This window comes from Podarcis bocagei (assembly GCF_964188305.1).
Source record: "Podarcis bocagei genome assembly, chromosome: 6".
NCBI classification, from domain to species: domain Eukaryota; kingdom Metazoa; phylum Chordata; class Lepidosauria; order Squamata; family Lacertidae; genus Podarcis; species Podarcis bocagei.
The window spans coordinates 65,201,156-65,273,244 of record NC_138130.1 but is presented as its reverse complement, the minus strand read 5'-3'; the positions used below and the strand labels follow the sequence as shown (position 1 = coordinate 65,273,244).

The 72,089-nt window shown below is 41.7% G+C and overlaps 2 long non-coding RNA genes across 2 annotated transcripts; one reads left to right on the top strand and one right to left on the bottom strand.

Annotated features, from left to right (window-relative positions):
- The first annotated feature begins 14,290 nt into the window (after nt 1-14,290).
- On the top strand, nt 14,291-18,987 carry LOC308589219. Its single transcript, XR_014009163.1, has 3 exons — nt 14,291-14,679; nt 15,774-15,840; nt 18,765-18,987. It is a non-coding gene; the product is annotated as an uncharacterized lncRNA (long non-coding RNA).
- A 29,806-nt stretch (nt 18,988-48,793) lies between these two features.
- On the bottom strand, nt 48,794-68,345 carry LOC308590068. The gene is made up of 5 exons (XR_014009674.1): nt 68,220-68,345; nt 54,864-54,988; nt 51,812-51,888; nt 50,715-50,874; nt 48,794-49,102 (listed from the first exon to the last, which is right to left on the bottom strand). It is a non-coding gene; the product is annotated as an uncharacterized lncRNA (long non-coding RNA).
- Nucleotides 68,346-72,089: the final 3,744 nt, after the last annotated feature.

The window sequence follows — 72,089 nt, the reverse complement described above, 5'->3', positions numbered from 1 at the left end:
GTACCTGTCACCTGTGTGAACTGGAATGCAATTACCATGGCCTCAAGCACTTCATATATGAAGTGAGCCAGAAGTACCAAAACAACACAAGCAAGCCTTTGCTATATAATCCTTTGATAATCCTATATCACTTACATAGTAAGCAGCTATTTACTTGCTCCAGAACCCTAATAATACAAGTCCAACACCCTCAAAAAATGTTTGAAGTCTTCTGTTCATAATAGAATGAGGCCATATATTTTCCCTATGGTCCAGAAAAGGGAATTCTAAGACAGAGGGTTTGATTTTTAAATTAACTGAACCTTAGAACTCCTTCATTGCAGACTAAATGAACCAAAACACAGTTTTAAGCAGTGAGATCATGACAGTTATTTTGCATTGTTTGGTGCTGGCAACAAGCTGGTTTCATGATCTATTTAGGTTCCAAAGGATTAATATAATTTTCAGTGTTGGAAGCACTTAGTTGTAATTCGTATTTTAATAATGTTTATGATTCCTATTTTGTTGCATCTTTCGCAGTTATAGTATCATAAAACATTCATAGAACCATATTAATCAAGTCACATTCCCGCTTACAGACTCATGATTTATGAGTTTCATGGAGAGAGAAACGGTTTACTGATTGCTGTAAATTGCAATGCTCTTTAGTACAATATCTGTAGCATTCATCCAGAATTCTTACGATGAATTTGGGGGTCTGTACTTTCCTTTAGCATTCTGATAATCTGTGCAGCTATGCTGAACATGGAAACTGCGTCCCATACACCCATTAAGGAAACCCAAACATCTGCCATAGGTGGGAGAATTTCAGTGAGTACTTCCATCTTCAGGGATGTGCAAGAACAGCCTCCTCCTAAATTATTTCTTTGGCATAGTTATGGCGATGAGGTGCAATTCACCATAGAATACAGTCTTGTTTTGAACAGTGTTCTGGAAGAGAATGTTAGTTCGCCTCTACTACTGACTCTTTTATTGACAGTGAGAGTGGCCCCTAAATTTGTGGGGTCCTCAACGGCAGTTAATTTGTACCTACCTCAGAACAGCCTTATGGCCTTGTTCCATGCAATCAACCAGTTTCTCTACCCACCATTTATTTTCATTTTTGTGTGTGAACAAAAGATCGTCTTCTTGGCAGTAAACAATTTACAAACACTATGGGGGTTTCGTGAGGCAAAGAAAATACTGCACGGACAAAATGAGTTCAATACAAATATCCTTTTGAAGTTAAACAAGACAACTATTATATTTTATATCCAAGAGGAGCATGTGTTTATAACATACTTCGGCTTGGATCCTACAATTTGAAAGAGACCTGTTTAAAGGGTTGTAGGTAAGTGGTAACACATCAGCTTTGCAATAGGAGGTCGCAGGTTCAACCCCTGGCATCTCTGGGTATGACTGAGAAGGTCCGCTGTCTGGAGTGTCGCTGCCAGTTAGATGGACCAGCACTCCAACTCAGTATAAGGCAGCTTTGTGTGCTCCTATCCTGTTGCAATCTTAGCCCAATAGAGCCCTTTTTCCTGAATCTTGGAAAATCACAAGTTTTTGATCACTTTTATTCTATTCCAGAAAAAGGATAAATATGGATCAGAGGCTTGATGCCCACCTATCAGGGATGCTGTAGAACTGGGTTTCCTGTGTTGTTGGGTTGTTAGGCTAGATGTTAGGCTAGTTGGTGACCTCTGCATAATTGCCCCAAGGACTATGTGGAGTTGCCAGTAGCTTCACAACTCTCCTGGAACTGCAGAAGGCACCAGCTGTATGAACCAGTTATTACATGCATATGTATTTATTTAAAACATTCACATTTCTCCTTTCCAAAAAGTTTATGGCTGCTAGCAAATAAATGCAGTGTGTAAAAATACAATAAGACACACTAAATCACTAAGGCATTATTAGTTAAAAGAAGAAACAGGGCAGCCAATCCCAGAAAGATAAATCCATAAGAACAGCAATTAAAACCCATTAGTCAAAGTGCACTAAAATCACTAACAATCAAAGGCTTTCATTAAACAGGAAGGTCTTCCCAAATGAGTTTTATGGGCCCAATACACATACTTGCCATGATTTGTGCAGTTATGGTGGAACTTTTCCAAGTTGTTGCAGGTATTACTTGATCCTACTGTTACACACAACCCACTTTTGAGTGGTGGTGAGGCACTGGCAGAGCAGCACTACAAGGTTTGGTTTCCTTTAGATGGGAGTTAATTAGAGACGTATGGTGTCTTTGTAATACTTGCAAATGTACCAGTACAGCATCATGGAAGCAAGCAGGCACTCCTTCAGCAGGGAGCTAATATCATTTTTCACTTTCTCATGCTCTCTGTCCCCACCATCCACAGACTCCATCTCCTATAATCACCCATGTGGGATGGCATCTGCAAATGCATCAAAGGAATATTATGGTGCCCTATAATATTATGCAATATTATAGGGCACCTCTGTGATTTAGGAAACCACCCAGAACACTGTTTGTAGTACTAGATAATTAAATGCACTCTAACAGTTATTGTTGAATTAGAAATCAGATGCCATCGTAAATGACTTCTCTCTCTTTTTGAAAAACAAACAAACAAGTATTTATTGCCAAACTACACTTTTGACATGTATGGCCCCTCAAAACTCCTCTAAATGATGTTCTCTCTCCAAGACATTTGGAGAGAGAGATTTGGAGGTGTCCCTAGTATTTTGGGACATCCCAAGCAGTTCCCTCATTTAGGGTTGACTAGCTTTGAGTAATGTTCTCCCCCACCCACTCCAAATTTTAGCAGTTACAGTATAATAAAAAGCACAGTGATGATCAGCTACTATGTTCCTAACTAATTACTCAATCAATTTTAGCCTAGACCCTAGAGCTTGTATACTCAAATCAGTCCAACCACGCAAGTTGAATTAGTGTGGTGGTTTCAGTCTAACACCTACTTAGGTTTCCCTCACAGCCCCAGTATTCATTATACAATTTGGCTTCACTAGCATTTTCTCCTGAGAAGAGGCCCCACTAAGCAATAGATTGATTCATGCAAGCTATTATACTAAAAGGACCTACAGCTGAGTCCCAAAGAGGTGTTTAGCATCTGCTTGCTGCTAGTTATATTGTTCCCCGCTTTCACCAACTTTCCCTCTCAAATAGTATTTCATACTATTTGAATTAAATAGGCAAGCAGTCATTTCCCCCCTCTGAGTTATACCCATGTAACCTACATTGGGGTTGGAGGTTCAGGGAGTCATTTTGAACTCTTTTGTCTCCCTTTCCAGCTTTGTAACATAATTCATAGCTGGCAAATGGTAATGTGATGTAGAATAGACACAGTAGGAGGGGCTGTGCATTTTCAAAGTGAACACCCCCACACACTCACACCATGTTGTTGGAAAGCAAAAACAGATACAGACCGCTAAACTCATTTTACCTGGTTTGGGTGCAGAAAGGCGGAAGGCAGAGCTAACAAATGGTGCATGTTGAAACGAAAAATTGTCTGCCTATGGATGACAGTAGAGGGAGGGTTTCCAGAGAGAGAAAAAGTATGATACTTCCTTATGGAAATACACACTTTCCCCCATCTTGATATTACTTCTGTTCAAATAGCTCAGGCTTCCTCAACCTCGGCCCTCCAGATGTTTTGAGACTACAATTCCCATCATCCCTGACCACTGGTCCTGCTAGCTAGGGATCATGTGAGTTGTAAGCCAAAAAACATCTGGAGGGCCGAGGTTGAGGAAGCCTGAAATAGCTTTCTGCAGATTTTTGAAACATTATAACACACACACATTACCACCATAAATCTAAAATCAGAGATTTAAAATCCAAAAGTAATAAGTATAGGGCAGTATATAATTTGTTGGTTGTAAAGCATGGTGTGTGTGTGTGTTGCAGGTTAGGACATCTGTAATCCTACAAGTGATTTATGCAGACATGCTAGCTATCATGTTAAGGAAAGTAGGGATTCTTTAAACATAAAATATGGAATATTACAATGCCATCCAACTTATCACAAGTGAACATCAAATATAACATCTGTAATCTGATACCAAGGACCACTGCCCAAGCCCTCTCCATATTACTGATTTATTTATTTGCTTTCTTTTTAGACAGCCCTTCATCAACATCAAAATATTCCTAGGGCAGTTATGAGACATATAAAAATGCAACAGCAGATACATAAAATATATAATCATTAAAACTAGGCAGGGAGTACAACAGTGTGAAATTACTTAAAACCAATGTCTTACTCACTTACTCCAAATACCTAGGCAGGGACGGCCCTACCATTAGGCAGAATAAGGTGACTGCAAGTGGCATTCTGAATTACTTTCATGTGCGCGTAAGAAAACTTCATTTTGTTCAATCTGCACCTGAAGCAAAAATATATAGTGTACAAGTGTAATACACCTGCTAGTTCTGGTGTTTATGTGACCAATGGCTCATGAGCTTATAATACTTCCCAACAGATCTCTGCCAGTGGATATGTTATAAATCTCTCCAGAGCCAGACAAATTAGCCTTTATTTTTTCTCATATTGCTCTGAGCATCTCACATGACATTCCCAAATAAGGCATTGTGCTACAAGCCAACTCTGATTGCTAGTAATGACTTAACTGCAATGGAATTATAACAGTATGAATAACAGTGGTTTGTGCTGTGAATGCCTCAGCTACTCCAGGAATGCCTGAGCAACCCATACAAATCTGCTTCTCACTGACCGGACTGAAAGAACAAGGAAGCCCCAGCACTTTACAACTGCTGCCGATCTGTAAATACTGCTGGGTTCATTCAGCAGCACCAGGGGGAAACAAATGAAAAGAAGATAACTCCACTTCAGTACCATCAGCTCTAATGTTTGCAGATTAGAAAGGAGCTAAAGTTAAAGGATATATTGTGTTTCCATGTTCAACTAAAATGGCCAAATGCCGTGCTATATCTTACAATTGCTTCATGCGGATGGAGTACAATTTATTTAATTCCATTTTTTAAATATACACTACACTTTCATAAAAAATACAGCAAGGTGGCATACAACTTAAAGCAAAAACATTACAGTAAAAGCTTCGGTTAAAACTTCAATAATTACTGGTTGATAAAAAGAAATCCATGTTTCAAAGTCTAATGCAGTGTTCACAAGACTTCTAAAAGAAAGAAGGGTTAGGGTCATGTTTTTCCTGCTCTCTGTGTCCTGACAAAGCGTGTTCTGCTTCATGGAGAGCACGTGTTGCGGTGGGGGCTGCCAGGACACTCCAAAGTTGGGGGGCGGGCTAATTGATTGTTGGCCACTGATACGATTGGGGCTTCCCTTGTTGTTGGGAAGAAATTAATGTTGCCATTTATTGATTGACAGCCAGAAATGCTAAAACTCCTTGCACGAAGCTAGGGCTTCCTCTTTTCGCCCGTGCAGGGGATTGCCCGTCCCTCCCTCCCTAGAAAAGGGTTGTTCGCTTTGACCTTGCTATGCCTGTCATGGGGTCGTCTGCTTTGGAGCGGGGGCCTGGTAGGAATTTTGTCCATCTGGCTGATTGGCTGGGGCCATTTGGTTTTTGCCTACTGCGTAGCAAATCGTCACAACTTGTAAGGTTCGCGGTTAGGCATTGGTTTATGGTTTGGTTGGTTGAGGGGCATGGATTGGCTGTGCCTGCCCCTCTAATGCTGCTGCTGCAAGGGATTCCGTTAAAGGAATTGGGAGCTAACTATTGCTTGTCCACTCTGTCAAGGGGGCTCGGGCCATAGCAATGAGCTCCTGGTTGCATTTGGGGTGAGGGCAGGTTCCCTGCTCCGCGTAACCCCCAAGTGTATTCCCCCATTCTGACTTTCGCATCGTGCAGAATGTCAGTCTGTCCCCCATGGTGGGGGCAGATAGTCGCAACCAATGCCTACGCAACCACTCACAAATTTGTATTTTAATAAAGTTGTGGCCAAAATTATGCCAAAAAACTTAAACAAAAACTTCTGTGTGATCTGTGAGTTATTGGGGTGGACCTGGGGACCTCGACACGCAAATACATGGTAAGTAAAACTCAGCAGACACCATATTTACCATGACTGCAGGTCTACGCTGTAAAAAGTGGCACTTGCAGAATTTCTTCCTGCCTCTTAGAAGTGCAAAGGTTCTACAGTGGAATCATGGTTCTCAAACGCCTTGGTACTCAAACAACCTGGAACCCAAACACTGCAAACCTGGAAGTAAGTGTTCTGGTTTGCAAACTTTCTTCGGAAGCCGAACGTGCTCCATTTTGAGTGTTACTCTTCTGATTTGAGTGCCACGCTTCCATTTTGAGTACCACATATCCGTTTTGAATGTTACTCTGAGGTCTGTCTGTTTTTGCTATTTATTTTGCATTTTTGTTTTTGTTTTTGTGGCTGTGTGGAACCCAGTTCAGCTACTGATTGATTGATTGATTGTGTGCCTGCAGTACATTGCTTATTGCTTTCATTTTATGGATCAATGGTCTCGTTAAATAGTAAAATTCATGTTAAATTGCTGTTTTAGGGGTTGTTTTTAAAAGTCTGGAACGGATAAATCTATTTTGCATTACTTTCTATGAGAAAGCACGCCTTGGCTGAGATACCACTGTACTTGGTGAAAGAACCCTAAGCTAGGGGCACTAACTGAACATATTTCGTTAGATTAGATATGCAAACTGCCTCAATTTATGTGAACACAGCCACTGTAGATGCACTCTAAACACAGTGAACTCTAAACACAACATATTATACACTTTTGTAGAGGTCAGACTGTTTAATGTGCATTACCTTTGTACTAAATATTAACAATGAAGATGTCTCCAAGATAGATCTGGATATGGGATAACTAAATGTTTGGTAATTAATGATGAAGTCTCAGATTCATAAATGGCAACTCATCCATTAATGGTAACAGGCTGAATGTTGTAGCTCTGATTTTACAGTGAATTCCAGATAGGTTCTTAATGAGGCTGTGTAGTAATAGTAAAATAATAGCAAATGCCATGTAAATCATTTGTGGGAGAGCTGTATAATATTTGTAAAATAGTTTCTTTTACAATAGGGGTAAAGTCTGCATGTATCCCCCCCCCACTTGGCAACAAACTGGGCTTTTTGTGGGAAAGAGACCTTCAGTTAGCCCAACAAAATTGGAAGGGGCCTCAGGAAATATCCATGTCAGGGACACACTGCATGAAGGCTGACATACAACATCTTGTTTCCCATGGAAAAGCGACACTGTGCAACACTAGGTTGTGCAGGCTTTGGGGAATGCCTCAGTGGGTAGCTCTGTTGGGGACACATTCGTGTTTTGCATTCTCTTGAAAGCTATGATAAACCATTGGTGCACCTACTTCATGGGCACATTCCTTTTGTCCTACTGTCATTTTTAGTTCAGCAGGTTTTTCAAGTTCCTGTAAAAAAAATGCAGCTCTCATCCTTATGAAACCTTTGCGCAGTGCTTGTGGGGCGATTATACAAATCATAGGAAATTACGGTTCTTCTGGGCTGCTCTCAATACACTGATAAAAAAAATGTCTCCATGCTCTTGTTGCTTGCTTCTGCTACAGTCCCATCTACAACAAGATCTCACTGCTGATGATAGATGAGCCTACTGTTTCCCCTTGAAAAACTTCACCACCGTCCAAGAATATTTCTTAGCTTTCCTCATCATCTAGTTCCATTGCCCAACCTTTCTTTCTTTAGAAATTGCTTCCTGGTGTTCAAGTCAAATCTGCTTTTTTGCACCTTGAATTATTTTGTGCCCTTCCCTCCTAGGCTCTGATAAACAGTTGTCCTCCCTCATCTTTATGACACCCTTTCCCACATTTGAGAATTATCATCATGACTAATCTTCTTTTCTGTAAACTAAGCATGAACAGTTACATCATATGCAAAGTGTTCCAGTCCCTTTACAATCTCCATTGTGCTTCTCTCTCTCTCTCCCTCCCTCTCCCTCTCTCTCTCTCAAAATCCTCTTCCTAGGTACACTTTCTTGCTCTGGAATCTTGCTCTCCAGAGTCTTGCTCTGGCGTCTTCATGACAACCAACCTCCAGTGGCTTGCCAAAGTCCGGATAAAACAAGGGATGCTGCCAAATTCTAACAAAGCACAGAATTTGATGCCAAATTTACAGACCTGCTCATCATAGAATACCAATATAGGTAAAGGTAAAGGACCCCTGACCATTAGGTCCAGTCGTGACCGACTCTGGGGTTGCGGCGCTCATCTCACTTTATTGGCCGAGGGAGCCGGCGTACAGCTTCCGGGTCATGTGGCCAGCATGACTAAGCCGCTTCTGGCAAACCAGAGCAGCGCACGGAAACGCCGTTTACCTTCCCGCCGGAGCGGTACCTATTTATCTACTTGCACTTTGAGGTGCTTTCGAACTGCTAGGTTGGCAGGAGCAGGGACCGAGCAACGGGAGCTCACCCCATCGCGGGGATTCAAACCACCGACCTTCTGATCGGTAAGTCCTAGGCTCTGTGGTTTAACCCACAGCGCCACCCGTGTAGGCTAGTAACTCACCCAAGACCTGTTAAAGGCGGTAAAGGGATAATGTGACAAATGAAGAGGAGAGACACACTCAGTGACCCTGTTCCCTGTATCATGTCTCTGTTGTCTTCCGCACATTGGGAATACAGATCAGTAGCAAGGAACTTGTTGGACTCCTGTATGACCCTCATACGATTTCCAAGTTTTGTTGAGAGCCTTCCTCTCCAATGTGTTGAGGGCAGTAGGTCAAGGTACTGGGGATTCAACAGAGGGGACAGGCCGACAAGTGCATCCCCTACAGTTCTAATCATGTGAAGATTTTATTTTAGTTTGCCTTTTTTATTTTAAAAGATTTATGTGCAGCTTTCAGAAGTCTTCCCAAAGAAGCTCACAACCATAACTAATTTTGTGACAATAAATGTGTCAGCCTTTAAGGTGAGACAAGATTCTCTGTGGAGGTTTTTTTCTGTAATCCACTAACAATATTCCTATCCCAGAGGAATATTGTACTGTAATTTTTTACACTTTTATCAATAAGATAAAGCTCAGCAGTGCACTATGTGTCATGAGGAAAGTTCATATGGAGTCTACGACAGAAGAGAGCTGGAATATAAATGCAGTAAATAAACGTATATCCCGTCTTCCAACACCAGTTAATACTGCTATGCTTTTTCTTCTTTTTAAGCACCAATCTGGAAACCTTTAGTAGTCTCCGTCTGCCACCTGGTGGCTACAGCCATTAGTTACAGGGGAAGCAAATTATTGGTTTAGATTTGTTTTAGCACAGTTTGTTTAGCACAGGCGAGGGAAGCAACATTTTTTCCAACTGATACAGGACAGAATATAGCAGAGCACATTTAGATTTGCTAAGGCTTTCTTATTAAGAGTTTGGCTTATTGAAAGGCAGTACAGTGGTACCTCGGGTTAAGTACTTAATTCTTTCCGGAGGTCCATTCTTAACCTGAAACTGTTCTTAACCTGAAGCACCACTTTAGCTAACGGGGCCTCCTGCTGCTGCCTCGCTGCCGGAGCACGATTTCTGTTCTCATCCTGAAGCAAAGTTCTTAACCCAAGGTACTATTTCTGGGTTAGTGGAGTCTGTAACCTGAAGCGTCTGTATCCCGAGGTGCCACTGTATGTGCATTTGAGTGCAATCAGGATTTGGACAAAATAATCATCTTCACTTTCAGTGACCGACATCATGAATGAATGACAATCTTAGATATATTTTATAGAGATGTTTTTTGATCCCATCAACTCCGATCGCTTAGGATAAATTCACTACGGTGTCACACAGCACCCTTCTCTAAAAGTGTGTTAAAAATAAAAGAGCTCATAACTGATATACCCATCTCTGTCCACCTTAAGCCATAGTTGTCTGACCAGTCACAGAGACTCACAACACTTTTGTCTTGGCCTGGAGACATGCAAAGTTGACCAGACCCCTGTCACTCCTTGAATGAAAATACATAAAGTCTTTGTGCATCCTTTGCAATGACCAGAGCAGGAATGACCATTGGGAGGAGAACAGAGAGAAAAAATGCCATTGTGCATCTGCAGCAGCACAACCAGATGCCTTCATCTGCCCCAGCTACAACAAAACATGTCTCTCTCGTATTGATCTGTACATCCACAGGAGGCGCTGTAATCTTCCAACAGTTTGGAAGAAGCCAGAACTTATTAGGCTTTGATGCCGTAGGCCCCTCCAATGTAGATGCAAGTTGTATATAAGTGTAAATAAACCATATATAATAAAGACACCACAGCTTCCGCCATGCCTTATTGTCCCATAGGAAACACAAACTCAGCGTTAAAGCATGCCTGTAACCAGTGATATTTCGCACTACTCTGGGATAACAATATTTTGTAAATCTTTTATAGGTTTGCAATTCTTCTCATCTATAACCAGAACAAGTCCTGTTTGGTATAGTGAATTGTTTGCAATTATTTTATTTTACTTGTATGATTTTTGTTTGAGCTGGCTCTTTTAGAGGAAGAAAGTGTACTCTGGAGTTTTCCTTAACGATCTTGAAAGTTAAAACTCTACTTTGTAAGAAAGAGCAAAATTTTGTAATCTATGTGGCCGAAAGAAAGTCAGATTGACTACATTTTCACCCGGAAAGAAGATTGCAAAAATGTGACAGATTGTCAAGTGATAAGAGGAGGCAGGAACTACTCGGTATAGATTGCCAGTAATGAATTATATGTTGACAGGGAAAATGGGAGAAAACATAGTAATTGCTGAAAAGAGAATTAAGTGCTAGACGATGATAAATGGAGATGGAAAGGTAGCACAGCTTAAGAACACTAGAGAAAATTAAACTGGATTCTTTAGTTGAAAAAAAGCTGTGAATAGGAAGCAAATTTTATTTTCGGAAAGTTGCAGACTTGGAGCAGAAGGTAGGAAGCAAACGGCAAAGGGAAATTGAAAGCAGGGCCAAAGAGAGTTCACACATTATATCATGCACACAATGAATTTGGAGAAAGAAGATATCCATCCTGTCATCAAGGAGGAAAAAGAACAAGGGTTTCATTTATGAGAACCAAGTGATATTCCTTAAAGGTGATGAGACTGATGTATGGAAAATACATTTTTTATGGTTGCCTCAGTGGAGGAAAACAGAAGAGTTCTTATGGAAGAGCAAATACCACACTTGCCTGTATATTTTTAAACTGAGCCATATGTCAACTAAAGCCACTTACCAGCTTCCATCTCTCAAGCACACAGGGATTCAGGTGCAATTGGATTTCCTTTTCACAATAGAACAGAGAGTGGAGCCATCCTAGACAGCAGAGGAGTGTGCTGGAATGTGGAGTGGAGTCAGAATGAGCCTTGAGAACAGTAGGAGATGGTGGGGCAGAGAGGCGAGTTAGCGAGTGGCATCAGGCTGAAAGTATAAGGAATGGTTAAAGGTAAAGGTAAAGGGACCCCTGACCATTAGGTCCAGTTGTGGCCGACTCTGGGGTTGCGGTGCTCATCTCGCTTTATTGGCCGAGGGAGCAGGCGTATAGCTTCCGGGTCATGTGGCCAGCATGACTAAGCCGCATCTGGCGAACCAGAGCAGCGCACGGAGACGCCGTTTACCTTCCTGCTGGAGTGGTACCTATTAATCTACTTGCACTTTGATGTGCTTTTGAACTGCTAGGTTGGCAGGAGCTGGGACCCAACAATGGGAGCTGAGCCCGTCGCCGGGATTCGAACTGCCGACCTTCTGATTGGCAAGTCCTAGGCTCCGTGGTTTAACCCACAGCACCACCCGCATCCTTAAGGAATGGTTAAAAGGCTATAAATAAATACGTTTTTATGGTTTTATATTTTGCATGTATGTCTAGGAGATTCTAAGAGAGCATATTTCACTGCACAAGCTGACTACAAGGCAAAAAGAGAGAGTTGTGTCCTACTGCTCATTGTAACTCAGTAGGCAGTATTTGGGGAGAGGTTTAGGAAGGATCTGGCAATTCAGTTCTCTCAAGTATCTTATTTCTCATCTTAAATTCAGTTCGCCACATTTTGCTGCAACTTGTGATTTTTGTAAAAGAAACCAAAACAAAGAAATGCTCATGAAAATTTGCCAGCATTTTAGTACAATTTCCTCCCAATAAACACATTTTCTTATATGCATTTTTGACTCACGCAAACCAGTGGTGAGATGTTTTGTGGAACATAAGAAGGACTCTCACAAACCTGCCTCAGTTACCTCAAAAGTAAGGTGACAACCCTGCAAACCACTCACCAGAATTTCATCCAAATTTCTCTTCATTGATTTTAAAATGCATTTTCTTTTCTCATAGATGATGCAGAATGGTAAAAAAATAATTGCAGAAGTAGCTTTTGGCACAGCACTATTCAAAACTCAGGATAATAAATGAAATCCATGGCTAGATGTGAGTTTGAACTTTTCTTGCCGTGGACTGTTGTTAATTTGCTGGAAGTGGTGGTTAGGCAAGTGGTTTTGGTGTTGGTGTCTGACTGCTGATTACAGCTGTTGCATTTAAATCCTTTTGGGTGAGTGTTGAATGATAATCATTCCTATGAGGTCAATTAGCATATATTTGGTGTGGCAGGTATGTTGGCAAGTGTGTGTGTCTGTGAGAGATGGAGACAGACAGACACTGATAAGTTGAGGATTCCAGTTTAGATCTATGGATGACTAAATGTGTGTTTCATTTTCTTCTTGTCCTCGACACGGAACAAGCTATATAATGTTAGCCCATTCAGCCCAGTTAATGTCACAAACTGCAGTATATATTGGGGGACTGCATCAGTCTCAAATAGAAAAAATAACGTTGGAGATTGTAGAGGTTCAGAATAAGTAAGTTTTAAAATTGTATACCAAACATGGCAAATTTTTGGAATCTAGTTCATGCAGAAATGTTTTCTGAAAAAGACTGCTGAAAAGATAAAATCTTATTTTGGGTCAACTTACCTATGCGAGTCACTTCTTTCTTTATCAGTGAAGCTCATCAAGTAAAAAACCTGAAACAGAACATGGCAGAATAATAACCAGCTGGCTGACTGTGAGCCATGATCTCCCCATACACCCCAAATCATGGCAAGCTTGCAGATGACATTCGGTGTCAATCATCACTCTAATCTGGTGTGGTGTTCTCCAACCACTACTCCTATGAGTTGTGTTTTCTGTGCATTTGTTCTTCTTTTCTATCATTTTCCTTAAAAATTGCACAATTACTGGTGAGCCATCTTTTTCTTTGTGACCGTGCATGTATATTTATGTGAGAAATTTATGTTTTATTTTCTAACTCTAATCTACAGCACCTACTTGCCAGCAAGAGGAAGCCCATCGACCACAGCATCTGAATTTCATTTTCCTGCTCATCTTCCAGCAATCCCCAACGACATTCTCCAGAACACTCTCTATTATGCAAGTATAACAACAGAACTGGAAATGCCCAGAAGCCATTGACAGAACATTTCATTCTCCCTGGAGTCTGGATATTCAGCAACAGACTTATGTCATGATTTCTGTTTTCCCCTGGAAAAGGAAGTTTCTGGAACATTTTTGGCTGTTTCTATTCATGTTTCAAACCTGTAAAGACAAATCTTCCACATTTGTGCCATTTTATGGCCCCTTTTCTCATCTCTTCGATGTGGCAGCCATTTTGTGTCTGCCTGTTTGTTCCTCTGACACCCTTCCTCCCTTTACTGCTCTTAAGGACACTTTTGTGACCAGCTGGTCACAACAGGTGAAGGGATAATCAGCAACAAGGCTGTTATGTACTGAGTTGAATAGGATTCAGAATGCAGCAGTCTGATTGGTTCTAGAACAATGCAGCAGTATGATTGGTCCGCAGGAGCCACCCAATCCAGCTCCAGGTGGAATTGAATCCGCAACCTGATTGGCCTACAGGAGAATCCCGGAAATAGCCAATCACGTGCAACCCATTATGTAAATAATGCATATAAAGCAGATATTTGGGGGGAACTTTCATTCCTCGCTACTATGAGCTGAATAAAGAACATGAAATCCACACTCGACTGAGTATATTTCAAAGGCTAAGCAGCTGGAAGCAGCCATGTCTGCCTTTCTTCCCACTACATCAGGAGAGCTCAGTGCTTACGTCCAGGGTAGGAATTGGTACTGCCAACCCTATTCTGACTACCCATTTAATTAGTGGTAGACTGAAAGCAAAAATCAGGCTGTAAATAAGACAACAAGATTATGGTGAAAATGTGAATCTATATCATTATAGGTTTCATATCCATGAATCCCTTCTAGGTCTGTGATCCACTGAAGTTTAGAATCTAGCAGAAGCCACTGAACCAGTTCTACTAGCCTCTTTGTGAGGTAATGGCCTTTGCTGGCCACTTAAGTGCTCTCATCAGCATATCACAGAGCGAGCTCTGTTGCCATAGTGACAACTAAATGATGGTGCTCTCCAGGAAGTGGCTAGACATTTCTCCACCCCCTTCACCAGGCTAGCTGGTGTTATCCCAGGGTGGGGAACCATAGGCCAAAGTGGAGTGTATGTGCAGTGAGTTTTGGCTGATGCTGGAATCTGGAGACACAGAGGCTTGTCTCGGTCTGTGCTGGACCCAAAGCTGTGGCTTGGGGGATCTCCCTGGAAATCTAACTGGGAGGGCAAAATCTGCTGGAGTGTTGATGCTGTGAGCCCTCCCAGCCTATGCTCGGGTTGCATATATGTGTAAATAGAACTATGCATCCTGAAGACACCACAGCCTCCGCTGATCTTCATTCCAAGGAAACCAAACCCAAGGTAAGTGCTGGAACTCAGGGAGTCTCTCACCATTCAGAGATTGGGGCGCATGCAACTGTGTTGAATTGAAAATGGCTTCTTTCCCTCAAAGCTCAAGGAAGAACTTTTTAGTTTGGGTATGTTTCTCATATTGTGTCATGTTTTATAAGGTCTAGTGTGAGGAGATGTTGTCTGGACAGCTGGCATGGGAGGAGCAGCCCTGCCATTTATCTTGCCTCCCCACCTCCCCCTTTATCTGTGTGGAGGCTCTCCGAGGGCCAGATGTTAACAAATTACCTTAATTATTCCCACACCCCATTCCTTTGGTGTGGCTCTGTACCACACCATATGCACCTCTGTAGGAGTCAAGTTGTAAATGAAATTCCCAAAGTTCACAGCTCAGAAGGTGATGGAAAGTGCGTTTGAAAGCAATGCCCTTAGAGGCCATATATTCTGAGCTTTGTCAGGCATAAGTACCACAATCTGCACGGCTGCAACAGTGTAGGCAATGTCTTAATTACTATAATTAGCCCTGAATCAAAGCCTATCATTGGAAGCATAATAAGCCCTGAGCACAATAAGTTACATTCTAAAATAGCTGGCTGGGAAAAAAATAAAGACAATTTGGTATACACAAATGAGAAGCAAAGAGGTGCTAAGTACTTCATTTAATTTACACTTAAAATTAGTAGTAGCTGTGGCTTGATCTCTGTGCTTGATGCTCTATTCAATAGACTGAAGAAGGGATCTCCTGTTATCCCTTAAAATCACGCATTAAACTACTTACTGAATATACATTTCACTCTTCTGCGCATTTCTTGCATTCAGAATTCTTCTGGGTTTTTTTTCCTTGCTTCTTCCTGACCACTTTCCAGTTTTTTCTATTCCCCTTCTTCAATGTGAATAATGATTGCAATCCATAACTTCATTCCTATTTGTTCTACTTTGACCTAACTTTTTATATAATCTGGAAACACGTCCCATGCAACCTAAACCCTTTGTGGGACCTTAGGTAACCTTCTTGCTTTACATTATTCATGCTTTGTGGATTAACAAACATAGGCAGTTTGCACTGTGAGCAAATTGATTCTCCCATCTACCATTTTTTATTTCAGAAGAAGCGAGACAGAGAGGAGCTATGAATGCCTCAGAAGAAGAAGAGTCTGAATGGGAACATAAAAGGTTGTAGTTCTGTCATAAACTCAAAACCGTCTCCTATTATCAAAGGTCAAAAACATTATCCACATGTCAGCCAAATTTATAAATACACTCTCCATGGAGCTGAACCTAAAGTATGAAATAAATAGTACACTGGGAGCTATAAAGATGAATTAGGAGCATGGGAACCTGAAACTCTTAGTTTAATTGCTCCATTAGGCAAGAAAAGGGGTGATGTCTCCACATTTATGCACAGGAAATTTGGGGATTATTATTTTTTTAAAAAACCATGAAATTATTGTACAGCTTTTAAAGCAGAATGTCAACAGGCTACAACACAGATTGCCCAATGGGGAGTGCCAAAGTTTTAGAATTTACCACACAACAAGATAGTTGTATTGGTTGCTGGCTGGTGGCTGCTTAGCGATTGGAAATCACCTTAATTACCATCAGAAAATGCTATAATTCAGGTATACAAAACTGTATTCTTCTCCCACCAAATCATGGAATTCAGCATGAAATGGATGGAAAATGTTAAAAAAAGATGCAAGTGAAATTTTTGGACAGCACTAGGCAAAGTACCTAAAGTCAATTAGAAAAACAAAGCACGCACGTTTCTAAAACAGCAAAGCATCTTCAGAATATAGGTAATTTTGAACAGCAGTGGGCTTTATCCTTTCCCCACATTTATGGAATAACCACAAACATACCAACACATACCCTGGAAGTGGAGTCACCAAGCTTCTGAATTTTACTGCACAGAAATGAGCAGTCTGTTCTTTCTTGTTCCTGCTAAAGACCACAGGCCAGATTGCTCTCAGAATAAGTGGGTACTTTCTCCATGGAGCCCACAAGTGCAGGGTGACTCACACAATGTGGATATTTTCTCACTGAGAGACAATTACTGCCATCATAGCAGCACTTGGGCAGCACTAATTATATTAATTTCAGAGCAATATTACTAGTATGGCTTTCCTTCTGGCTGAGTGCGGATGCAATTTCCTTTTTCTGTCAAGAAATCCCTGAACACCACCACACACACTTTCACAAAACCACAATTCCCAGGAGTCCGTGTGCAGAGTCAAGGACCACTATCAACCCACAGTTTGAAGCTGTGATGTAGATATTACCAGGGTGAAAAATCACCTGTACATCAATGGATATAACACAGTAGCTTCTTGACCTAATTGTGTACATGGGGCAAGATCAGTGCAGAACAACAAGCCACTCTTTGACTGTGGGAATCAGACCCTTGGGAGCAAGCAAATATTTGAGTTTGCTTACATTAATTTGTGTGATGAGGTTAACATGAATTTCCCCAGGAGGCTTGCATGATGTGCTTCAAAACAAAACAAAACCCTAGAGACAGAAACCATTCAGGGCCAAAATAGATATGATGTGTGAATACAATTAACTTGTGCATTATTATTTTTTGTTATATATATAGCAGCCACAGCATGGTCTGAGTAGCCTCAGGACTACAAGGTTGGCAGGAGAGGAAGGTTAACTCTTTCCCTGCCAGGAAAAACTGTAATTCAAAGCAAACCTCCAAAGCCAACAGTAGATTCCTGTGGATTCAAGTAGCAGCTTCAAAGAGGCAAAGAGGTTAGGACCATAGCAAGGAGAGAAAAAAATAAGCTTCCCCCCACCATCTTCATAGTTCAGAGGGTATTTAAGTCTTCCCACAGTTGCTAGTCACATTTTTTAAAAAAACACTTTAATTGCACTTATGCACTTATGCAATTACAGTGGTATCTTGGTTCTCAAACACCTTGGTACTCAAACACCTTGGTACTCAAACAACTTGGAACCCAAACACTTCAAATCCAGAAGTAAGTGTTCCAGTTTGCAAACTTATTTAGAAGCCGAACATGCTCCGTTTTGAGTGTTACGCTTCCAAATTGAGTGCCACACTTCTGTTTTGAGTGTTTCTCTGAGGTCTGTCTGTTTTTGCTATTTATTTTGCGTTTTGTTTTTGCAGCTCTCTTTGTTTTTGTTTTTGTGACTGTGTGGAACCCAGTTCAGCTACTGATTGATTGGTTGTGTGACTGCAGTACATTGTTTACTGCTTTCATTCTATGGATCAATGGTCTTGTTAGACAGTAAAATTCATGTTATATTGTTATTTTAGAAGTTGTTTTTAAAAGTCTGGAACGGATTAATCCATTTTGCATTACTTCCTATGGGAAAGCACACCTTGGTTTTGGAACGCTTTGGTTTTGGAAGGGAATTCCAGAACGGATTAAGTTTGAGAACCAAGGTACCACTGTAACTTGTTTGGCCCTTAATCTCACATGATATCCCACATTACTCCCCCACATCAGATTATTCAGTTTCCAAAATGGCAGATAGTAGAGGGGATATTGTATGGATTGATGTTTAGTAAAATGTTCCTTCTTCATTTGTAACCTTTTCTTTACAATTTAGAACATAATACCAATAACAGTTGACTGTATCCATTATTAGGAAATCTACCTGTCACCGTGGTCCACGTTTAAGATATTCATTCATTCATTCATTCATTCATTCATGGAGCTGTATGACTGGTTCCTTCAAATCAATATGTGAAATTTCTCTTCTTAACCATTGCTTTCTCTTTATGGTCATTATACCAAAGTGGCAACATATTTTAGCCTTCCTGAAAACAGGAAGACTCCACATCTTGCTTCTCAACTACCATTTTCTGAGTTTGTTCATCTGAGCACTGGATAAAAGCAGGGCTGATTTTTTGGGGTAACACTTATTAAACAAAAGAATAAATGAAGAAACTTCCCCTTGGTTCACTGCAGCACATCAGGGATGAAAATGTTCACTAACCCTTACCCTTCTGCAAAGTATGTTGTGAAATATAATGGCAGGTATTATTAGCATAATTACAAAGACCCACTTTTAAATTGCTGCTATCAAGTAAAAGGATTACTCATGCATCTATAATATTTTCCTTAAAGCATCTTGGAAGAATGCACAACTCAGCACAATCTTAGCTGTCTCTTAATTACGTTCTACACATATCACTACAGAGAGAATTGGGAACGAATCGCAATTTCAACTGGTGCAAGATTTGAAGCATCATTAAACCAAAAGTCTTTAAAAAAGAACCATATTGTACACTGGCCAATGGACAAGTAATGGGTTTGCAAATAAATCTTCATTTTATAATTATTGCTCAAATGTCACAGTACTGCTGTGTGTGATCTTGTGTTAACAATGCTTTTTAAAACACACACACACATAATGTTTTTTTTAACACTAAGAAATTTAATCTGGAATTAATGCCAGTTTACAGCTCTGGGTCATCCTTCAAATTGTTCTATCTTCTATAACAGGATTTCTGGCCAGGAGTGCGCTAGCATCCCCTTTCTAGATGTTAACAACCATTATTCTATGCATGCACGTATGTATGTATGTACAGTGGTACCTCGGGTTAAGTACTTAATTCGTTCCGGAGGTCCGTTCTTAACCTGAAGCACCACTTTAGCTAATGGGGCCTCCTGCTGCCGCCGCGCCGCCGGAGCACGATTTCTGTTCTCATCCTGAAGCAAAGTTCTTAACCCGAGGTAATATTTCTGGGTTAGTGGAGTCTGTACCCTGAAGCGTATGTAACCTGAAGCATATGTAACCCGAGGTACCACTGTATGTATGTTTATTTTTAAAAAAGTCTTACTGTGTTAAGTATTGCAGCCTATGTAGCCTTCTAAATTGACTACATTCCTCTCATTTTCAGAGTACTTTGAGAATTAGTGTGCAGTTAGATTTTTCTAGCACTTTGCAGATTTCTGCAAAAAGGTTTCACTAGCCATGGAATTCTTACCAAGGTTTTCTTACACTCAAGTTTGCTTGCTTGAAAAAAAACAACACACACAGAATGTTAAAAGTGCAGCAAATTCAAGTAAAATTCTGGTGTTCTTTTTCTAACTAGATAATAAAATTGTAAGCATGTCATAATGCTGTAATTTATGTTGCTGCCCAACAAGTACTCATGTGAACTACAGCATAATAATAATAATAATAATGAGAGAACAGAGGTACTGCAGGGGGAGGAGGATGGAAATGTCAGCAGGGAGGCAGGCAGGTGGCTCATATGAGTGGGTGGTAGCCCAGAGAGGTAAGCAAGTGAGTGGGTGGGTGGCTCAGATGTACAGGTAAGCGAGTAGGTGGCCCAGGTGGGCTTGGCAAGGAAGCAACCAGGGGGTGGCAGACCCAATTGAATCTATTAAAACCTTGGTAAGAATTCCATGCCTAGGGAAATCTCTTTGCCTAGCCCTAATAAATACCAATGGTTGACTACATATTGATGTAATCCAACTCCCATCAGCCCTAATCATCTTGGCCAATGGTCAGGGATGATGGGAGTTGTAGTCCCGTATCATCTGGAGGCCCACAGTTTCTCTAGCCTGTGGTTTAAAGGATTCACCTGAAAAGGCAGGTTTAGAGTACTCTATTTCCTTTCACCATCTTCTTATAGAGAAGAACAGTTTATCTAATAGAAATGGACATGCTCAAGCCTCCTTTACAGCAAATCTATAAATCCACCTTAAACAGCAGCATTTTAAGGATAGACACTTGGGTTGCAGACCTTGGCAGGAATGTAGATTAACACAGTTCCAAAGAGGCAAAGGGCCAGGAAAACAGGCTGAATAGTTCATAGATGCCTTGTGGAGGAACAATTATGCTCCTGGTATATCCAATGCAAGTGCAGTCAAGCCATTATCTTTCAGTAGACATTCTAAATTATGCATCTTTATTCACAACATGTGCAATGTCATTTTAAATGGCCAATCCTTTAAAAAACAGCGGTGATAAGGGTTAAGGGGCAACAACTGTATGTGGCTGTGGGGAGGTCCAAATTCCCATTTCTGGAATGGATTGGGAGGATTCAGATGAAAGCTGAGAATCAGTTCGATTTGATCCTGTTCATGTCTTATCCAAACCTACATACATATCTGCAGTCTTAAAAGCTTTCTCTCTTGTAATAAGAATCCTTTGCCTGTCATAGCGAAAGCACCATCAGTGCAGACTGAGTGATGCCATTCACGTGGAATGTTATTATCTCTTAAAAGATTATTATAAAGATAAAACCCTTGTTCAGAGGCTGCAGGCTTGGTCTACACCAATAAAGCACTCCCAGAAACATCACTCTCATTAAAATTATAGGAAATAGCCATAGATGTACTAATCAGGAAGCAGCAGGAGATTCATCAAGCTACATGGTACATTTCTTGGTTACGTGCATTATTGTGTAGCAAGAGCCATTTAGCAATTTGGTGTCTGACAATGCCCTTGACAACTGAAACAGCTTTAGCTGCCTCCTCTTACCACTTTTCATGTATTATTTTAGTGGCATCGGTCCCAGATGTTCACTGACTGCAAAATGCAAGCAATCTCATCCATTCTTAAACAACTAAATGCCTATGGTCTTTTTTTTTAGTACCACAGTCTGATCTATGTTTACTTGGAAGTAAATACTACTGTGTTAAATGGGGCTTACTCCCTAGTATTTAGGATAACAGGTTTCTAGGGTGGTTACTAATTTAGTAAAACAATACTACTACTCCTCTTCCAAATGCAACAACAACAACTTGTTCAAGGTAAGTATCCTAGCTATCCTACCCCAATATTACAACTGTGAATAATAAAAATGCTGGACCCTAACACAACTCCAGAACTGAGGACCAAATAGAGAGACCTTAGCTCCATTGCTTTCAGTGCAAATGGTCCCAGGTTAAATCTCCAACATCTCCAAAGGAGCAGGAAGCAACTGATAGGAAAGGCCTCTATCTGGAGATAGATGGGTCTTGCATCTGCTAGGGAGCGGATGGCGCTGTGGTCTAAACCACTGAACCTCTTGGGCTTGCTGATGGGAAGGTAGGTGGTTCGAATCTGTGAAACTGGGTGAGCTCCCGTTGCTCTGTCCCAGCTTCTGCAAACCTAGCAGTTCAAAAACACACCAGTGTGAGTACAGTGGTACCTCGGGTTACATATGCTTCAGGTTACAGACTCCACTAACCCAGAAATATTACCTCAGGTTAAGAACTTTGCTTCAGGATGAGAACAGAAATCAAGTGGCGGCAGCAGGAGGCCCCATTAGCTAAAGTGGTGTTTCGGGTTAAGAACAGTTTCAGGTTAAGAACAGACCTCCAGAACGAATTAAGTTCTTAAACCGAGGTACCACTGTAGATAGTTACCGCTGTGGCAGGAAGGTAAACAGTGTTTCTGTGCACTCTGGTTTCTGTCATGGTATTCTGTTGCACCAGTTTAGTCATGCTGGCCACATGACCCAGAAATCTGTCTGTGGACAAACACTGGCTCCCTTGGCCTGAAGTGAGATGAGTGCTGCACACCCGTAGTCACTTTTGACTGGACTTAACCATCCAGGGGTCCTTTATCTTTATGTTTGTATCCACAGCAGTGACCAGAGGAGAAATGGCTACTGGGAGGAGCATAGAGAGAAGTGCCTTGGTGCATCTGTAGCAGCAAAACCAGACACCTTCATCTGCCCCAGCTGCAAAAAGACATCTCTCTCCCATATTGCTCTCCAACGGTTTGACTTTACCCCCCAATGGGACATTCTTCCATTCTCTCTCAAGACAGACAGATGCCAGGAACAAACAAAGCTGCTGTCAGAGTAGATAATCCTGGATCAGACAAATAGCCTTCTGTGGCAGCTCTCTGTGACCACCTGAGGACCACAGAAAGCTGTTACTAGTAACTAAAGGTCCAGCATATTTAAGCTAGAAACCTAACTATGTCTACTCAGAAGTAATATTGAAAAGTAAGTAGCCTATACTACAAACTAGGTAGAACTATCCAATAAGATGCTCTTCTGTTTCAAAAAGAATCCTTCCTAAAACCTTTCACCAATGCAGCGCTATGATAGCTCCTAGAAACCAACGTTTCTAAAGTGACCAGCTTTCACCCTCTCCTCACTCCTTCTTTATAGGCACTTCCCTGGAATACATATGTATTAAAGATGTTATAGACAATGTTCAATTGCTGGATTTGTGTTTTCCAAATATGAGAGACTGAATGTGCATTCAAAACATTCATCTTCAAGGTCTGCACATGCGGGTCTTTTTATCTGACTGCTCGCTTTTTGCCAACCGTCTCATGCACTTATTCCACCGTTCTGTTGAGCTCCAGGGATTGGTTAACATTCATTACAGAAGAAAAACGATGAACTGTTCATATTCCAAGCTAGAAAGTTTGGCAACTGTCCAAAATGTTACAAATTTTAGGCATTCAGAGAGGTACAACTGGCAGTAACAATGTAATTTACAATTTTCCAGCTCTGCTCTTCTAGAAATTTTATTTTGTAATTTTTCAAGCAAAGGATAAACTACATTGTTGATTCCTTTACCAATCACTGGTGGTGTTGTCTCCAGAATTTATTTCAACCCTTTTCCATGTACAGCGGTACCTCAAGTTACAAATGCCTCAGGTTACAAATGCTTCAGGTTACAAACTCCACTAACCTGGAAGAGTTACCTCGAGTTGAGAACTGTGCCCCAGGATGAGAACAGAAATTGTGTCCCGGTGGCACAGAGGCAGCAAGAGGTCCCATTAGCGAAAGCACGCCTCTAGTTAAGAACAGTTTCAGGTTAAGAATGGACCTACAGAATGAATTAAGTTCATAACTAGAGGTAAAAAGGTAAAGGGTAAAGGGACCCCTGACCATTAGGTGCAGTCGTGACCGACTCTGGGGTTGCGGCGCTCATCTCGCTTTATTGGCCAAGGGAGCCGGCATACAGCTTCCAGGTCATGTGGCCAGCATGACTAAGCCACTTCTGGCAAACCAGAGCAGCGCACGGAAACGCCATTTTCCTTCCCATCAGAGCAATACCTATTTATCTACTTGCACTTTTGACGTGCTTTCGAACTGCTAGGTTGGCAGGAGCAGGGACTGAGCAACGGGAGCTCACCCCATCATGGGGATTTCAACCGCTGACCTTCTGATCGGCAAGTCCTAGGCTCTGTGGTTTAACCCACAGTGCCACTCGTGTCCCATTAACTAGAGGTACCACTGTACTTATAGACACGTGCTGTGTGTGGTGCAAAGAGACTTTATTCTCTCTTGTTTGCAACAGTATATTAACTCCTACTTTACTTTGTTATATCTCTGTGATGTCTACAGCACTATTTTCACTTTAAAGAATTCTACCTAAAGGAAAGGGTCTTGGGGCAGCTGACAGAACAGCGTATGGGGGAACTGGCTTCAGGCATCAGGCTCATTGGCAGACCAACTTTGTGCTGCAAAGATATCTGCAAACGTGACATGAAGGCAGACAACATCAATCCCGTGATGTGGGAATCCCTTCCAGACAACCACAGAGACTGGAGACAGGCAGTCAGATTGTGCATGCATAGCAGTGACCAGAGGAGGAATAACCACTGGGAGGAGCGTAGAGAGAAGAAATGCCATGGTGCATCTGCAGCAGCACAAACAGGCACCTTCATCTGCCCAACTGCAACAAAACATGTCTCTCCCAAAGCAGTCTTTACAGCCACAGCAGGTGCTGTAACCTTCCAGGAGTTTGACTTTACCCACAAAGGCACACTCTTCCATTGTTTCCCGTGACAGAGGCCAATGCACTAATGGCATGAAAACAAGGGTTCAGTTATGGCATTCACAAACATTTGGTGAAAAAGGGCAACGGATCAGGGAACTGGATGCTCTCAAGAGCAGTGGTGGGAGGGCAGTGATATTTACCAATTTATCCTCTACCAAGCAGTCCCCAGTGCCAACTCCCACACCACACCAGAGATCCCCCAATCCTCCGGTGCAGATGTTTGGGAGCATATGGGGTTGCCATGACAGGGAGATAAATCACAAAAATACCTTGCTCCCCTCTCACCCATGGAAGCATCCAGTTTGCAGAGTTCCTCCCTGTGCCATTCTGGATGCAATCCAGTACCAACATGTGTAGAGGAAAAGAGTCACTCTCCTGACACTAGTGTCACGGTTGCTTATTTGGCTGGGGCACAGTCGTGGTGATGCTAGAGCTCTGTGGTTGCATCACTGGGCCTGTCACTGCCAATCCAGCTCCTCTGCAAGTTCAGCTACATGCTCTGAACCTCACTGCCATCTTTCCCCAGTCCTGTCCAAGTCTACATTAGCAATGCCACTATTAGGAAGGTGGTTCCAACCCACCACATTAATCACTTCTGCTGGACACTTTCTTCATGTAATGTAAAGTATGTGTTTCTGAAAAAATAGTCTTCTTGGTTAAATAAAATCCATATACTGTCAGACAAATATTTTTGAAGAAGACTCTGTGGGTTCTGAATATAGCATGTCCTGTTCATGGATGCTAAAGCATACACGAGCTACAGTTAACCTGGGACCCATAGGCTCCTCCTTTCACTCTCTGGTGTAGAAGAAGATCAGGAGCTTCTTTCATTTTTGATTAACCAGTGTTTAGCATTATATCCAAATCCTAAGATTTGGTTCATTTTAATTTGTTGAAACAAACCACTTTCTCAAACTATGGCTTAGCTGTCTTATTTAAGCAAACCATAGTAAAGGTAAAGAGACCCCTGACCATTAGGTCCAGTCGTGGCCGACTCTGGGGTTGCAGCGCTCATCTCGCTTTATTGGCCAAGGGAGCCGGCGTACAGCTTCCAGGTCATGTGGCCAGCATGACTAAGCCGCTTCTGGCAAACCAGAGAAGCACACGAAAACGCTGTTTACCTTCCCGCCAGAGCAGTACCTATTTATCTACTTGTACTTTGACGTGCTTTTGAACTGTTCGGTGGGCAGGAGCAGGGACCGAGCAACGGGAGCTCACCCCGTCGCGAGGATTTGAACCACCAACCTTTAACCCACAGTGCCACCTGCGTCCCAAACAAACCATAGTTAAGATCAATAACCAAAGCTTTCATTATGGCCAGGCTGAAGGAAATGGGAGAGCCCAAGGCTTACCCAAGTTCCTCTTCATAATGCCAAACTATGGTTCAGCATTACAGCCAAACCAACACAGTGCTTGCTACCCTGCAGTATTCTCATCTAAACCAAATAGTAAAAAATAAAATAAATCACAGCTCTTTCCTCCTTTTTTTAAAAAATGAAACAAAAGTAGAAGTATGAAAAGTTGAGAAACAAGTACTATATGCCTTGAAAATGTATGTGCACTATTCTTGTGCACTATTCTCATATCAATTAAGATTATAACTTTTGGTAACTTAGTGAGTTTCTCTTAATTAGTTATCCTAAACCATTATGAGCAATCCATCAGTGGGTGGAAATTTCCCCCTGGGTCCAGGGGCAGGCAATCATTCGAAAAAGGTGGAGGAGTCACTTTCTTTTAAATATTCCATAGAAATTGTTAATCTTGGTTAATGTCAGAAACTAATATTATTTCCATTTGGCAGCTGGCATGCAATAAACGGAGTTCATATCTACATAATTATACTTAACGTGCGACACAGTTTATGCTAAGAATGAAAACTCATTTGAAAGATATGTTACTTTGTTATAGAGTGATACTAAATTTTAAGAGAAGTACTGACATGACCATAAAATAAAGAACAAATGGCTAATAATTAGTTTACTGTTTCATTTTAAAGGTTTAATTTCTGTGCTTGAAATTAAAAACTATTCTGACTATTGACTGACATCTAGTGGATAAACTGCAAACTGTCTCCATCAGATTCAATTAGAGGACATTTCCTTGATACCGAGAGCTAGTTGTAAAATATTACAGTGGTGCCTCGCAAGACGAAATTAATTCGTTCCGCGAGTTTTTTCATCTTGCGGCTTTTTTCGTCTTGCGAAGCACGGTTTCGGAAAAGTTTTGGAAAACCTTCAAAAATCACCAAAGTCATCAAAAACCTCAAAAAAGGCTACCACACCGCGTTCTATGAGTTGCTCCTCGAAGTCAAGTCACAACTGTATTAACAGTTTTAAGAAAAAGGAAACAAACTTGCAAGACGTTTTCGTCTTGCAAAGCAAGCCCATAGGGAAATTCGTCTTGCGAAGCAGCTCAAAAAACGGAAAACCCTTTCGTCTAGCGAGTTTTCCGTCTCGCGAGGCATTCGTCTTGCGAGGTACCACTGTAATCCACTTCCTAAAAGAATTAAAGTATATTAGCAGTAAAACGTCAGGTAGTATAACAAAATAATCTGGAAAAAGTTGAGCACCCTGGTGCATGTTGCTCGCACCGACATTCTATTGAAATCAATGGGATTTCAGTGAGTAGCTATTAAATTGTCAAAACAGGACATCTGCTGTTATCCACCATCCATTAATAAATAGGCTCAACCAACTTTCTCTGGACTGTCACAATCTGTAGGAACAGAACAATGAATGGAATTAGTTCATAAATTTTCAACATGGTTTGAATAAGATTCTTCTGAGATGAGATCCTGTTCTCATGTGTCATATAGTATCCACATAGTCCAGTAGGTGTTCTTCCTTCCACCTGATCATTTCAATAATTCTTGTGGAATAATAGGAAATTTCAAATGTAAAATGAGGCGCGAATGAGGGCTCTTTCTTTCTTTCTTTCTTTCTTTCTTTCTTTCTTTCTTTCATTCTTTCTTTCTTTATCTGTCACTACAGCAGAAGGATGTACGACCCTTGTCAGCTTCAGCCTGAACTTAATTGTATGGATTCCTAAATGAGATGTAGAACCCAATCAGTGCCAGTTGGCACTGGCAGACGTGAATGAATATTAATATGGGTTGGAGCCAGACTTAAGTTAGCTTAGAGTAGACCTATTGAAATCAAAGGGACATAAGTTAGCATGACAAAATTAAGACTCATTAATTTCAGCAGGCCTACTAAGCATGAGTAAGTCTGAATCAAATCCTGTATTAATTGTAAATATTAAAATTAAGGATTCCATCAGATGAAGGAAACAGGGCAAGTTTGATCAATGGTACTTTGCAAACTCTTCAACCAGCCTATTTTGCTGACAAACCTATTAATCAGGAATTATTCACCTGGAATTATTCAGTCTATACAATACTATTATATAGTAGTTTCCATGAAAGCTGATTTAAACCTGTGGGGAGATGTTGAAATTGAAATGCCATTTAAATTTTTGAGCTAGCACATATTGTATAATTGTTGTACAATACTTGAACTGAATATTGTGTTGTGGCAAGAAATGTATACAAAATATCAAGTGGAATTTGCATATAATCAATATTATTCTGATTTAAAATAGATGCCCTACCAAAGAGGAAAAAGTGATTTACTGTGAGGATTGTCTTACAGCAATTGGTAGGCCCACAGGGTCTAAAATTAGAGCAGCACTTTTAAAACTTATATATCAAGCCTTTCTAGAGTAGAGGTGGAAAATGCAGTAGCAATATTGGTAGGAAAGGTTTTATTGCATTTGTCCCTTAGGTCATTTTCCAGGACAGATTTCTACTAGACTTAGCTGGCAACTTGATTTCAAGAAGGTTCGTAAATGCCCTTTCAGTCCCTACCTACTGTAGCAACGTACATAATAGACAATTTCATTCCATAAGAGATTCTTCAAGATTAGGTGGTTCTGTATTGTCCAAAACAAGGGTGCTCTTCCAGGTTGTCATTAAATCTGCATGTGTATGAGCTGAACAGCTGAAAAGGAAGCCAGGATAAATTAAAAGTGACTTTGAAGAAGTAAAACTTCTACTTGGAACAAATTCTTGTATGGTGTTGTAGCGGGGAGGTCAATAATTAAGGTTTTTGTATTGAAAGGCTTAGAGCTATGAAACAACAGACCATTAGTCATACCCAGTTAAACTTGATTAGATAGTCAAAATCACTCTCAATGTACCAAGATATCAACATTCGTTCATTGTGTTCGTCATGGCTGCTATTTTTAAAAATAGCAAGAAACATGAGATAAGGAAAGTATCCCCCCTCCTGAGGCAGGATAAATATCATTCTGCACACCTGAAAAAGTATTTTTTGCTATCAAAAAGTCATTAAAAAAACCCCCACACTCTATAGCATTAAACTAGCACTTGAGTCTTCTCACTTGCTTACACATTTAGGCACAGTTCACAGTTAAAGGAATGAGGCTGTGTGAACCTTGAGCTTGGGAGCTCTGCTTTCTCCTTCATGTGTACATTGAGAAGATAAAAAAGCATCTACTTTATCTTTAGAACTAACCACAGTCTCCCATGACATCTGAATTGTGGTTTGTCCAAACTATCATTGGTTAACAAAGCAGTATATCAAGCCATGGTTTGATCCTAGTTTGTTCTAACCATCCATGGACTTCGGTTATTCAGAGAAATTACAAGGAACCAGAGCTTGTGGCAAATTTTCAGGAATGCACTTTAGTGTCACTTGATAAAGACTCCCTTTGCCCCAGCTTTGCAGAAACTGAAAGATTAAGGCTGGCTTTTATGGGGAATCAATATCTCCTCCACTTCAAATTCCATTAGACTAACACTTGCCACAAAACTTTCAAGCCCAAATACAATTCTTTTCCCTCACATAAAGAACCCTGCTTTTAGCCACTTAGCCATGGATGATTCAGAGTGAATATAAAAATATATAGATTTTTCTTTTTTTTTACTGCCACTAGCACAATGGTTCTTGCACTTTCAAACAATGTCTTGGGTGATGTACTTGAAGCATTAGTTGAATAAACTGTGATTGTTATAGAAGAGCCTCAACAACTGAAGGATACATTTTCGGCTAAATTTTCTCTCTGTGTGTGTCTTTCCATTATTTCAGTAGCAGTTTAGGCTAGAGACAAGAAGGTAAACTATGTAAAAAGCATTCTTCTTGCTTCTTTATTTAAAGAAAACAAGTTAGTATTGTACTGCAAAATACAAAATCATGCCAAAATAATGTTGAATCATGACAACATATAGGCAGGAAAGTACTCTTTGCATTACATAACGTAACCCTTACGTTCTTCATGAATGTCAATTTTTCTAAATATTCTGCACCAGGTAGGAGGGGAACAGTTGCTCAAAGAACATAGGGTGTACTCAAATGAAAGTTTTCAAAATCTGGACAGGCTAACTGGTGGTGGTTGTGGTGGGGTTCAGCCCCTGACCACTGCACATTTACTCGAATTGTGAACAACCTTGTTCTCACATAAGCTTTTTACAGACCTTTGGCTGAACTGAGTCAGGTAGAGCCTACCTCCCAATCATTATCCCTAACTCCTCAATTTCAGCATACCCTCTCCATTGCCTGAATAAGCTTATAGTGTTGACTGAGGTCTGGTCTCATGCAGTTGTAGCTACACAGTTGGCTTTTCATATTTAACTGCAACATTTATAGGTTTTTGCCATGTGGTTCATAGTTAAATCCTATGCACATTTCCTCGGAAATATGTGATGTTAAGTTTAATAAAGCTTTGTCTTTGGTAAGAGGATAGTGAATTGCAGCCTTAAAGATGGGAAAGTTATCATAAGGACACATGGCTTCTGTAACATTCTAAGTCCTAATGAAATAAAAGAAACAACAGCGTGGAGTTAAATACATGTATCATTACCTCCCCCAGAGAAAATGCCCCATCTAATGTGGATTTAGTCCTCTATGAGCTCCTTTCTTTAGGTTGCTGCAGCTCACACATTTTGTCAGGGGCATAGTGTAGGTCAGTAATGTGCACCAGTTAATGTGGCAAACAGAACACTGAATGGAGCCTTTGCCTTGGGAGGAACACAGTTGTAGTCTGAAATGTGGTTCGAGTCCTCCTACAACAGCCAGTCAGATCTATCGCCCACAAGAAATCGGTATCACTCACAGGAGAGCTTGGTCACTGTTTTTCAGGCTGAGGAAAACACAAGAGCCCAGGATGAGAAGATCATCTGGGATCAGGGGGCATCTGAACAGAGAAGACTGCTCTGCCTTATGCGTTTCTCCATCACCTCCCTTCCTCTCTTTTGGGGTAGCCACTTTATTTATTTATTTAATGTCAAATTTAAGAAAGAAGAAAAATGAAAAACACAGAAAGATATTTTTTTTTTTTAAAAAAAGGGAGAGGGCAAAAACACTAAAGACTACCAGTTCACATTGAGAATACAATAACCACCTTCAGTACTTCCATCTTAAAATCAAACATATAAATTGATACAAGCCATCCAGGGGTCCAAACAAGCATCCATGTGAGATTGGCATATTTTTAAAAAAAATATGTTTCTTTTTTTTTAATGATATTTATTAAAGGTTTAAAAATTACAGGGGAAAAAAAGAAAACAACAAAAAATTTAACTGGACATACATTACAATACATAAAAAGAAAAACATAGAAAAACAATACAACAATACAGCAAAAAGAAACAATAACACTAAAACACACATCCAATATTCCATATCTTTACCTTTCATTTACTTGTTTCATCGACCTCCTCACACCTCCCTTTTTTGTATTCTAGTTCAATTAATTGTTTCAGCAAATTCTTTCCATCTTTCTCAATTTTTGTTCTATAATTTATCTTAATGGTCTAACCTTAAATTTTTCATTTTGGCCCATTATCAATCAGTTTTTACTTAATTCTTTATTACATTTCTGCTAAAACCATATAACTTCATTCCAGCATCCTTCTAACATTCATCCTTCTAACATTCAAAAGCGATGCTTTTCAACATCTTTATGCGCCCCCTCGCCCAGCTTGTTCGGAGTTTTGGGCTGGGTTGCCATCAGTATGCCGATGACACCCAACTCTATCTGTTGATGGATGGCCATCCTAACTCGGCCCCAGACACACTGACCAGATGTTTGGAATCTGTGGCTGGATGGTTACGTGGGAGCCGGTTGAAGCTAAATCCTTCAAAGACAGAGGTCCTGTGGCTGGGATGGGGCGATATGGGAATGGGGGGCAACTCCCATCTCTTGCGGGGGCGCAATTAGTGCCAGCACCATCCGTTAAGAGTTTGGGTGTAATCTTCGACACCTCCCTTTCCATGGAGGCGCAGATTGCAGCTATAACAAAGGCGGCATTTTTCCATCTCCGCCAAGCTAAGCAGTTGGCTCCTTACCTCTCTCGCCCTGACCTAGCCACTGTGATCCACGCGACTGTCACCTCCAGACTGGATTATTGTAACTCGCTCTACGTGGGGCTGCCCTTGAGACTGACCCAGAAACTCCAGCGGGTGCAGAATGCTGCAGCGAGACTCCTTACGAGGTCTTCGCTGCGAGATCACATTCACCCGGTGCTACACCAGCTGCACTGGCTCCCGGTGGAGTACAGGATCAGGTTTAAGGTGCTGGTTTTAACCTTTAAAGCCCTATACGGCCTAGGACCCTCGTACCTACGGGACCTCCTCTCCTGGTATGCCCCACAGAGAAACTTACGGTCTTCAAATAAAAACATCTTGAAGGTCCCAGGCCACAGAGAAGTTAGGCTGGCCTCAACTAGAGCCAGGGCTTTTTCGGCTGTGGTTCCGATCTGGTGGAACACTCTGTCACAAGAGACCAGGGCCCTGCGGGACTTGACATCTTTCTGCAGGGCCTGCAAGACAGAGCTGTTCCACCAGGCCTTTGGCCAGGGCACAGCCTGACTCCCTCCCTCGGCAATCTTCGCAGAGCTCTGGCCCAATTGTTGCCAGTGGCTTGAATTAATTAATTTTATAATGAATGATTTTAGAGTGTTGTTTATGCTATACTTTTATACTGTTTTATTGTTGTTAGCCGCCCTGAGCCCGGCTTCAGCTGGGGACGGCGGGATATAAATAAAATTTATTATTATTATTATTATTATTATTAATTTTGCAATGTTTTTGTAAATATACTTTACATTTTTCCCAATCTTCTTCCACCGACTCTTCTCCCTGGTCTCGGATTCTGCCAGTCATTTCCGCCAGTTCCATGTAGTCCATCAGCTTCATCTGCCATTCTTCCCTGGTGGGTAGATCTTGTGTCTTCCAGTACTTTGTGATAAGTATTCTTGCTGCTGTTGTGGCGTACATAAAAAAAAATCCTATCTTTCCTTGGCACCAATTGGCCGACCATGCCCAGGAGAAAGGCCTCTGGTTTCTTCAGGAAGGTATATTTAAATACCTTTTTCATTTCATTATAGATCATCTCCCAGAATGCCTTAATCTTTGGGCATGTCCACCAAAGGTGAAAGAATGTGCCTTCAGTTTCATTACATTTCCAACATTTATTATCGGGCAGATGATAGATTTTTGCAAGCTTGACTGGTGTTCTGTACCACCTATAGATCATGTTCATTAAATTCTCTTTTAAGGCATTACATGCCATAAACTTCATACCTGTGGTCCATAACTGTTCCCAGTCAGCCATCATAATATTATGTCCAACATCTTGTGCCCATTTAATCATAGCAGATTTCACCGTTTCATCTTGAGTATTCCATTTCAACAGCAAGTTATACATTCTTGACAAATTCTTAACTTTAGGGTCTAACAATTCTGTTTCCAATTTTGATTTTTCTACCTGGAAGCCTAATTTTTTGTCCAAATTATATGCCTCCATTATTTGATAATATTGGAGCCAATCTTGTACTCTGTTTTTTAATTTTTCAAAGCTCTGCAATTTTAATCTGTCACCCTCTTGTTCCAAAATTTCCCAATACTTCGGCCATTTGGCCTCCATATTGAGTTTTTTCTGAGCCTTTGCTTCCATTGGTGACAACCATCTTGGGGTTTTATTTTCTAACAAGTCCTTATATCTTATCCAAACATTAAACAGTGCTTTTCTGACAATATGGTTTTTGAACGCTTTGTGTGCTTTAACCTTGTCATACCACAGATATGCATGCCAACCAAATACATTGTTGAAGCCTTCCAAATCCAACACATCCGTGTTTTCAAGAAGCATCCATTCTCTCAGCCAACAAAATGCGGCTGATTCATAATAAAGTTTAAGGTCTGGCAGGGCAAATCCACCTCTTTCTTTAGCATCTGTTAATATCTTAAATTTTATACGAGGCTTCTTGCCCTGCCAGACAAATCTAGAGATATCTCTCTGCCACTTCTTGAAACAGTCCATTTTGTCCAAAATTTGCAATGTTTGAAACAAAAACAGCATTCTTGGCAGTACGTTCATTTTTATCACAGCAATTCGGCCTAACAACGATAGCTTCAAATTTGACCATATTTCTAAACCCTTTTTCACTTCAGTCCAACATTTTTCATAGTTATCCTTAAATAAATTCACATTCTTAGCAGTCATGTTAACCCCTAAATATTTCACTTTCTTAACCAGTGTCAATCCTGTCTCCTTCTGAAACTTATCTCTCTCAATCTCAGGTAGATTTTTCTCTAAAACTTTAGTTTTCGTCTTATTCAACTTAAAGTCTGCTACCTGACCAAATTCTTGAATCAGTTCTAATACTCTTTTAGTGCTTGATTCTGGCTCCTGTAAAGTCAATACCAAGTCATCAGCAAATGCTTTCAATTTGTACTGTTTGGCTCCCACTTGTATACCTTTTACCAATTGGTCCCTTCTAATCATATTTAACAAAACCTCCAGGACCGATATAAAAAGCAATGGAGAGATTGGGCAACCTTGTCGTGTTCCTTTCTCAATCATAAATTCTTCCGTCACTACATTGTTCACAATTAATTTGGCCTTTTGTTCTGAGTAAATTGCACCTATACCGTTTCCAAAACCTTGACCAACCCCCATCCCCAATAAATTCTTCAAAAAAATATATGTTTCAATATAGTAAGGCTAGTGAAGTTCTCAGGCCATTGTGTAATAGATGGTGTGTGTTTATGTTCCCAGGCCCTTAATCATAAGGCTCTTAATCATAAGGGCTTGTAAAACCTACTTCTGTTGTCTTGTGTTAACCCCCATATTGCAGGAACCTCATCATGAATAAGATTTTGCCAGTACAAAATTGATGAAGACAACATATGCCACAATGGGATCCTTTCAGAACTACACCTCCAGCATTTATGTGTACAGTGGTGCCCCACAAGACGAAATTAATTCGTTCCGCAAGTTTTGTCGTCTAGCGAATTTTTCGTCTTGCGAATCACGAAATCCCATAGGAATGCATTGAAAATCAATTAATGCGTTCCTATGGTCAAAAAAAGTCCAAACAAAGCCAAATTTGGTACAACAACAGTTTATTAACTGTTCTTTAAAGTCACACATACTGTAAAGAGCAGTTCAAAAATTGAAGGGAAAATAAATTAACTTTATAAACAAAACATGTCTTTGTTTTTAGACAAAGGAAACAAAGTCGCGAGACGTTTTCGTCTTGCGAAACAAGCCCATAGGGAAATTCGTCTTGCGAGGCAAATCGAAAACGGAAAAACCTTTCGTCTAGCGAGTTTTTTGTCTTGTGAGGCATTCGTCTTGCGAGGTACCACTGTACTCTGCAATGTACAGACGTTCTACAGTACAGTATACCTTGAGATAGCCACTTTGACCTAAAGTTGTCTTTCAGCCTGGGACAAATGACTTCATCTAATGAATGGGCATCTCTTCTGGTTCAAATGCTCTGGGGGTATTACTACAAAGCAGAAGGTTTTCTAAAAGGCAAGCAATTTAACTGCATACTTTCATCTATATAATCTCTGGTTATGAAGTGCCAGAACATTTTGTCTTCAGCTGGTCTGACTCCTGAAACAACCCAGGCCAACACAAGACTATAAACACCAATAAACTAGTAGAAGATTAGGCAATAGCAGACCAAATTTGATAGATATTCAATATACAGTCGTACCTTGGAAGTCAAACTGCTTAGTTCCCGAATGTTTTGGATCCTGAACATCGCAAAACTGTTCCGGTTTGTGAACTATTTTTGGAAGCCAAATGTCCGGCAGAGCTTTCTGCAGCCAATCAGAAGCCTCACTTCAGTTTTCGAACATTTTGGAAGCTGAATGGACTTCTGGAATGGATTCCATTTTACTTCCAAAGTATGAATGTATTAGAAGAAGAAGAAGAAGAGTTTGGATTTGATATCCCGCCTTTCACTCCCCTTCAGGAGTCTCAAAGCGGCTAACAATCTCCTTTCCCTTCGTCCCCCACAACAAACACTCTGTGAGGTGAGTGGAGCTGAGAGACTTCAAAGAAGTGTGACTGGCCCAAGGTCACCCAGCAGCTGCATGTGGAGGAGCGGAGACGCGAACCCGGTTACCCAGATTACGTGACTACCGCTCTTAACCACTACACCACACTGGCTCTTGCCTCTTGACGAAAGAGAAGCCATTTTTCTTCTGGTTGGGCCTGTTTGAGCCAAAAGTTATGCTTTCAGCCTATTAAACATGACTGGTTTGGGATTCCTGCAGTATAGTTTCCACTTCTATTCAACTGTGCAAATGGGTGGACATTTCCTCTACACGATTTCTCATAAATATTTTTCAGCCCCTATTGGGAAACTGTCATTCTTTCTCATGAGGAATGAACCACATACCTTTATTTTATCTGGGGTTGTTTTTTTATATAAAAAAAAATCTAATGCTTGAGTTTGGAATAGTATATATCTATACCTGAATGGATTTTTCCTCCTAGGAAAAGAATGTCATATTTCTTTGGGAGAGCAGTAGCATTAGTGAGGACACCTGCTTGGAATCCAATTTGTGGGGTGCTATGAGAGAAAGGCATTTTGCTTTATGATGAAAGAAAAGCAGAAAACTTTCAGCAAATAGATCAGGAAGAAACAAAGAGAAGCAAGGAAAGCACTCTGGTGGGATGGCACAATGGGTCAGTTTCAGGATGTGTTAAGGGCACACATAAAATGAGGATGGGGCAGCGTGAGGTCCATGGGTAGCAGGTTGCCCATCTTTGCTTTAGGTTCATCTACACAATTATGCAGATATTTTGCTAGCCTTTTATGAGAATGTTCCACAAGTCTGACTCTCTGCCTCAATCTCTTCCTGATCTCCCTTGTTAATATGGGTGAGATGGGAAATTAGAGAGGTAAGGGAACCTGTAAGCTTTTGTGTATTTCTCTTAGAAATAGGAGTATGGCAGTTCTGCACTGCTGCACAGAAGATTCAGCAGTCCCATCGTGATATAAGCAGTCATTATTCTTTGGTCTCATCTCAGACCTATTTGCATGCCTAGCCAGCAAAACAGACCTCATGCAAAGAGGCATTTTGTGATGTGAGGGAGCATTCTAGATGGTGTGCTTTTATATTGACACAGCAAGCTGAAATATGATGTGCTTTAAGTCTTATGTGGAAATGCTTTTAGTCAGACCCTTAGGACCATTTCACACACTACATAAAGGCAAACCACAGATAGCCAAGAGGTTGCTCCAGCTACAATGGGTGTAGCTGAATAATAAAATGTGTAGTTCACTTCAGATTCTTATATGTTTATTTAAGGAATGTATTATCTGTTCAGTGGATATTTATCTCCTTTAAATCATTGCTAAGAAATTGTGCTTAATTTAGTTGTACACAAAACTTGCATTTGCAGATATTGAAATGTGTGCTATATTTGTGTTATTGTGTATCTGCAGAAAATAATAAACTGTTCCAGCATATTCTTCATACCTGATAGGAGTTTGCTGTTTGAGTCACCTACTGTGTAGGGAATTCTAATTGAGCTCTTTGGTATGAATATTCATGACAAAAATGAAACTGGTTTAGAAAGAGATTATACATAATTCACTGCTGCCTTGGAACTGCACTGACTCATACATAGCTGTCAAGATTTACCTGGGGAGAGTTATAATTCATAAAGTGTCTTTTAAAAATTACACTAGCATTTGGGGCAGGACAGTGTCTGATAATTTCTTCACAGAACTTTTCAAAGATGATCACATGAACAAGCAACATTAGCTTTTAAATTCTCCACTTGTGTTCTTTTGATTAGACATGAACTTTTTGGTTTGTATTGGTATGAAAAAAGAAATGCTCTTTGAATGATCAGGTACAAGTGACGGTAACTTGTTACTGTTGAAACAGTTTACTGTGAGCTGCGTTATTCAAAGGCAAGAGAGGAAACTTCACATACTTCTTGGAGGCTAATACATGTTCTACAACCTTGATTCTAAAAACTGTTGCTGGATCAGTCCCTGTCACACGCAAGTAAAATACCTTGTATCTCCTTTTGTTTTTAAGAAATCCTTTGTCCACTTTGCTATCAGACTTATTTTTACTGCCTGGAATCATCAATAACCTGCCTCTTCCATGCCATCAAATTCAACAGGTATTTTGAGCGAACCATTGATAAGGAAGTCCAACAGTGTCACATTTGACTTCAAAGGAAGAAACATCTGAAAAATGAGGGAAGTGGTTAAAAGGAAGTTGAAAAGGAAGGTCAAGTGGTTAGAATCTCTAGCGAATGCATGGGGGTTATTCAAAACCACAGTAATAGCAGCTCAGAGAGAATGTATACCACAGATCAAGAAATGTGCAGGCTGCTAGAGGCAAGAGGACTTCCTTCATGAAATGGAAGTTGTGGCCAGATGGGGAGAAGAAAAGGAATACATACTTTGGAAGAAACAGGCAGTAATGGAAGAATACATACTTTGGAAGAAACAGGCAGTAATGGAAAGAAAGAAAGAAAGAAAGAAAGAAAGAAAGAGAATTTGAGAAGTACAGTGGTACCTTGGGTTATGAACTTAATTCGTTCCAGAGGTCCGTTCTTAACCTGAAACTGTTCTTAACCTGAGGCATGCTTTCACTAATGCAGCCTCCCGCTGCCGCCACACCACCAGTTGGGAAATTTCCAAACAGCCAGCCAGACACGTGTGCTCTAGCTGCCAGGGATGGCAGCCGAACATAATGGGGCACAACCACTGGCCACCCAGGAAAGTGGTAAGAGGCCATTCCTGGCCGTATTAACAAATTAACAACGAATGGATCACCAAGTCTTCTTCACGCACCACATAGTTAAACTATGCAGTTCCCTACCAGAAGATGTAGGGGTGGCTACAAATGTGTACAGCTTTAAAAGGATTTGAGACAAGTTGAGGATAAGGCTGCAAGTCTCCCAGTCCTCTGGCCTTTAAAATGGCAGTGGGGGTAATTGTTTTTGCTTGTTACTATGGTATTTATTTTTGTGTTTTTTATATTGTAAGCCACCCTGTGATCCTCAGATGAAGGGTAGTATAGAAAATAATAATAATAATAATAATAATAATAATAATAATAATAATAATAAATGATGGCTGTGTACTACCTCCAGTATCACAGACAGAATGCCTCTGAATGCTAGTTGCTTGGAACATGAGAGAGAAGACTGCTGTTGTGCTCATGTCCTGCTTTCAGGCTTCCAGTAGACATCTGGTTGACCAGAGTGAGAACAGGATAATGAATTGAGTAAGTCTTTGATGATAGTAGTCTGGTGTAGCAAGGGACCTTCGTCCTAACTCGTTCTGTGGTGGTGGCAATCTCTCTGACAGATCCTGTGAATTATGGAATGTCACTTCTTGAGTATGATGACATTTCTAGCATGTGATCATTCTGTGGAAGCCAGAGTGGTGCATCATACCTGAAATGAAGGGTGACTGGTGGACAAACGGCTGAAGATGCCTCAGCTTTCATCACTGACATCTCTCATTAAGTAGTTATGAACAGAAATGCTGGCAAAGGCTGCCTAAAACTATGTTGACTTCTTTTTTTAAACAGATATACAATGGCCATTTTAACTAATCATTGCCATTTCTAAAGGGAAATCCAAAAAGGGTTTTGCTAAGTTTAACATGCAGATTTTGCGCTATATATTTGAAGCTATTTTTTCTTCAGATGTGGGTATCATCTGCATACGTCAATTAAATATGAAGTAAAAATAGTTCAAAAATCCCCAGCCTACTTAGAACTGTCAGAATAATATGTTGAGTCAAAATTTTGTTCAAAAGTGAGCTAACCATCACCACCCACAGGCAATCCATTTGCAAAAAAAGAAAAAGAAAAAAGAAGAAAAAAGAATCTCTAAAATACATGCTAGTTATGTCCAGTTCATTGCAGCAAGTGACCTCAGGGTCCTTGGAGATTCATTGTAAAAGCACTTTAGAGAAGCCTGCATAATCTGTGCTACATAAAAGTCATTTAAGGTTTCTTCTACATGTCCTTTAAACATAAATGGTAGTATTACTTGACAAGGTTGAAAAATAAAAGACAGAGAAGCAACATTGAGAGTTGAGTGAAAACGTAGAGACATCTTATGTTTCAGATGAATACATTAAACAGAGATCTCACACCCATTTGTGGCAGCTCCATCTTTGCAATTATTCCCCCTGTTCTGCTCTGAACTTTCTCTACTTTTAATCTTTTTCTCCATGTAGGGTGGAGCTGCATCTACTAGCCAAGTGTATGGAGAACAATGGATGCAAAAGACAAGGAAATAGCTCCTCTTCCGGATTTTCAGTGTTTCACATCAAGGCAGGGACACATTTTGGCCCCACAAAGTGATCCTATAGGTCCACGAGAGACACTTTCATCAGCACCAATAACAAGAATCAGTTCAGACCTTGATTCGGTGCTTTGAAAATTTGCCCAGTTTGATCCAAAGTGCATTGGAGGTGGACAGTTTGGTTTGGGTCCAAATTTGGAAAACTAAGCTTTGTGTCTCCTCCACTTTCACTATTATGGAGAAATTAAAATTTGTCCATAACTTCTTCTTTTTTAAAATACTTTTGACAGAAGTGAATGAAATTTGCTGGCATAGTGGCTTCTCTTGAGAGAATAATACTACAGACAAACAGGCTCTGGGGATTTTGTGTGAGGAATGTTTTAAATATATGTGTTTGTTTGCAGTCTCTCATGAGTGCTTGAGACGATAAAATGGGGAGCAGAAGAAATAAATCTCTAGCTGACTTTTAGAAGACATCTGAAGGTAGCCCTGCACAGGAAAGTTTTTAATGTTTGAGGTTTTTTGTGTTTTAATACTGTGTTGGAAGCCACCAAGATTGGCTGGGGCAACCCAGTCAGATGGGCGGCATATAAATAACATCACTACTACTATTATTACTACTACTATTAACCAGGCAACACACTTTGAGCTTCTTGGAGGAAAGGTGAGATATAAATGTAATAATAAATAAAATATAAAAGTACAAAGCTGATTTGACTGACGTGGATGTGTGGGCATACAGTATGGTAATGTCATAGCTTTTCTTCTCAGACTCAGACCTCAAACTGTTACTACGACTGAAGGTTTTGAAAGTTTTATTGATGGCATCAAGGTTGAATATTGGGTTACAGATTAGAAGCAGGTAAAGCATAGCAGAGACCCATAAGACATGGTTAGGCTTAGCTAAAGCATATATCCAAAAATTGACACACACCCTGTGCTCTCCATTTGAAGAGTGAGGCAGGGACACCTATTTGTGTGGGTTATTTCCAGAACCTCAGGACTAGGCAAGCAAACAGGTATTAAACCATAGAGGCTGGAGGTACATAGTTTGCTCAGACTAGCCCTGTTGCCTCTGCATCCTTGATGAAAGAGGTGGAGCCAGTAGAGCCAGCACCACGTTTGACTTACAGTATCCCCAGGAAGCAGGGAGTGCATAAATGGTGCTGGTGTTTGATAGTTGCTGCCTATATATAAGTGGCAGGAAAGTTGGGAAATAGGTCACCACTATAGTTACATAAGAGTGGATAACAAAAATTTGGAAGGTATCAGTGATGCAGTCAAGCACGGTGTGAAGGTAGCAGTCAAGCATGCAGTGGAGATAGGAGTGAAGCTTATGCAGTTGGTCACATTAAGAAATGGCATACAAAGAACATATCATTTTCAGAGACAAATGGCTTCTATTAATTGAATTTATGAAAAACAGACGCAATGTAAATATTGATTAGTATAGTAGTTGTACGTTTAGCACTTTTTAAAGTGGGTGCTGCTTTTCATCTCATTTATGAATATTTTACCTATGTTTTAACCTAGTTATTTTGCATGTGTAAGGTGAACATTGATTTGTTCTTCACAGAAAGGATGGCAATCTATTCCTTTTCAACCACACTACTTTACATTCTGCTGATGGAGTACACCAGATTGAGGTAGAATCTCCAAGTCATCTTTCTGTCTAGAGCACTGATGTTAGACATTTAAGTGTTAGATAAAACAAAAATACTGTTGGTTTTACTATTGAAAATGCCTCTTCCATCAATCTGCAATAAGGAATGTGGTGCTTTGTGCTAAAGTGGCCGTGCTAAATTGGATTACCAAGCTATAGTTCAAGCAATAGTTCAGATGCTGCGATGAGAAAGACATCTACTTTTTAAACTGTTTGGAGTGATTTATATGTCTCTTTCAAAAACTTGCAAATATGTTCATTAATGGCTCTCAAGGAAGCAGAATTTAATGAAAGCTATATGAGATGGAAAATTTATGTATTTTCATAATGCAATAATGTCCTTCCAGAAATATATGCTATTTTTTTATTTATGGACACCATGCATCAGTCCTTTTGAAACGCTTCTCTCATTCTTGTTCTACATGGAAAACTTGGAGTATGGACGGAAATTGAATTTTATGTGATTTTTAAAATAATCTGACATTGTGTATTTAAGCAAACAGACCTGTGTTGAAATCCTGCCCAGAGATACTTCCCATCATCCCTTGATGAGGTTGTAGCTGATCAGCCATAAGTAATTTCTGGTAATTTCTGTTTGCCAGGGGAAAGCATATGTACCACTAAGAGCTTGACTTTCTGGCATAGTATAACTAACTTTGTGAACTATTATTAGAGGACAATGGTGACAGATTTCACTCTACAGCTTGGGAGGCACAATAACAGAAGTAAAATAAAAACAGTGGGTGGAACTTTGGGTTAAATTCAGCAGAACCATGAACAGTGTGGCTGACGATCATGGCAAGGAATGAGCTGATGATGACCAAACTAGATGTGATGCTAAATGCAGCTTTAATTAGCATGGTTTTCAAAGTGTAAATAGCATGTGCAGGATAACCGGGAAAGAGTTTGTGATTAAAATGTGCTCCCTCAAATGTAATAAAATACTCCTTGCAAAGGAAAAGGAAACTATGGAGGCATGTGTTTGATCTGTCTGGTAGATGCATGACATGTACATGTGAATGGAGGAAGATCGCTGAACTCTCCTGCTCCTGCTCTCAACCACAGAAGACCCATTAGACCTTGGTAGGAAGGCTCATCAGACTTTTCTTCAGCTTTAGTATAAACACGGACAACTGGGAAACACTGGCCTGAGAGCGCTCCAATTGGAGAACAGCCTTTTACTAAAGGTGTCATGGGCTTTGAAGACACTCAAACTCAGGACAAAAGGGAGAAACGAGCTAAGAGGAAGGCATGTTTAGCAAACCCTCACCATGATCAACTCCCACCCAGAAACTTATGTCCCAGCTGTGGAAGGATGTGTAGATTCAGAATTGGCCTCCATAGTCACATACGGACTCACTGTTAAAACTGTGTTTATGGAAGACAATCTTACTCAGCTTTGAATGATCACCAAAGAAGAAGACTTCAGCCTTGCTCAGTTGCATTGCAAGTGTCTTAAGTGAGTTCATGATACCAGAGCAGATGAAGGGAAAGGATAGGGATGAGATGGTATGTGAACAGAGACATGTGAGGAGTGCAGTGATGGTGGTGATGGTGGTAATGTTGAGAGAACCAAACCATGAAGATGCACCAGAGGCTTTCCAAGCAACTCAAAGCAGACAACATGAAAATGACTTATTGTGCAGTTGGATGAAATCCTCACCTTATCTGTGACCACATAGCTTCATAGAGACAGGGGTGCCTGATTGCCTGAGGAACCCATACTCCCCAACTACAGTTGAATAGATGCCAGAAGTCTTTTTAGTATAATGATAATGATAATAATGTATTATTATTTATTCGCCAGCCACTCTGGGCGGCTCCCAACAGAATATTAAAACACGATAAAACATCAAACATTAAAAACTTCCCTATACGGGGCTGCCTTCAGATATCTTCTAAAGGTTAGGTAGTTGTTTATTTCCTTGACATCTGCCATCTGCCTGGTTCCCTGTAACCTTACTTCTTGCAGTGAGGGAACCGCCAGAAGGCCCTTGGTGCTGGACCTCACTGTCTGGGCTGAACGGTGGGGGTGGAGATGCTCCTTCAGGTTGTCACAGTGTAGAAGAACCACAATTGGTCTGTCCCAAGTAGAAGGCAGGACTTCTTGTTTTTCTTGGACAATAACCACACTTGCTGCATAGCTAGATGCTTTTCTTAGATCAGGAAGAGGAGATTGGAAAATTGTTTGTGGTATAATGTAAAGTCAGATGTTCAAAGGAAAGATCTTCAAAAATAAACATTCTACTGCATGTGCACAAGCCCTTTAAGCAAGCCAAAAGTAGCTTTTTGGATCCTGGCCACTGTTTGTTGCTATTTCTACTTGTGCAATGGTTTCTTTTTTGAGTCAGATAGAAATACAAGGAATAAATAAATCATATCAGGAAGCATTTGTGGTGAAACAATGTGTGTTGCTCAAAATTCTTGGCAACCAAACCCAGTAACATTTTGTAAAACATGATTTGATGTTAGAATGCCAAATTACACATCACGACTGATCAACTAACTGTGACTTTCTGTAATAAAGACTCCACATGGAAAATGTTGCTCAAACAACATCTTGGATGCAGAGACAGACAATATTATTCAGGTCTACTAACAAATGGTCTGATATTCCCTCGCTGCTTAAAAGAGGCTGATGCTATTCCTTAAGGTGCCAGAGTAATAGTCAGGTTTTGCTCATCTGAAAATCATTTTTTAAAAAACCAAAAAACCCCAGCTTTTCTAATAAAGCAGAAATGATGCCTTTTAGATGAAAATCCAGCAGAATTTCACAGCAGAATTCAACTTGGTTAGTATGGCACTCCTAATCGCATAATTCGTTACCTACCCTCTTGATTTAACAGGTCTAGTTCTTCAAAGCGGTACAAGATTCATCATAAAGTGCAAGTATTGTAATAAAATAAATATAAATGTACACTTTCCCCAGAAACTTAGATTTAACTCATCTGAAATGTTCATAATGTAAGGAAAGATGGATTCAGGGCCCTTCAAGATGCGAATTTTAGTGAGTATTCGGGGTGATTGTGCTCTAGAGAGACGGTGGCTCCTGGAGGGGCAAGGGGGAGAACAGTGAAGAGAGGAACCCTCAGGTATTTCAACATTTTGTTTGTAGCTGTTAGAGAGGAGAAGCTCGCCCACTTCCTGCTCACATTCTGTGCCCTCTTATACAATCTCTCTCTGCGCCTCCTTCCTAAATGCCAGGAACCCTCTGGAGCCTCCACTTGTTTTTTGTGTCTATGTTTGCTTTCTCTTCTGTGGAAAGACAACAAGTTTACACTCGTGCACAATTGCACAGGGAGAGTAGGTGCCATGGAGCCATAGCACAACTAATTGCTGTTTTAAAGGGGGGGGGGATGAGGGCAGACAGCAGGGATGGAAACAATGAAGTGGGAGGAGTCAAAGGAGGCCAGGGCAGAGTTAATAATGCGGAACTATTGAAAAATATTATTTTAAGCAGCAGGAAGAGCAGATGGTCCAGAACAAAACCATTAGAAATGCACATTGAAAGTGTAATGTTTCATTTTTATCATATAAACATTGGTTTAGTTTTTAATTACACTTAATTATTTTCCCAGGGCACTCCAATCACAGTGATTTGGGAAAGGGATATGTTGAAATAAATATTAAAACTAATCCTGCCCATTCCCCTATCCAAGCCCTTAGAAAGATCTTTGTTCCAGGGAGCAGAGACTATATCACCAGAAGTCTAGGGTGATTGGTAGCAGACGTCCACACCCCATCAATGACCCCTGGGATATTATTCCTGCCCCTGCCTAAACCCTATTGGACCCACTCCAAAATGGTAAAGTCTTCTCAGCTATCATTTTGAAATTTAGCAGTGTTCATACTCTCAGAAGGGGTGACAATGCCTGCAAATCTCATCCAAATCTGACAGAAAATAAAATATATATCAAACTTTAGAGGTGTCCTACCCTAAAATCCCTGGATGTGCCTGCCTACAATTTGGCAAGCTTACTCTACTTTGGAGAGCCTCTTATGCTTGGAAATTTTATCTACTTCCTTGAAAAGGGGAGGAAAGTTATAGATATTTTTATATTCCCAATTACAGTGAATTGAAGGGAAATGGCTTTGTTTTTAAGACATCTAATTCAGGCCAAAATAATGAGTTTAATGGGAAAGACACAGAGCTGCTTCAAAACAGAACAGGCTGCTTCCCAAAGCCTCGGGTGCAAGCTAAATCTTATGGCCGGTGTACCTGCCCCCCTTTGGATTCCCAGCTCTAATTTGTGCTGCATCCTATTTATAGTTTCCTCAGGATCCTGCTGACATTAATATAACCCTGTGTTAGTCCCCTGCCCACCACAATATTATGCCATAACAAATGCAATGACCTGCGTAATGGCTCTGATCTCTGTGTTTGTTTCCCCCAGGAAGTCAGCCAATGGTTGACCTAATGCCAGTTGTAGGCAGTCATAGAGGTACATTTCTGGTTGGCCACTGTGAGAACAGGATACTGGAATGAATGGGCCATTGACTTGATACAGCTGGCTGTTGTATTCTTATTTCATCAGTACTGTGTCTTGGAATAATCCTGAGACTAGAACATTGTGCCGTACAGGTTACTTGCACACACCATAACACACACATTTTCTAGGAATTTTGTTATATTCATTATATTTATAACCAAGCTAAAAGCAATGTTCATGACGTTTGGGCACTGGCCATACCTAGGCCTGCTTAGCATCACTGAGGAGGCTGCCACATCTGCCTGCTGGGACCACATTGCATTGCCCCTCTTCTACATAATTTTGGGAAATGCTTATAAGCATTTATCTTCAACTGAGGAACACTAGATTACATACAAAGCTTATAACATCCTCAGACCCTCCAAGTGTCCCTATTTTCCAGGGACAGTTCTGGATTTACAGAAGCTGTCCCTGGTTTCTGATTTGATCCCAGAATGTGCTGTTTTTCCTAAGGGTGTCCCTATTTTCATTGGTGAAATTTTGGAGGGTATGGAGATATCTGACCCCCAAGCCAAGAAGTATCTATATAACCTTTAGAAGACATCTGAAGGCAGTCATATAGGGTAATTTTTTAATGTTTAATGTTTTATTATGTGTTTATATATGTTGGAAGCCATCCAGAGTGGTTGGGGCAGTCCAGTCAGATGGGCAGGGTAAATAATAATAATAATAATAATAATAATAATAATAATAATAATAATAATAATAATAATAATAATTGTAATAGAACATCCCTGTTTTCATTGGAGAAATGTTGGAGGGTATGCATCTTTTCATCTAGTCTACAGCAAAGTCTTGCTATCACATTCACCGCCACAGTAGCAATCACCTGGAAGAAATGTAACAGTTGATGGGAAATATACATTTTGATGAAAATATAAGATCTCTGTCATTCAATTTTTCCAGTCGTTTGATTCAGCCGTGGTGACACGAGGAAGAACTGCTGTGCAAACACTTGTTACTGATCAGATATGACATTACTTCTGACAGAATATCAATTACGTCTCGATAGGCATGACTGCAGAAACCTGGTGTTTGATGCATTCTTATAATTTTGTACTTTCAGAATTTGAACTTTGGAGAATCTCCTTTGTAAAACAATCTATATTTGCCTGTTTATTTAAATAATTTGTTAGCCGCTCTCAGAGCAGCTTGCGGATAAACAGGTTATGGAACTTGATGTGTTTCTTTAGCATGTTTCCAAGGGTGGAAGACAGGTGGTTCTTAATGTCTGCCCATTCTCATCTAGACTTACATTCGAATGCACATTTAAAGTTCTAAACGGCTTGGGATCCCCAAGCCATGAAAGAGCATCTCTTCCCCATGCAATCTATATTAGAGGCACATTACTTCACAGTAGCAGGGGATGTGATGGGGCAGATGAAACCACCCACCAGACAGCAACATCTATTACCAAATCAATAGTGATAATGGCAGGTATTTTATAAGTCAATTATAATTTCATTCTCAAACACACATAATTGAATATTGTTGCTTCCATGCAACAGGTTTTTGTAAGGGCAGAAATATTCATCTACTGTCGTTCCCCCCCCCCCCCCCGATTTGGGTTGGTGTAAAACAGTGGGAAAGTGTGTGAGCAGAAAATCCTAAAATCCTTGATTCAAGTCTTTCTTCCGTCATGTGTCCTCATGATGGCCTGAAGCAAGCCACTAGCTCCTCATCCTTTTTTCATGACATGGCTTACCTTCCAATGATATTTTAAGGATTGCTATGATAAAGCATGCAATATACTTGCTTCTTATATCACTCCCACAAGATGTCAATATAATGTAATATAGAAGAATGGGGCATCCCCATCAGTTTTATTGAGGTCACATGTTGGTTTGTAAGGCAAAAGGTGGCAGCCCAGTTCCCATTAGTTCAGGCCAACTTAACCCCAATTCTTACCACCACCACATCACATTACTAAGTGCAGCAATGATTAAATGGCTTTTAGATGTTGCCAACTCTTGACTTAAAAAATAAAACAAAACCCCCAAACCCAAATTCCAAACATTTAAATAATTTTCAATAGTGGTCTTATTGTTATGCTAAATTATAATATTTCTCTGCATTCATATAATCACTTTTGCCTTGAAGCATATGAGTCAGCCATAGATTAACAACTGAGACATGATCACTTCTAAGCAAATTAACCTTTTCTGTCTGGGCTAAATTTTCTATTAATATGAAAATCAGCTGCAATTTAATTCCGGTTTGCTTGCATGTGTGCTTTAATTTCAGAACTTATATATTTCCTCAGCTGCACTGTGACTGTACACAGGCATGTACGACAGCTGAGGATGTTATGGGGAAGAACTTTCTGACAGTAAGTGCTGTTTGGCAGGGAAATGGACTCCCTCGTGAAGTTATGGACTCTCCTTCATCTAAGAGTTTTTTTTAGCAGAGGTTGAATAGCCATCTGTCATGGATGTTATAGTTGAGATTCGTTCATTGCAGGGGGTTGGACTAGATGACCTGGGGTCCCTTCCAACTCTATGATTCTATGTGAGATCAAGAGCCTTCAACCTACAGCTGTCAGAAATGACCAGTGTAAAGCTTCTCCTGGTAACTTTGGTACTCTTCATTGGTCTCTTTTATTGGACCATGCACAAGGAGGCAGGATGTTTCCACTTATCTCCCCACCTGCCCACCTTTCAAAGAATTGTAATGTTGGAATGGACCCCAAGGCCCATCTAATCCAAAACCCTGCACTGCATTTAACAGACATTTCATTTAATCGTGATGACTAATTTAGGTTGATTAATTTTCGTGGGTGTACTCTTATAGGGCTGCATTGAATACAACTGCTGCATAAAGACAGGGTAGTCAAAATCATGAGTGAAGACATTGCCCAGACGCAAAGAGCACAGAGGAAAAACAAGGGACCAGCTGAACTGTTTGTTTCCTCATTTTCATAGCTGCCATTTGCTCAAGGCCAGTACTAGAAAAACCTAGAAAAGAAAATGAAAGAGACTTATAATTTATAATGCATACTTTCATGAATTGCTTGAAGCATTTGACTAATTTCAAACACTTTTCTGAAATGCTAAGCTGCCCTGCATATGAAGTGTGCTAAAAATCACTGCTCCAAAAATAAAGTGTCATTATAGATTGCTTTGTGTTATTTACCTGTTTTGTTTACATTTGGCTGCTGTTGAGTTGTTTCGCAATATTATCAGATTTTATTAATTGGTTTGATAGCTGAGACCACCTTCATAGACCTGTTAGTTAAATACTGCGCCATAATGCCAAGCTATTGCACACTGCTGCATAGCATTAAAGTGCTTTTTAAAATGCCCTTGACCTCATTAAAAATAACAAGACCTCTTTACAGCTTTGCAAGCACTTAGCTAGGCTGAAGGGTGTTGTAAAGAGGGTGGAATATATTATGAAGTGCCATACAAAGTCTAAACTAGGTAGGCAATTAGTGAACTAATAAGGGTGCAGAAGTATTTCCTTGGAAACTGTTAATTTTTACATCGATAAGTAATTATCATTTGTGCTGGTAACACAGCATAAATTCATAGCTCGTGCTGGTCTAATAGCATGGCTCAGAAAAATAACAAAGGGATTTTAAAGATTGTAAATGTAATCTTATTGTGAGAAACATGGAAATATAGAAGCCCAAATAGGGGGAAATCAATTAAGAAAGATTAGCACTTCTTATAGCAGCAGTATCTCAAAATATATAGAATGCTACTTCCCCTGTTATTATCTGGGGTAGTGAGGGGAAGTGATATTAATCCAATCCTCCAATCTTGCACTGTCTTGTCTGTGAGCTATTCTGCCCAGTATACAAAGCACTGAACAACCTGTGACTCAAGCACTGTACCTGAAGAAAAGTGTCTTTTCCAGTATTGCCCCACCTGATTACCAGCTGGGGGTGCCCTACTTGTTGTCACACCAGTGGCTAAAGCTATCTGGGTGGTGATACATGACGGGGCATTTTCAGTAATCTCCTTAGGTTCAATAAAGCTTACTACCAGGTAAATTTGTACAGAATTCCCTGGTCTTTCACAGTCTTCATCTTCGTATAGAAATCTCCAGACTGCTCTGCAGAAGTTTTGAAGGTGTTCCATGACGTACGAATGTAGGAAAAAATGTAACAGAAATATTTTCTTTTGAAAAGGCTTTCTGACCTTCATTCTGAAGGGAATGCATTCTGGTGCCTGGAAGGACTATTGTGCTTCACAGCTGTATTTGCCGTGCCAACATGTTTAAAATGCTTCAAAGGGATACATTTCACTGCAATACTCAGAGCAGACCCACTGAAATCAGTGGAGGTACTCTGCGTATGACTCAGGGTCCAATTAAAATTCTCTCCCACCTGGGCTTCTCAGGGCAGTAGTCATCCCATACTCTTACAAGTTTAGTGGCTGGGAGAGCTGGGTGGAGGGACACCCACACCCCCAAAACTTGGTTCAATTAGTTTTTGGATGTTGTGTTAGGCTCCAATCCTAAGCCCACTTACACGAGAGTAAGCACCTCTGAATTCATTTGGACTGACTTCCTGGTTAGGATTGCAGTCTTAATTTGATAGAATCACTTGAAGCATTTTCTTACCCAAAAAGAGGGCTTGTCTCTGGAATTGTTAAAGAATTCTGTAGATCTCAGGGTAGAGGAGATGATTTAATTTTTTCTATATTTCCTTGCTTGTTCTTAGGCCGATGGTGGCATGTGGAACGTTCAAAAACAGATCTTGCACTTTCAAAGGTCAAGAGCACTGTAAATACAATAAATATTCCAGTCTGAGACACACTTTTATTATTGGTAATTTTTTTTAGCCCGTATTTATATGCTCTTATCAAAAAACTGTTCCTTCAAGAGCCAGAAGCTATATCATATGAGAAAAATGAGAGAGAAGTGAAGAGGTCACACAGGTTTGCGCTATCATAACATGGCAAATATGAAGCAATACATTTTAAATAAAAATTGTCATGCACTGTTGTGATAAGAGAATAGCTGCTTATATTAGAGGAAATTATTCTTATACAATATAGCTCTCCAAGCTCATAAAAGGGCCTGTACTAAGCATGCAGTTCCTCATGCAGCAATTGGAAAAATGCTATTGAGATAATAAAAAGTATGTGTGAGTGAACAGTATTGCATGTGTGAGCAACCTTTCCCTTCAATCTGCATTAATAGTTACACTGAGTAAGGTGTGTGATCCCATTACAGCATAACACAGTCTTATGAAATCCAATGATACTTTTTGCAATATGCTGCCTTTTCTTCTTGCTTTGACAAGAATAACATTCAAATGTCCTCGCTTACAATAACTATACATGCATGGCTGAGGGGCGGGGATCTAAAACTCTATATACCTGCCAAAATGTTCCCCACCCCTAATGCATACTGATAATGCTGCTGCTGATACTACTACTACAAGTACTAGTAATACTACTAGTAGTGGAGTTACTAGGAGCAGCATCAAAAGAAGAAACATGAATAAGAGTAGTAATCTAATAAATACTGATAATACTACTACTCCATAAAATTTATGGAGGTATATATTATATAAAAGCCCTGTAATTTAGGTCAGTATAAACCAAGCTTCCTCTGTGAATATCCTGATGGATTCACCTTAATGGATTTTGTTGGCATAGACAGCTCCTACTAGACATAGGAATAAATACTGCAGAAAGTTTGCTTAAAAATACCTCTTTCTTCATTGATGTCCAGATAGTTGCAAATAATAGATTCCCTTCTTAGCCGTAGTCTGTCCCTTGATGGAATCCTGTGCAATATTAGTTTCTCAAACATGTTAATGAATACCAGCTTTATATCTGTTGTTTTACCAATGATCCCATATATATGGAATAATTTTGTCCTCCAAACAGAAACAAACCCAAAACAAGACCATTCTCTTGACAGTTTAAAAGAATAAAATATTTTCCAGTTTCTCAGTAAACACCCCACCTTCTGAATTTTTGATGCGAGGTAGATCATCCAGTGAGACTACATAACACAGTGAGGAATTTCTTCTGTAACTTGAAACTCAAAGAAATGCAGAAGACCTAAATAATAGGTCCTGTTTGTGGGCTTCCCATAGACACCTGGGAGAAGAAAAGGATGGGCCTTTGGTCAGGTCCAGTAGGACTTTACTTGTGCTTTTAATATTTTAGCCTAACCATTAACAGTGCTTTAAAAAAAACCAAAAAACCATTCCATTTTATAACTTAGACGTGCAGTTGAGAAAGAGAATTACTCGTTTTCAAAGAAGCTCCAGATTTTCCCTGCCAGAGAGAATTACGCAAAAGAAGCATTGAGTACATCTGCCTTCTTTCCGTCTTTTAGTTCATAAATAGAATGCGGTGGTTTCTTTATATATCTTGGCTTGCAACATCTGCATATTTTTGCTGTGGGAAGTGAAAGTGTGTGTGGGGGGGAGAGAGAGAGAGGCCAGGAAAACTGTTTTCACACCAAATTCTACCCCCCCCAATCCATGCCCCAGGCTATCACCTCAAATGTATCTTTCAGCCTGGCAAACAAACAATTATCTAAATTCTAACAAAATGTCAACATGAGAGGATTTCCTGCATTGTATTCCTCATTGTTCTCCCCTCCGTTCCATTCATTTTGAATGTCAGTTGAACTAGGATAATTTCTATAATTTATTTATTTGAGCATGCGCAGTTTGTTCTGGTGCCTTTAATTTGTTCACATATTCCTTTCTACCGCATAATGAGGCATCTAAGACATTGGAATAACCTGATGGGGTTAGGTCAAAGGTCCATCTAGTCTAGCACTCTGTTCTCACAACGGACAACCAGATACATATGGGAAGCCCACAAGAAGAAGCTGACTGCAACAATACTCTCCCTACATGAGATTTCCAGTAACCGGCATTAAGACGCATACTGTCTGTATCAGTGGAGGTAGAACACAACCACCATGGCTAGTAAGCATGCAAATGGGAAGGGAACAAACTAGTTGTAATCATATTGTGATTGACTCCAGATTATTTGTGTATGGTGTTTTGCTGATTTGCACATTTGCTATGTATGGATGCATCAACATTCCTATTTTGCAAAATAAGAACAGACCTGCTATGTCAATGACCCAGTTTTCCAGCGTCATGTTCCCCAAAGCAGCCAACCAGTTGCCTCTGGGAAGTCCATAAGTGGAGTATAAAGGAAATGGCTCTCTTCAGCATCGTTCCTCAGCTACTGATAGTTGTGTCCTCCATGAATTTGTCTATAATCTCCTTTAAATCCATCTAAGGTAATAGTTATCACATCTCAGGGCAACAATTTTCAGAAATTAATTCATGCTTATGAAAACTCAGAAAAGTGTAAGCAACTGAAAAAGTGAATGCAATTGCTATAATAAAAGAGGTAAAGGACCCCAGACGGTTAAGTCCAGTCAAAGGCAACTATGGGTGTGGCACTCATTTCGTTTTCAGGCCGAGGGAGCAGGTGTTTGTCCACAGACAGCTTTCCGGGTCATGTGGCCAACATGACTAAACTACTTCTGGCACGATGGAACACCGTAACGGAAACCAGAGTGCAAAGAAACACCGTTTACCTTCCTGCCACAGCGGTACCGATTTATCTACTTGCACTGGTATGCTTTTGAACTACTAGGTTGGCAGAAGTTGGGACAGAGCAACGGGAGCTCACTCTGTCGCAGGGCTCAGTGGTTTAAACCACAGCACCACCTATGTCTCTAATTGCTATAATAATACATTTTCAATTGAAAGAGAACAGCACATAATCCTTACATTAGCCAACTCAGTCTTGAATATTCCTTTATAAGCTGAGGTTTCACCACCCTAGTAAAGTACTTTCATTAAAGTTACACTAGTGCGTCCAGGATTTTTGGTGATTAACTGGATTATGAATAAATCAATTGACAATATGGCATATTGGCTTAATTCAGATGTCAGGTTAAACCGGGAATGTCATGAAAAGGATGAGGTTGAATGACTTCTGGCACTGTGATCTACCTTCTCCTCTCTCCTCCTCCACTGTGACTGCAAGGAGACAGGAACCTTTCTTTTTCAGTTTCAACCACGGTAACATTATGCTCAAACTCGAAATCATGGTTAGTTCAAAAAAGTCATCTTCATAACCCACATGAAGTTTGAAGGGTTTTTTTTAATAAAAATATACACAATAAAAAAGATTAATCACAATTAATCAGGGAGGTTTGGATAATACAGCTAATTATAAGAAGTCACAGCTAATTAAAAGAAAAAGAGAAGAAAAATGCACGGAAGGAGGGGGGAGGGAATCCAGGAGCCCAAGGCTTGCCTAGGCTTCTTCAGATCATGATAAACCATGGTTTACTGTGACATCTGAAAGCAGAGAAACAGTATAGTTTTTTTGCAAGCTGAAGTGACTATAATGACCTTTCTGATAGAGTGGGGATGTGCAGAAGTTATTTAGGAAGATTTAATACAGTTAAGCCAAGAGCGAAAATCTTAATGCTCCAGCAATTATTTTTATAATTAATTGGCAGATAATTTAGACATACAAACTGGGAAATTTACAATTACACTTCAGGCAGGTTTTCTGAATGACATCCAAGTTACTGATCACAGTCTTCTCGAAAACTGCTGGTTGAAATGAATTTGCTTGGTGATTATCACAGTGTGCGCAATAGAGTGTATCTCAAATATGCAGGGGGTGAAACAGAATTAATGAACCATAGAAAATGCTCGGGTTTTTTAGTTGCAACTATAATAATATCTAGATGGATGCTACTTACCTGAAATTGAAGTGGTTGAAAATATACCTTCTCTTTGAATTATTTATTTTCTCAAGCCAATAGTCGCACATCCCCAAAGCAACTTACTAATTTAGCCATGTTTTCCCCAGCGCTCACTTCATTCCCTGCAATGAGAAAATCAGGCAGGGGGGATTGGCACCATCTGTATCAGAAGACTGTAAGGAGCAGCAAAGTGATACCAGAGTTAAGTAGTTGGGATTGTTCTGGGACTATGTACCTGGAAACAGGGAAATACTGAATCTGACTTGACCCAGTGATAATTGAAGCCTTGGAAGATGGATTGCTAAGCATCTATCCAACTACAACTGGCAAGGTAGTTGAGAATGGGTAATTGCCCTTTTAATTCCCTCTGTATTTGTAACACCTTTTGCATTTGGGCTGCCCCTATAAAATACCAAAGGAAAAGGTTGAAAATAAAGTGCATACTTTTCTTCATGAAAGTTTCCATTGCACTTTGCAGAATTGACATTTAGGCTGCAGTTCTAAAACCACTTATTGGGAAGGAAGGCCCATTGACCTTAATAGGTCATACTTCTTAGTAAACATGCTTAGTCGATTGTTTCATACTCCCAATTTCTCTTGAGCAGTGGTGGGAAGTTTCGGGCGTACTAGACAGGCCCAGTTTCCTTCGCAAAACTGCAGTGCAATGATAATCAATACCTGTTCACAAATGTACAGCTTGAGCAGGTAGCAAGCAAGCCGGCACATCAATAGGCAATGTGAGTCCCAAAGCAGTATCAGCATACTTGAAACCTCAAGAGAGCATTTGCCAGTTTCATTCATAAATTACAGGAGGGCAAGAAATAAAACAGCTTGTGCTCACAACATACAGCCTAGTCACTGAGGAAAATGTTAAACTGGGAAGGTCAAACCGTAACTAAGAAGGTGGCTCTGATAATAATTTTCAATATGATGACACCATAGCATCATCGCAATGCTTTACTTTCAAAACTAATTTATTTTCACTCAGTAGAAACAATAGATTCTGGAAACTTAGGGTAAGGGTATTCATGTTAAATCATTATAGGTAAGACATATGGGTGTCACATTTTGTGTCCAGAAGGATGTGAAGACCACTGCTCTTGTGCAAATGAGATGCATTGCTTAATTTTATTCTTTAAAATAATATAGTAGCTAACTTATAACCTTTATAAAGAGAAGTATTGCATCTTAAAACTAAGAAACATGTACTCTTACATGAAACGCCTATCTTAGCCCAGATCAGGGCAGCTTGATTGTGGTGGCTCATTGGTGAAAGGAATGAACTCTGAACATGTTCAGTAGTAGTCACATGATATTCCAGGGTATTCATTGATTACCGTATTTTTCGCCCTATAGGGCGCACTGGCCCATAGGGCACACCTAGGGGTTTTTTTTTGGGGGGGGGCGAATAAAGAATTTTTTTTTTATTTCCCCCCCAGGCACGGGGCTGGGGCAGGGGGAGCCCGAGCTTCCCGGACGCGCTCCGCTGCGCTCCCCGGGTTTCGGGCTGCAGGCTGCTGTCTGCAAGCCTTTGGAGCCCGGCGGGAACTCCCACGGGCTCCCAAGGCTTGCGGATAGCTTCCTGAAGCCTGGAGAGCTTCAGCCAAAGCTTCAGCCAAAGCCTGCATTCTCCCCATAGGATGCACACACATTTTCCCTTCATTTTTGGAGGGGGAAAAGTGTGTCCTATAGGGCGAAAAATACGGTATATATTCCAGGGCTGAGCACTGGCATTCAAACAGATCCTTGTCAAACCATGGCTCAGATTAAGCCCTGAAATCATATCTACAATAGTTTCCCCTCCATTAAGGTTTAAAAATTGTTTCAGAAAGCCATTTACAGGGGGAAAGCAATGTGAAAGGCAGACTTCTCATAGCTCCCAGGTGGACCCATTCTGCTACTAAATTACTAATGCAAACAAAAGTACCAGAATTGTCACCTATTCATTGGAGGAGTTAGGCTTTACTGTCACCTCCTGATAACACCATTTAGCAGAGCATATTTTACACCAAAACTTATTGGCCAGTACATATAGTTCTCTGGAAAAACCGTCTGCAAGGCCATTACCCTGCCTGAAGCCATTACCGCTTTGCCTAGATCCAAAGGCATTTGCAATATCTACAAACAATCAAGCGTCAAAGACGCAATTCCAACCCCTGGAATTCAAAAATCCATTTCAAGTAGAAGAGCGCTGTAATCGGTACAAAAATGATTAGATTTCACACATCCACGGGACTATTTTGACAATTTAGCCCTTTGAAATCTGTGGGAATAACCATTGTGCAAACAGAGAGGCATCAGCTCGGCATGATTCAAGTCTTAGATCTTCAGCTAAAATCCAAATAAAACAACCAAACGTGGAATTGTTCATCTTTCTGATATGCTTTCTCATATATTCTACAAAGACACAGAAGCCTTTTTCTGTTTCATGATTTCTACTTTTATTTCAGTTTATTCCACAACATACTGATTAATCTTATTACATGGCCCCAGTGGGTTCTATAGCTTATAGTTAGAAAATGTTCAATAGGCTGATTTGAAAGATGGCAGTGCGGGAGAGTTAAGTTATAGGATAGTCCATGCTGAACTTGGTGTAGAAAGATTTAAAATGACTTGTTTTGAATGAATTAAATGTCTAACAAGTGCATAAAAGGTAAAGGTAAAGGGACCCCTGACCATTAGGTCCAGTTGTGACCGACTTTGGGGTTGCGGCGCTCATCTTGCTTTATTGACCAAGGGAGCCGGCGTACAGCTTCTAGGTCATGTGGCCAGCATGACTAAGCTGCTTCTGGCGAACCAGAGCAGCGCACGGAAACGCCGTTTACCTTCCCGCCGGAGCGGTACCTATTTATCTACTTGCACTTTGAGGTGCTTTCGAGCTGCTAGGTTGGCAGGAGCAGGGACCAAGCAACAGGAGCTCATCCCGTCATGGGGATTCAAACTGCCAACCTTCTGATCAGCAAGTCCTAGGCTCTGTGGTTTAACCCACAGTGCCACCCACGTCCCTTAACAAGTGCATAAAACTGTCTAAATTGTCTTGTGGATGGGGGAGAAAAAGGACTGCCCCCCCACCATCTGGATTCAATTCCCCACCCCTGCTTTATAACATGAGGAGAGTATAAGATATGGCCTGGGGAAGGTGGGGTTGGGGTGTAGTCTGTAGGGAATGCTGGGTACTGGGCTGAGAGTCCTGGCATGCCGCATTTGGCCCAGGGACCTAAGGTTCGCCATCCTAGTTGCAAGCATACTATGGAACCAAATTTGTGATTTGTCACTGGCAAGTATGAATCTGTTGGCGTGATGAGTGACTATGGGAGATTATAGCATCCTAACTGCAAGATCTTTACTAAAAACAAGATGGGATCCTGAACACAAATTCATGACTCCGCAAGGCACTCTTCATATCAGGAGACTGTGAAAAGATCACAGTGTTCAAAACAAATAAAAAGAGGGCTGAGAATGTAGACCCTTCAGATTTGAGTAATGATATTATTATTTTCTGTGAGACCCGCAGCAAGGCCTGAAGGCTTTCTTTATCAGATTGGTAAGTGAAAGAGACTAAAAATGAGGCTAGCCCCCTTTACCAAAGCAGGGCTGTGTGGGAATTAAACCAAAATGAGTGCCATCAAGTATTGTAGTGGTGAAAGGGGGAGCCTGAGAGCTGTGGGACTCTGGGGGTGGGATAAGAACCCCTTTGAGGTCCATACAAGCGTCACACTCAGATTCTTAGCACGTATGGGGATAGTGAATCAGGTGTGTCTCTCTCAGACAAGTAGGGGCTGGCTGGTGGCATGCTGAAACATCTACTGCTTATGCTCAGAGCACATTTGGGTTGCTCAGATTCTACAAGCCAAAAGGAAGTGGAAAGCCTTGGCCTATGTTTACACAGGTTCCAGTTCTCATTGCACATTTATGCTAAACAAAGTGTGGTTTCCCCAAGCATCTGTGTCCTGCCTCCTTATTTTTGGCTGCAGGTGCAGTGCGTATTGAGCAGAAACGAAACCAGTTTTGTGCAGACTCAGACTCTGTATAAGTGCTACCTGTTCATTTTCTGCTATATTGTGGCAGCAGAGACTCTCCTCCACGAAGGGGAGGGGAGGGGTTGTGGTCGGGGCTCGAGCTCCGGCTAGCAGGGGGCGTGGCCCCCTGCTGCTCACTCACCGGGCTGGCGCTCACGCCCCCCCGGTGGCCATCCAACCGGGGGCCACGGTGGGGGCGTGTTCAGCAGCATTTAGCTGCAGCGCCAGCCTTTGCCCAGCCTCATTCCTCCTGCCTTCGCCCCTCACTTGAGTCTCCTCTTCCTACCTCTTTTGGTGCCGCCGGGCCGCTTTCGGCCGCCCATCAGCTGGCGTGCGCGCCTGTTTCTCCTCTTCCCCGACGAGCGCGCTTGAGTCTCCTCTCTCCCTGACGGGGTAACGCTGCCTCCGTTTGTGCTGCTGGGGCGCTCTTAGCCGCTCATCAGCTGACGCGCGCCCCTTTAAGTTGCCCCCGTATCCTGCGGTCGCGGCGTGTTCCTGCAGCCGTTTTTTGCCGCCCAACAGCTGACGGGCGCATCCTGCTTGGTTTGGTTTAGTGCTTGAGTGAGTGCTTAGCTCTTCCTCCCCGTTGGTATCCCCGCTCTTGCCAGCAGTGCGTGTTTGGGAGTGGGAGTGTATTTGGGCAAGTGCACGTGTCTGCTTGGCAGGGCTTGGGTCCCAGGCTGATGGTACTATAGTGTAAGGGGGAGAACCACTTCCTCAATTGCCTTCAGCGGCAGAGCCGAGTGTTTTCCTCCACGTGCGCTCCAGCCTATTGTTTTCCTTTGCTCCCTGAAAAAGAATCATCTTTTGTTGTGAATCTTTATACTTGGTGGGAAGCGAATAGTTGTCTCTGTGTTGCTGGTGTCTCAGATTTGCTGTGGCCTCCATTTTGCTTGGTTCTTTGTGTTGGTACAATCTTGCAGGTTTAGTGCTTCCCAGCCCCACTATCTTTGTGTGGGTGTCCCCTGGTCTACCTGGTCTCATTCCTTCTTTGTACCCTGGACCCTGTATCTTTTCCCTTCCCCTCCTTTGGTTATTGAAAGAGCGTTCGCTTATTTCCTGGTCTGCCTGGGGACCCTGTTAGGTTGCCATAGGTACGCCTCTGCTGTTGCCTCTTAAAGAGCACCTATTGTTGTTCAGCTAGCTCTTCTGTTGTCGTAGAAACGCCATTGTTGCTGCTGGCCAGCAGGACAATTTAATGCTAACGAGCGATACTTAAGCCTATTGTTCCCCGGAAGTACATTTTCAAGGTTTTGGCAGCTTATCTCACCTGTGGCAGGCAGAGGATTCCTGAGCTTTTGTTCTTTTGTGTGAGGAAGGGAAGCTTGGCAGCAATCTGCAGCCATCTATAGTACATTGGCAGTCAGTAAATTGCTCAGCTATTGTTCTTTTGTTGAGAAGTTGAACCTTGGCAGCAGTCTTGTTCTTAGTAATTGGAATTTAGTGGAGCGGCTTTTCTCCTAGCTGCTGCCCCCAACTGGCTAACACATAAAGGGAGAGTTATATATATACCTCATTTACTGCCTGGTACTGGCCCACTGAGCTACTGCCCCCTAGTGGCACAGGCAAATTGGTAGGATATAGTTTGTGTTATTAGCTTATCAGTCACAAGGTCTGAATAAATTGAGAGCTTATTGGTGTGTTATTTATTTAGCACAACCTATATTGTGAAACTAATAAATAGAAAACTGTTAACGGATATCTGGATAACACATAGTAAATAAATAAATAAATTAGTTAGATAAAAAGAAATTAATTAATTAATTAATTAACTAATTAATTATATTGATATATACATAATAATTATAGGACATTTATATATAATTTAAAAAAAAAAAAAAAACCCTTAACTAATTAATTAATACACACACGCTCATACACACACACACGCACACTCACACACACACACACACACTAGCAAACACCGTTGCATTTGTAGGGTACAAGGCACACCTTATGGCTCCTAAGAGGAAGCGCGCGCCTGTGGCCACACACAGCTCAGCAGAGAGCGCATCACGGGGACAGCAGGGCAGGGGTAATAATACAAGGCCGCCCGTCTCCCACTTCCTAAATGCTTTCAGATCTTTTATAGATGAATACGAACAGCGATTCCCGGACGCGAACCCCAGCCCCCCCTCTTCCCCTGATGTCATCCCGGATACCCAGGGGTTCCATGGGAGTTCTCAATCTTCCCAATGGGACGAACTACCTAGTACATCGGCCGCCCTTTTTAATGACACACAGCCGGTTCGGACTAGGTCCCAGTCACGGGCTTCAACATCCGGGTCTCGGGCGCGGGGGGGGGAAAGCTACCTCTAAGTCCACTCGCAGTAACAACCCTGCTCCCCCTAGCTCTTCTAATCGCTCACAGGACAAGCGTCCCAGGGCCCAGTCGCCCGATTCTGCAGCCTCGTCGGCGGCCGAAGATGCGCAACAGGAGGAGGAGGGCTCCGCTGCTGCAGCGCCAGTGGAGAGGCCCTCGGGAAAGAGGCGCGAAAAGAAGAAGCATGTATGTCGGAAGAGCAGGTCTCGGAAGGAGGACTCAGATGATGATACAGGTACTTCCTCTTCGGAGTATGACAGTGACGCGTCCCTAGGTTCTTATTGGGGGAGGGGCGAGGAAGTCTCGGGACTCCCGGATTGGGCACTGTCGAGGAGGGCCAATTGCCATCGTAAAAAGTTTGGGGGGACCCAGGAGTGGAAGGATGGGGCTCTGGTAAAAGATGCCACCACATCCACCTACTCAACCTCGGATGTTATACCGGGTGATCACTTATCACCTAAATTGCGAGCAAAAATCTTAAATGGTGAGTTTGTTGACATGTTTAAATTGGTGCCCCCAGCAGAGGAGTTAGGTAGGGGCGAAAAGAGGCCCTCGCATGGTAAGAGAAAGAGCAAGTACCCTTCTGTGCCTAGGACATTCGAAAATTGGCTCGATGGTTTTCAAGCCTTTATGGGGACGATTGTCGCTGCTTACCCCAAGCGGGCGGTTCACCTTGTTGCTTACCTTTCACATATTCGCACGGCCTGTGCCCTTTCGGGAGAGGCGGCGGCCATAAGCTATGACAAGAAATTCAGAAGGAAGGCGTCCAGGATCCCGTTAGCACGCTGGGATCAGATTGAGAATGGAATATGGTCCGTGGCCGTTGGTCCGTACGTGGAAAAGAGGCCAGCCGACTCATATCGGTCGACCAGAAGTGACCAAAGGAAGGATTTTAAGCGTCGGGTGTGCTGGGAGTTCAACAAAGGGTTTTGCCAAAGGCCATCTTGTAAATTCACACACGAATGCGAGAGATGCGCCGGGGGTCACCCCGTTACATCCTGCTTAAAAGGGGGGAAGCAGCCCTTTCGTGGAGGCCGGGGGTTCCATCATCCCAGTTCCAGGGGGGCCCCCGCAGCAGGGAACAGACGGTGAGTTAGTCTTGGGTCTGGCTTTTTCCCCTATCAAGCTCGTCCCTCTTTGTAATCTTCTGTCTCTTTACCCGGATAAAGATGCTGCTTCCTACCTCAGGGAAGGTTTTTCCAGTGGATTTCGTATCCCCATAGCGGGCTCACTAATTGCGAAAGATTCACCCAATCAAAAATCAGTTAGAGAGAGACCGGAAGTTGCTGAAAGAAAGATAGCAAAAGAGGTCAGTGCAGGCAGGGTTGCAGGCCCCTTCGATAGTCCTCCCATACCAAATCTGCACATATCTCCGCTAGGCATTGTGCCCAAGAAGACCCCCGGTGAATTCAGGCTCATTCATAATCTGTCCTTCCCAAAGGGCGGCTCGGTCAATGATGCCATCCCGCCCGAGTTATGCACAGTGAAATACGCCACCTTTGATCAGGCAGTTAAGTTGATACGCAGCTTCGGCCCTGGGGCGTTGTTGGCTAAGTGTGATATCGAATCGGCCTTCCGCCTCTTGCCAGTGCATCCCGCAGATTTCCGGTTGCTGGGTTTTAAATTTCAGGGAAAATACTATGTTGACAGGGCTATGCCAATGGGCTGCGCAGTTGCCTGTTCGGCATTCGAAGCCTTCAGCACGTTCTTGGACTGGGCCTTGCGTTTCAGGGCAAATACCATTGGTGTCACACATTACCTGGACGATTTTCTTTTCGTGGGCGGAGCCAACACGGGTGAGTGCGCCTCCTTGCTGGAGGCCTTCTCAGCCTTGGCCGAGGACCTTGGGGTCCCGCTTGCGGCTGAGAAAACAGAGGGACCAGCCACGAGGTTGACTTACCTTGGCATTGAGCTGGACACAGTGGCCCAGTCATCCCGCTTACCTGTGGAAAAGATTGAAGCTCTTAAACAACTAATTCAGGACACTCTTAAGCTTAGGAAGATCACCCTTAGGCAAATTCAATCTTTATTGGGCCACTTTAACTTCGCGTGCAGGGTGGTGTCCCCCGGACGCCCCTTCTGTGCTCGCCTTGCCAGACTATCAGTCGGTCTGAAACACCCCCTCCACAGGGTTCGCCTCCCCAGGTTGGTCAAAGCAGATCTCGAAGTCTGGACAACCTTTTTGGGAAAGTATAACGGGGTTTCTCTTTGGCAGGATGTTTTGAATCTATCATCCGATTTTCAGGTTCAATCGGACGCAGCAGGGTCTTTAGGTTTCGGTTTGTATTTCAAAGGGCGCTGGTGCGCGCAACGCTGGCCCGCAGCATGGCAGGGTCAGGCCATCACGCGGGATCTCACCTTTCTCGAGTTCTTTCCAATAGTAGTGGCCGTGCACATCTGGACAGAGGAGTTCCGAGATCACCGAGTGTGCTTCAGGACCGACAACCTGGCGGTGGTGAACATTCTTGCCAGGCAGTCATCGCGGTCTGCGAGGGTCTCCTCTCTCCTGCGGGCGTTCGTCCTCCGTTGCCTTGAGTACAATATCGTATTTTCAGCCAAATTCGTACCAGGTGCCAATAATGATATAGCCGACGCCTTGTCTCGATTCCAGATTCCTCGTTTCCGGTCGCTCGCACCTGGAGCACAACTGTTGCCCGAACCCTTTCCGGAGTACCTGTGGAACGTTGGAGACGCAAAGTGATACAGGGAGTATTAGCGTCCGTGGCACCTTCCACGCTCAGGTCCTATAAGAAGGCCTGGTGTGATTTCCTGGGTTTCAGGTTTGGGTTGTCTGGGCTGTCACATAACATACCCCCCACCACTGATGACGTCCTGCAGTACCTGTCCCATCTGGATGATCTCGGACGTGCTACGAAAACCTTAAAGATCCACGTAGCAGCCATCAGCTTCTTTTCAAAGGCGACGTTTGCGCAAGACCCATGTAGCGATTTTCTGATCCGTAGAGCCATTGAGGGCTGGGGCAGGTTGCAACCGCCCAGGTCCGCCGGTCGTAAGCCTATTTCTTATGGATTGCTATCTCAGATACGCGTAAAGCTCAGGACAATCTGTGGGTCCAAGTTTGAGGCGCGACTCTTCTCGGCGGCTTACGCTATAGCCTTTTTTGGTGCGCTCAGAGTTGGTGAAGTGGTGTGGGAGGCTAGTGCGCGGGGTTTAGCTCGCGGCCTCCTGTGTGAGGACGTACAGTTATCCGAATCTGCTGTGTCAATCCTGGTGCGTCAGTCCAAGACCGATCAGACTGGCAAGGGTGTCCTGCTCAAGCTCACGGCGTCCGCCCAGCAGGGCCCATGTCCAGTGAAGGACACGAGGCGGTTTCTCCGCCTCAGACCAGCCGTCCCGGGACCGTTCCTGATTCACGAGGACGGGTCGCCCCTGTTGAGATGCCAATTCACTAGAGTAATGCGCAAGTCTATTGAGGCTTGTGGCCTACCCCCCCATGAGTACGCTGCACATTCGTTCAGGATCGGTGCCGCCACCACGGCCGCGCACCTGGGGCTGCCGGCAGAAAGGATAAAAGAGTTGGGCCGGTGGAAATCCAATGTTTATAAGTCATATATTCGCAACCTTGCGCCTACCCCTTAGTCTGCTTACCCTTCCTTTGTTCTATCTTTATTCCCAGCTATGCCCGGAAGAAACGTGTGGATTTGCGGTCACAGCATTGTTCATTGGGCCCGCGTGCGAGCGGAGAACTGCGGCCTGGCACCCAACCTTGGTCTGCCGCGTGATGTTCGAGTTTCCTGGTTTTCGAGAAGAGGCATGCGTTGGGAAGAACTGATGCCTTTGCTGCGGGAGAAAGTAGCCAAGCTTGGCTCTCCCGACGTCCTGGTGATTCATTTAGGGGAGAATGACCTTGTCAACAGAAGGAGTGTGGACTTGTTGTCAAGCATAAAAAGAGACTTGGATGCATTCGCTGCCTTGTGTCCCAGAGCGACAGTTTTCTGGTCCTCCTTCCTGAAAAGAACTGTGTGGCGCGGTGCGCAAAACGTGATGGCCATTGAAAGAACCAGGAAACTCGTAAATCGGGCGGTAGCCCGGCGGGTGCGCTTTATGGATGGCCAAGTGATTTATCATGACCGTATCCGGATTAGCGACAAGGCTTTATACCGGGATGACGGTGTCCACCTATCGAATATGGGGAATGATTTTTGGTTAGCTAGTGTCATTAGAAACATCTGGGATTGGTTGCAGCTTTGAGGGTATTGGCGGCGAGCCTTTAGCTCGGGTGGCGGTTAGGCATTGGAATATTGTGTTGCGCTGTGTGGAAGTGCTAGGTGTGGCCATCGCCTATGCCTTCAATTTTTAGGGGTATTCCGTTAAAGGAATCTGGGGGTCGTGTATTCCGTCCGATGCCTGCTTGGCGGGAGGCCTTGGCACGACCCTCGGTGACAGCAGGGGTGAGCCTATAGTCGTATCAGCATCGACAGGCTCCACCTACTGGTGAAGAACCCAATTGTTTCGATCCAATGCCTAAGCCAATACCTTTTCAAATGCTGTAACCAATAAAGTTGTGGCCTTTCTCTAGCCCATTAACCTTAAATCACGTGTCCTTGTGTCTTCATTTCACTTCACCGGGGTCGGGTCCTCGAACCACAAAGACTCTCCTCCACGAAGGGGAGGGGAGGGGTTGTGGTCGGGGCTCGAGCTCCGGCTAGCAGGGGGCGTGGCCCCCTGCTGCCCACTCACCGGGCTGGCGCTCACGCCCCCCCGGTGGCCATCCAACCGGGGGCCACGGTGGGGGCGTGTTCAGCAGCATTTAGCTGCAGCGCCAGCCTTTGCCCAGCCTCATTCCTCCTGCCTTCGCCCCTCACGAGTCACCCACCCTCCACTCCCTTTAGTTAGGGCTCAGGTTTTTTCGGCCTTGCTATGGACCTTAGGTTGGTCGCCCTGGTTGGCTGGGGGGCCTGGTAGGAATTTTTTCCATTTGGCACTAGGCTAATTGGTTTTTTTCGCCTACCTCGTAGCAATCGTCACAACTTTTCTTTTGTGGTATTGGGGGTAGGTTAGGCATTGGAATATTGTGTTGCGCTGTGTGGAAGTGCTAGGTGTGGCCATCGCCTATGCCTTCAATTTTTAGGGGTATTCCGTTAAAGGAATCTGGGGGTCGTGTATTCCGTCCGATGCCTGCTTGGCGGGAGGCCTTGGCACGACCCTCGGTGACAGCAGGGGTGAGCCTATAGTCGTATCAGCATCGACAGGCTCCACCTACTGGTGAAGAACCCAATTGTTTCGATCCAATGCCTAAGCCAATACCTTTTCAAATGCTGTAACCAATAAAGTTGTGGCCTTTCTCTAGCCCATTAACCTTAAATCACGTGTCCTTGTGTCTTCATTTCACTTCACCGGGGTCGGGTCCTCGAACCACAACATAAGACTGCAATCTAAACTGTAGCGGTACTGATTAAACCTAAGCATAGCTGAAGATTAATGTGTAAGGTTAGATGGAACCGAGGTGAACACATAACAGATGATTTCATGCTGTTCTAATACTGAACTATGTGAAAGCATGAGTATATGGGAAAGTATGTAATGTACTTCAAGTATCTGGGCCTGCAAACCCTGAAGAGGCATCACTGCAACAGTTCTAGCTGAATGAGTTCTAATTTGCCACTCAAGAGGCAACCTACCAAGTAATAACTATGAGAATTGTACAGTGCTCCTAATGCAGTGTACTGTAGCTCTGTTTTTAAGCCAACGGCTGAAATAATTGCATGTCAACTTCATCTAAATGTCTACTTGCTATCTAACTATTTTTTAAAAATTCAAATAATCATACATACTAGTAAAGTTAAGGAGATCCTACAAATTTAAAACAAGTGATACATGAATTCCTTCACTCATAATCCTTAAGCATGTCTCCCCTATTTTTGTGCTATAGTGATTTTAATGTCCTAAAATAGTTTCTGGGAAGAACTATAGCTCAATGGAAAAACATATACTTTGCAAGCTGAAGATCCAAGGTTCAATCTCTGAATTTGTTAAATAATCAGATCATAATGATGAGAAAGACTGCCCAAGACTGCCCAAGACCCAAGGAGTCTCATCCAGTGTACAACAGCTTTTGGTATATAATTTTATTATTTTACTGTTGTCATTTTAAAATTTTAATGCTATTGTTTTCTGCTTATGATGTACAATTTCATTAGATCTTAATTATTTATTGTTCCTGCTGCTTTTATTAAAAACAATGTGTATAAAAACAAACAACAGCAACAACTTCAATATTGCTTTTAAAGAAAAGCAGCCTATCAATATTTTAGAATGAATAAGGACCCTTTCCAATGTTTTATAATTATGTTACATGATAATTGTAAGTTTCTAAACTGACGGGAATATCTTGCATGAGAAAAGGAAGATGGAAAAAAATAATCATAGTAAACATTCACTTTTATTACAGTATTGCATAGATTTGAAATCACCGATCACCAGAATAGAGAACTTTACACACTTACCCAGCCAGACATGCAGAATGGGCAAGGGTGCCAACTTGAATAAAATATGGGGTGGGGGCAGGTAAGCCCTGCCCCACATAATCAACTCCAAAACGTGGCACGCACATCATTTGAATGGCAATTTTGCCTTCCCGGCTCCCTCAAATATTTTATTGGGGGGGTCGAAGGGATCTCAGGCCCTAGGAGTTGGCTCCTATGAGTACAAGTTGTGGGTGTGCCCCTTTTCATGTGCTCAAACATATGGTTTATGGTATGGAAGTCTGCTGCATGTTGCAGGGTAGCTAATTCACCCTGCTGTCTAACCAAATTAGTTTCTTTCCCAGTCACTACTAAGAAATAAAAAGCTACTATATTCCCCCCCCCTTATTACAGAAGTGGGTGGAATTTACAGGTGAACTAAACCTTTCAAGGTGGTTAACTAAAGTCTTTCAAATTACAGGCAAATAGGCCCAGAGACTTTTGTGCTGGACAATTTAGAAGTTTGATTTTTTTTTATTTTTAAGAAAAGGAAAGGTTTATAACTTTTTAAATTTTGCATGCTTACTATGGGTCAAGGAGCAGATTACCCAGCCTACCACACCTTACCAGTTACTTTATCCTTTTCATGATTTCCCTTAAGGTGGCTTATAAGCCATCAGGAAGAGTCAAGGCCTACAGCATTTTATCAGCCACACCCTCACCCAACTGCAGCCTGCCCTGAATGAGCTACCAGTGAGCAAAACATCGGTCTAGTTTCTTCCCTATGTGACCAATGGAATCTTTCTTCCTGGGACAAGCAGCGGGTTGCCCCCCCCCCATTTGGGCATGGCTTCAAACACCAGTGGTGGGAGTGCACTGGAACCAGAGTAAATAGTAATGTGCACATCGCCTTAGTCTTGATGTTTCATCACTCCACTTCCATCATCAGCAAAGACAGTTCAGTTAAGGGAAATGCAAATATGTGTGGACTGACATAGGAGGCTGCAGTGAGGCTGACCCCGAATAGGGTATTGAAGTGGCACAGCACAAGTAGCTTTGTAAACACTCATGGTAGTGTGCCATAAGGCTACCCAGGCTGACTTCAGTTCACGCTTTTGTTGTACGTGTGGCCAAGTCTTCATGTTGTGGTGGAACTGAAATATGTAGGCTCCACAAGTTGAGAGGTGAACAGCCCTTTGTGACAGGGTTGGACTTTGTATCCTTACCATAATTTGCTATCCTCATTATTTCTTTTCTCAGCTTGCCCCTCTGCCAACCGTGGAAGGATATGATGATGATGATGATGATGATGATGATGATGATGATGATGATGATGCTTGGTGGTGATTTATTTTAAATACGTTATAAAATCCCAAATAAAACATTCCACCCTCCAACTTTCCACATCAAGTTTCAAAGGAACAATAAAGAAACTAATAAAGAGGCATTGAAATTGCAAAATTAATGAATGCTAGAAGGATGTTGGATAGAAACTAAGGGGTTTCCAGCTGTAATGCTTTAGGAGATACGAAAAAAAGGTTTACAAATGGGTAAAAGCTTAATGGTAAGGATTTGCTGAACTAACAAATTGAAGTGGAATACAAAGAAGGGAGGTATGAGGAGGTCTGGGGAAATAAGTGTAAGTAAGATATGTTATGGAAAATTATTGGTTTTTAAAATTGTTTTTATGTTGTATTTTGTATTTTTTTATTTTTCATTTTCATTGTTATACTTTAAAAACTTTAATAAATATCTTTTGAAAGTGTAGATGAAATGTGGTTGTCAGCGATGGAGAGAAAATGAAGGACGGGCAGTAGAAGAAGGAAATGTGCAAAGAGGTGAGAGACACTTAACAGCTAATGTTTTTTATTTAATATTCTTTCATCTAGAGAACAAGTCCAAATCAGTTTATGCCTTTAGACTCATGCACGGGCCTCCCATCAACTATTAAAGGCATCCCCCTCTTTACAGGTTAGGTGTGGGAGCTCTTCCACTCCTGGTTCCTAAGCAGCTCCCATAAATCTGGCCATTTGACTTGCTGCCTCACATAAGCAAAGCAGAGCATGTAAGAACCCAGGATTTATAGTGAATGACAAACTGAGCATAAAGCAACAATGAGATGTCCTAGTAAACAGTGGTACATTTAAGAGACTGTATTAAGTAGGGTGCATTCCACTACTGCTCTATAATAATGCCCATATAGCACTTGCGGATGTTTAAAGCATGTCATACATTCTCAGGTTGTAATCCTTACAAGCCTGTGTCAAGTGTGGTCCATATTATTCTCTCATTTTGTAGATAAAGAAACAAGTCTGAAAGAAAGTGGCTTAAGCAGCCTTATATTCCTGGGTTCTAAATCATGTGAGGAGCCTAACTGTGCAGAAAAGACAGATGTTCCACCACAAAAGTTTGGGGATTTGCAAGAACAGGGATCTAAAGGGTGTTGAGGGTCAAACAGGCTCACCTCTCTCTCCCCATCACTCAATGGTAATCCTTTGAAGAATGACTGAATAGCATTTACAGGACCATACAAGATACAATGAGCATTGCATGATGCTTAAAGAGGCTGGTGGATACATCCAAGATGCTTTTACATAAAGCAAGGCATTTCTGAAAAGTATCAAAAGCTTCTGAACTTGAAAATAATTTATTCAAGTGAGAGGTTTCTGAATGCAAACAATACAAACAGAATAATGGCAACCAAATTACAGACATTTCTGTTGATCACCAGGATAACACTGGGTCTCCATTGATTTCACTGAAGCCCACCTCAAAATATGGCAGCTCCACCAGCTGAGGAAGTCTGAAGGAGCTTCAATTTTTGGCAACTTTTCTTCACCAATGAAAAGTATAATGGTCCTTCATTCTAGGGCAGGGTACGGTTAAAGAAAATTACACAGAAGCTTTTCCTGTACTGAACTTAAACAGGAACATCTTATCTTTAAGTAGACTAGACAGCCAGTACTTTGAACTTAGGGACAGCTACCTATAGGCAAGTAACTGACTTGAACAAAATTTGGAGGCTACTAAAGTCCCTGGCACATACCTTTATATTTGATACTTAGGTAATGTCTTCATAAAGTGTCTCATTATTCAAGGGCTGAATAACAAGATATCTTTAACATGGTTCCTCCTCCTTGCCATAATGTCTAGAACATCTTGAGGCTCATCACTACCATGACCTGGATCGTAGTGAGTGCATCTCATCTGCAAACAATGCTGAATTTATGTATAAGCTAAATAAGCTATAGCTTAGGGACCCACTCTCTTGGAGCCCCCCCCCAAAGGAAAAAAAACTGGATGTACATTTCCAAATATAAGATAAAAAACAAATAAAATAAAACCTACATACAGCAACAGTGTTTTGTGTTGTGTAGGCTCCTATGATGTAAGTAATGGGCCCCGCCTGCTAGCCTGCTCCCTAAAATATTCAGCACAAAAATTTGTTGTTGACAGAGGACAGCTGGACTTATAAACGGCCCCATTATCTTCAGTAGCTTAGGGCCTCATCAAACCTAAATCCGGTCCTGTCTGCAAATCATGCTCCTGGCTGCCAATTATATGCTGGCTGCAATCACATGATGGAGGGAGACTTGTCCAGTCCAGCACAAAGTTTGCTCCAGCCCAGTTAGGAAAAGGGGAAACATGGTTTGCACTGGATTAATTCATGTGCTTCTGTGATATATTTAGCAATTTATCAAAAACAACAACAGCACTATAATATGATGTGGTGGTATTCACTATAAGAAGATCTCCTTTCAACCTTTTATAAGAGAAAAACATAAAGACGATAAGAAGATTCTGAGTGATACTGATATATTAGGACAGTAGAAAGGAAAGATTTATTACTTTTTCTGTGGAAAATGCAGAGAGAGAAAACAGCGCATTCAGCTCTTTTGAGTATAGGGCCACCTCAGTTACTGATCTACAGTGCAATCCTAAGCATGCCTACTCAAAAGTAAATTTTATTGAATTCAGTAGGGCTTACTTCCAGGTAAATGGGGTTAGGACTGCAGCCTTAGTCATCAGCCCAAGCCCTTGTGCATGCTATATATTTTTAATCATTAGTCCTTCCAAATGTGGGTCAAGATGTTTTTAAAAAACAATGCACTAATACTGTTCTCCCAATAGAGGGAAGCATCCTCAATGCAGTGTGCAAGAGTTTGCAATAAGCAGCATGGAAAAGAAAAGGGAGGACCCCCCCCCCCCCGTGTTAACATTCCTAGTACTTATTCAGAAAAAATGTTTTGAAAAATATTGTTAAACTCCGGGAACGTACTTAAAGCATTGTTGAAGTAAAGTGCTTATAGGTATCAAATTTATCAGTCCTGCAGCTGCATTATCTCATTTTCCTTTTCACAGATTTAATTATTTCCCAATGAACAAAGGTTTTTCCAGTCTCTGGAGATGTCTGTTTTCTGCCAGTGCATTGCTATAACTAATATTTGGCTTTTAA